Raw genomic sequence first — 72,089 nt, forward strand, 5'->3', positions numbered from 1 at the left:
TAGCATAAATCAATATTAAATTCTGTAACTGATGCTATACTATCTAGAAATAAGGAATTTATATTCTCTCACTCATTTCTCTGGAGTGTGCCCACTGAGTGGAGACAAATAGTAATACACCTAGAATGAATATTATGGAACTGTCTGATCCTAATACTTAAACCTAAAATAGCATATGGTTATGATCCAGTAAGCCCACTTCTGGGTATATAGCCAAAGAAAACAAAATCAGTATCTTGAAGAAATAGCTGCACTCCTATGTTCACTGCAGCGTTACTCACAACAGCAAAGATATGGAAACAACAGCAGTGTCTGTCAATGGATGAATGGAGAAAGAAGATGCAGCGTATACATACAATGGAATATTGTTCAACCACGAGAAAGAAGGAAATCCTGCTGTTTGCAACAACATGGATGGACCCTCAAGGCACTACGCTAAGTGAGATAAGTTACACAGAGAAAGACAAATACTGTATGATATCACTTATATGTGGAATCTAGAAAAAGCTAAACTCATAGAAGCAGAGTAGAATGGTGGTTAGCAAGGGCTAGGGGGTTGGGGAAATGGAGAGATGTTGGTCAAATGGTACAAACAGTCAGTTATAAGACGAATAAGTTGTGGGTATCTAACGTACAGCAGGGTGATTATAGTTAACAATACTGTATTATACACTTGAAAGTTGCCAAGACAGTAGATCTTAAACGTTCTTACCACGCAAAAGAAATGGTAATTTTATGAGGTGATGGAAATGTTAGTTAATGCAACAGTGGTATTCATTTCACGGCATATAAGTGTGTTACATCAATACGTTGTACATCTTACACTTACACAATGTTATATGTCAATTTTATTTCAATAAAGCTGGGAAAACATAAATAAAATAGCATATGGTCATAATAAAATTTAAAAGGTAAATTGCTTGCATTCATCAGTTATTATGCATAACATTCCTTAATATGGTGATGCATCTTTACATTCTTATCCAGTATGTGACATCATTATAGAGACTGATAAAATTCTGTAAATATGTAAAAATATGTACATTTTACTCTAAACTTGTACTATAAAAAATACTGTGATTTACTTAGTCTTTCACCAATTTAAAACATGTTCAAAAGTAAGTTTAGTTTGAATTAAATTATACTACAGAATCTAACTGATTTTTCTTTTGCTAAATCCCAGATCTCCATGTGTGGGCCAAGACCCATTTTTAAACCATGTTCAACAAACTAGCTAAATTTATGTTATTTTCCAGTTAAGGATAATGTTTACAGTCTAAGAGAATGATCCAAAATGCAAATTGAAATATTTCACATTCTACGAAAACCATTTTAAAGGACTTAATAATAAAAGATAAATTGCCAGCATTACATGGTCTGTGAGATGCTGAATGATTTTTCCTCTCTCTATTTCTCCAGCCTTATCTCAAGTCTCCAGTCAGCCCCTGCCTCATTCTTCTTACCAGGGGCCACAGAATCAGGTCTTCGGAGGCCTGACAGCTCACCTGAATCTGTGCCCTCAGTCGCTCCCTCCTCCCTAACTTCTAAGTCTCCCTCTGAACGCACCTGCAGCTGTAGAAGACAGTTTTTGGTATGTTGATAGCATTCTACTCTAAACATTGCATCTCTCTCCTTCACTGCATGAGAGCCAGTTCTAGCCCCACAAGAGCTTGCTGACTAAAGGCAGGAGCAACTGAAGATCAGGGGAGTGACTGCTTCAAGGTGAAACCTTCAACCAATGGTATGTGTGCAGGGGTGAAAGTGGGTGAATAAACAGCCCAGTCTCTCCATCTTCCCCTGGAACAATACAGAAATGTGTTCTACGTGTTTTCTCAAAGGATCACCAGTAGGACTGAGGCCCAGTTGCCCAAAATTGAAACCCACTTATTAACACACATCTCATTTGCATTTCTTTCTTTCTGTTTCTTTTTCAGCACTTTTTCATTTGTGCTTCCTGGGATCATTTCTCAAGTAAAATACTTGTTCCCAAGTCCTTGTTCCCAGGTCTGCTTAACGTAAAAGGAGTGGTAAGCACTGTGCTGATCTGCAGAATCTATGACCAACGTAAAAACATTTGATTCCTTTTGAATAAACCAAAGCAGGGGGAGAGGGACATCCAGAGGCGTAGGCCCCTGTGATTTAAGCTTTCTGATACTGAATTACTAGAAGCTCCCTGCATATTCATTTTCTTTCACCATTCTGTGTCTGCTTTCATGCTATTTTCTAAACGAAATGCCCTTCCCCAGCTTCTTCACTTGCACAATTTCTTATCTTCAAGAAGCAGCTCAGATATTCTGTTTGAAAAACCCAGAGTCAAGCTTCTGCCATAGCAATCGACATGTATTTCACATATAAACCGGAACACATTACATGGAGATGATCTGTGTAAGACTCATAAGCTCTTTGAGAACAGGGCCCACAACTTACTTCCCTTCGAGACTCCAGCACAGGGCCTGGTATGTACAAGCACTTATAATAATACATGAGTAAATACCTTTTTTTCAAAAAACACTTAGAAGATGTCAGGAAATGTTTTAAGTGCTTTACCTGTAGTAACCCATTTAATCCTCAAGACAACCTCTTGAGGTATGTACTATTATTCCCACCATTTATAAAATGAGCAAACCGAAGCAGAGTGAGGCAAACTGACTGACCTGCAGGTGACACAGCTAGCAATGAGTGAGCCCAGAAGAGATTTAGACTATAATCTATGTTCTTTACAGCTACCCATCATTGCTTCTTTTGAATTAAATATCAAACAGTAACATCTAACCAATAGAAAACACGATTTGTTATCATTTTGTTACAGACCTTGATATCTAATCTACGCTAACCCATGTTCTTGTCTATACCTAGTTTTCGAAGGAAGAGCTTAAAAGTCTCTCTCCAACAATATCATTTACAAAAGCAACAGTAAAAAAAAATATTTCCATCACAGCATTCCTAAATATCATATGATTTCTAACTTATCAATGTAGATTTCCTTATGTACCAGAAATTTACTTTAAAAATTTATTTAACACCCCATGGAAAATAATATGCTCAGCCTAGGTAGTACCAGTTTTAGAAATTAATACTCTTTTGAGAAGAGTCAAAGATTATTTATAAAAAGTGAATGATAAATGATCAATTCTTAATACATTCTTTAGCAATGTAAATAAACCCAAAATACACTGTCTAGGGTCCTACTTACACAGGCTGTTAATGGCAGTAGACTTGGTAAATTTCAGAGAACCAGCCTCAAGTGACTCTGCAAGTCACATTTCACACTGTGTTCGTCCTGTTTCCTGTCAACAGTGGCTATAATGGGCACATAAACTAAAATTTATGCCCTTTTGAATCTGTAAATGTTCTGTGTCCTTAGCCTTTAGCAATGGAAATATGCCAGTAATTTGCTCTTATATAATCCCTCTTCTCCATCAGATTTGAGGAAATTTTAACTAGCATGGAATTATAAATTTTTAATGTCATTTCTGCATTGTTAGGCTCCTGATAATCTTAAATCCAGATCAAGAATTATTTTAGAGTAAATTCATACCCCAGTCATTTGAACAGAAAAGACTGCAGTAAACATCCAATATATATTCCATTGAAAACAACTTTAAATGCATCACCTAAGTAAACTTGGAGAACTATTTAAAAATTTAGGAGTCCTTGGCCAAAACTTAACTGAGAGATAAAACTTCTAAAGACATTATCTAATAAAATGAATGGGACAGATGAAGAGATTTATTTTGTTAGCCAAACCATATAATTTAACACTGACCTTTTCATTTTACTAACCTAAGTTTTCCACAATCTCATTTAAGCCATTATTTTGGGTACGTGACTTATTCTCCACATTACTCTAATAATTCTCAATAAGTAAACAGGGAATTTTTTTAAATGTAATGATTGTTTAAAATTTTAAACTTCTCTTTTTTTTCTAATAAATATTCTAGTAAATAGTATTTATGTATCTCATCAAATGTTTTCTTTTCATTTTTCTAAAAGTTACTTTCCAATTATGTTTCCATAAAACACAGTGGTCTCTCCAGCACAGACAACTACTCAATGAAACAATGTACTTCAGGTTTTAGGTAGACAGCTTAATATTACTATAAATGCCTACAAAATATTCTTCACTTGTATGAAAGTGGGTTTATCATATACAGGCATCTTATTTCTTAAAGTCTTAAATCAGAAGTAAAATTTGAATATGCATTTGGCTCAAGAGTTCTTAGAATCTGTTCTGAGAGACTGTGGGTTAAATTATCAAGTGGTATTTAATGAGCATACCAATTCTGTAAATTAAGTGACTTTAAATTACATGTTTTATACTAGACAACTACTAGAGACAGGGATAAAAAGTCTATTTATTTGCACATTTCTGTTTCAGAATTTTCAACACGTTTCCTTGTAGACTCTAGGTTCTTTTTTTTTTTAAGTTGTTTGTTCAAAAATGAGGTAACTGCATTTTGCAGTGCTCTGAAATATTTGAAAAAAAAATTGTGTTCTTGATGGAGATTAAGAAGATAGATTTGAGAGGTTTTTTGACTTTTAGGAAATAGTTTGCAATCTGGGTTTACCATAGATTTCTGAAGTTCAGAGTTACTACAAGGGGCCTGTGAACTGATTATCTATGTGTACAAAGCCTTATATATAAAATAAATATGTACAATATCATACACTTATATGTGCCATTGTCAGAAACATATCTGTGTGTCATAAAGAAAAATGTGCATACTTATTTTAAACATTAGTAGAGTCACAGTAATTTTTGTTGTATTTCTCAATCCACAGATGCTGAAAGTATCACAACTAGCTTGTGTCGGATTCTATTGATATCATAAAAAAAATTTTGTGTTGAAAATACTTGGAAAACACCGTTTGGAAGGCTTGTTACTGAAGGGAAAATTATTTATATTTTCAATTCAGAGTATTTACCATTCATTTTAACTGTGACTTAGAAAATAATATGTCGTTATATTAAAAGAACCACTTTTTTTTTTTTTTTTTTTTTTTACAAGAAGTGAGGAGGTGAAGGACATGAATGGATTGTAGAGGCCAAAAAATCCGCTTCTTTCCACATTTACATTTTTATTAATGATCTGAACTCTAAAATTTAGGCATCAGAGAGACCTAGAAGAAAACTATTTGAACAACAAATATATGTGAACTCAAATCACATTTACCTTCAAAATTACGTATTATCATTGAACCAAACTCTCAACTATCAGGGTGATTTAATTTTCCCCTCATCCTGTTTTCTGGACTTTAGTTGTTATGAATGTATATGTGGTAGGCAGAACAATGGCCTTTCAAAGATATCCAGGCCCTGTTCTCCAGAACTTGTGGGTATACTATGTTACATAGCAAAGAGGAATTAAGATAACAGAAGGAATTAAAATTACTAGTCAACTGACCTCAAAATAGGGAGAGTAATATGGATTATCCAGGTGGGACCAATGTAATCACAAGGGTCCTCAAACACGAAAGGGAGGCAGAAAAGTCAGTGTTAAAGTGATACCATGGGAGAAAAACTCAACCAGACATTGCAGGTTTTGGAGGGGGACCATGAGCAGCTTCTAGAAGCTGAAAAAAGCAAGAAAATGTACTTATCCCTAGAGCTTCCAGAAAGGAAGCTGCTGACACTAATTTTAAGCAGTGAGACACATCCTGGACTTCTGACCTCCAGAACTGTAAGAGAATAAATTTGTATTGATTTAAGCCACTATGTTTGTGGTAATTTGGTACAGCAGCAATAGGAAACTGAGTTTGCTAAGGTGTATGCACTTGATGACTATGTAAATTTTCATGAACACCGAAAGAATTCAAGTGAAGTAACGATGAATTAGGTTAGCCCTTTCCCAACATAACTGCTGAAGTAAAACGACTTTTCCTGTGGAGCTAAACATGATATAATGGGAAGAGATTCCTGCTTTTCCTCAGGAGAGAACATTTGCTCCAGCAGGAATGAGGCAGAAATCTGGACAGGCGCATCAGACCGATGGTGGTGAGCAAAGCACTGGGACAAGAGGGTTCAGTCCAGGCCATTTCAGGACCACCTGGTCTCTAACTTGCTCATCGCAGCACTGATTCTGCAGAGGTGGGCAGAGCAACTAATGACACCACATGACTCATGAGCAAGTGTGAGTAACCCATAGGAGATTTGGGGACTCTGTGGGAGAAGAAACCCTGGGGGATGGTGTAATGTTAGAAAGGAAATGAAGAATTTATTCTGGGAAAGGCAGTAGAAGCTCTAAGCAAATATAATTTGGCTATTAAAAAGACCCAGTCACAGATATAGAAAACAAACTTATGGTTACTGGGGGATAAGGGGAGGAGGGGTAAATCGGGAGACTGGGATTGACATGTACGCACTACTATATATAAAATAGATAACTAATAAGGACCTACTGTATAGCACAGGGAACTCTATTCAATACTCTGTAATGGCCTATACGGGAAAAGAATCTAACAAAAGAGTGGATATATGTATATGTATAACTGATTCACTTTGCTGGACACCTGAAACTAACACAACATTGTACATCAACTATACTACAATAAAAAATTTTTAAATAATTTTTAAACAAATCCACACACTCAAGGTTAGACAAAAAAATATACACACTCAAGGGCTAGTCATTTGATCTACATTTGAATTTGTCTCTCTTAATGGATTAATCAAGGAGGACAAAACCACAAAAGAAACCCCTGTTGTGAAAAAAAGAGCCAGCTCAGAGGGAGGTTAGCTGGTCACTCAGAAAGAGAACCTCTCAGGGTGACAGGGAAACTTTAGCCTCAGGTCTGATACCCATTTTGCCAGAAGCCCAAGTCTGACAGTACAGTCCCAGTAGGTCGGACCCTAGAGGAGGGACTTTTACAATCAAACTTAAAAGAGACTGATAATAAAACAGGAATACAGCTTATGTGCTCAAAACCAGGGCACTTCCTCCCTGTGTCTTCCGTCAAGAGCACCTCATTCTCAGTGTCAAGGCAACCGAGGTGCTTAAGAGCCCGAGTTTGCGAGATGGGCAAAGAAAAAGAGCAAAGGCTTTAGAAGGCCTGAAAGAATACTTTATCCGGTCAATGAAAAAGCCTGATGAACCATCCTTGTTCAAAAACCTAACTTTCCAGTGAGCTGAACACTAATGTCACTTGAAATACTATTTCTCTCAGTTTCTTGGACTTGGACAAAGCTGGAAGAAAAATGTCAAATGCTGGTATTTAAATCATGTTTATGAACTTCACGTGAACCATATTTAAACACGTTACGAAAAAGTGACTGAAAATACAAGATACATAATTTATGTATTATACGTATTATTTCTAGTTTTATTTCTATCCTAAGGTTAAAACCTGGTCACCTAGAATTTAAGGGTCTCCTTCCTTCATTAGGAATCCAATAAGCAGTATCTTAAACTGGATTTCTGAAGACAGTCTCTCTCACTTTCTCTGTCGACCCCTAGATACAGAGGTATTTTGTTTATATTAGTTTCCTTCACAATTATTTCCATCAACACTAGATCCTAGACATACCTCAATTTAGCATCTGTATTCCAGTATTTAACAAAATAAACCAAACCAACCACCTTTTTTGACCGACGCTCATGGAATATGGGTATGAATGCTGCTGGATTCAAAGAGCAGAGTACAACTATGACCAAAGAAGGTTTTCACTGAGACTGTTTCTCAGAGGTCATTTCTTTCACACAGTTGCGAGCAATGATGAGATCCTCATCGCAGAAGTAAACGCGGGTCAGAGGTAATCACTGCTAAACATCAGCTTGGTCAGTCAAGACCACAAAAGAAATGTAAACACATTACCCAAATAGTGGCTGCCATTACCTTTCAAAAGAGAGTGGTGTGTGTGGTGAGTCTGGCCTCCAGCCGCTGGGCCCGACGCTGACGCCCCTGCTCGCACTCCCGCCTCAGAGAGCCTACTGACCCCACGTCGACCCCGACGCCGCCTACGTTGACCCCACGTCGACCCCGACGCCGCCTACGTTGATGCCGCCGCCTACGTTGACCCCACGTCGACCCCGACGCCGACTCGCCTCCCGCAGCACCGTCGCCCAGGCGCCGTGTCTCAGAGTAAGCCGCTCGCACTGCAGGAGGAGAGGTTGCGTGGCTCTTGGGTGGAATTACACTTGGGCAATAATGGGAACAACAGCGTTGTTCCACACTCTGTTTCTGTTTATAATGGCGACGTGGAAGAAATACTGCTGGGTATGCAGCATGAGTCTGGATGGAGTAGCCAGCAGTAGCCATTTCATAATATGAAAACATGCTTTTTTTGTTTACCCATGTCTTCACTTGAAAAACCTTGCTGACAACCTGCTCATTACCAAAGCAGACTATGCCAATATGATACAATGTGGTCTTTACCCGCCAAGAGCTTTTATTCTGTAGAGGAGAAAGGCACATGCAACTTCTCACACAAGGAGACAATGGGATATTCTAATTGAAGTTTTTCCAGTGTCCTTGTTTTGACGTCCTCACTTGGCTTTGGGCTTCACTAAGTATCCCTGCTCATAGAGTCTGTATTTTAGTTCTTTCAGCTATAATCCACTTTTATTGTACCTGAGCTCTGTCGATGTGGTGGTAAGGTAGGGGGGAAGAAGAACATTCTATGATCTTCTGATTAAATCTCAATCATTTGATGTGCCTGTGTCTCGGAGGTATGACCTTCGTAAGTGTTAATCCAGCCTTTTTACCTTTAGCCTCCTATGCCTTTCTCTGGCTGCAACATTCCCAAATCGATTTCTTTGAAGCCCTGATTCTAGATGCCTGTTTTTCCACCCCTTAAGTGAGACAGGAAGGCTGAAGTGAGTTCTCTTCCTTCATCTGGATAAAGTTTAAGAATTGGGCGAAGTCCTTTCTACCGGAAAGTAGACCTCTGATATGGAAAAGGCTCTGAACATGTTTCTAAATGGTTACTCTTCCCTTCCCCCTGCCAGAGCCAAGAGGGGATCTTTCTTGGACTTTCACCATAGACACGTGATGGGGTTCCTGGAAGGAAAGCCCATAAAAATGTGGGGTCTCTCTAAGGTTGTGGTTCCCAGCAGTTTTTCACCCTCACACTAGTCTCCACTCAACCTCCAAGAATTCACCAAAATTACCACTTAAGTGTTACTACCAGTTTATGGTTCCAACAGCTTCTATTGCTGTATCTCTCTGGGTGCATTTATCTCTCTAGATGTTGGGTTGCTGGTTTACCCTGTAACCTAGTTCTCTGATGGGTCCAAGATGTCATTGTCCAGTTTTTTCTTATCGTAAAGATGGGAGTTATGACTTCCAAGCTCTTTACATGTTTGGTCTGAAACTAGAAGCCACAATTCATTTTTGATGTATAATATTGAATACATGCATTACCACTGTGATACAATTTCTAACATTCCTATTTAGGGATGATCTGCAAGAAAAATATCCTAGATCCTTATTTCCACCCTTTGAAAATGTAACAAAGTGACAAAAATTTGTAAAACACATCTAGGGCAAAACTTAAATATATAGAGAGACTTTAACTTTTAATTTAAAAATTAGACACAATATTAATAAAATCCTCTAAATATACAAACAATGCCCCATGCCCCCCAACACAGTACCAGACAAATTAATTTAAACAATAACATAGAAAAAAAGAATAAACAAGAGGAACCAAGAAAACCATGTAAAAAGGGAAGAAGACTAAGTCTATAAAATATTTAACATACTGTAAAAATATAATAAAATGCACAGTTTAAAAAAATATGATTGCTGCACTTTTCGATAGGCCAATTAGGACAAAATCCAACGTTTAGAGATAGACTTAAATCTTAGAGAAATTTAATATACTAGAAGATTAGCATCTCAAATCAGTGGGGAAAAGATGGCATTTTTAAAGCAGTTATGTTGGGACAGATGTTTAACCATTACAAAAAAGATAAATGTACATTCTCACCTTGCTACTTAAAGATGATAAATTCCAAATGCCCCAAAGATTTAAATATTAAAAATGAAACTATGCCAGTGTTAACAGGAACCATGAGTAAATTTCATTAAAACCTGAGAGAGGGGCTTCCCTGGTGGCACAGTGGTTGAGAGTCCGCCTGCCGATGCAGGGGACACAGGTTCATGCCCCGGTCCGGGAAGATCCCACATGCCGCGGAGCGGCTGGGCCTGTGAGCCATGGCAGCTAAGCCTGCACGTCCGGAGCCTGTGCTCCGCAGCGGGAGAGGCCTCAGCAGTGAGAGGCCTGCGTACCGCAAAAAAACAAACAAACAAAAATCAACAACGAAAGAGAACAAATAAGTATACACAAAATATCATAGGTGCTAGGGGAACAACTCATTACTATAAAACAACTTAGAGTAATAATAGAGGGAAAACTAAGTATTGGTCAGGTGACTTCAAATGACTTGTATTTTGGAATAACCAAAAAGTCCTGATCAATAAGGAAATGTTATTCTTTACAGAAAAATTACATGGAAATTAAGTGGAAGGAATTATAGAATTAGAAAACATCATTTTGTACTGCTGCTTAAATGACAGGTTTGGGCAATGATAATGAATATATACTACAGACATTTGGTGAATAATGGATAAGGAACTGAATATTTACATGGTATCAATGTATCCCAAGCTCATCACTGGGGAAAAAACACAATGATACAATGTAGGAGTCATTTTGTTACCACCTGAACCCACTGAACTATCTTAGGATACAGCCAGTAGACACAAATCCATATGTGACCCATTTATTTCAACTAGTAAATAACATGAAAAATTGGGGGGGGGCAGAACATAATATTGTTTTATACTATATAAGTGGTTTAAGAGGCATAACTAACAATTGCAACGTGTGGACATATTTTTGGATGCTGATTAGAACAAACCATACAAAGACATTTTTGAGCAACAAAAGAAATTTGAATATGGACTGGGTTTAGTAAAGATATCAAGGTATTTTTTAGGTATGATAATGGCATTGTGGTTATCTAGAAACTATTCTTTATAAAGACATGCTGAAATATTTAAAAGGGAAATATTAATGCCTGGGATTTGATTTAAAATGTTTAATCAAATTTCAAAAATAAAGACAAAAAGGATAAAGAAAGTGTGGCAAAACAGTGTTACTTTTAAAACTGAGTGTTAAAGGTATGGGGACTTATTATGATATTCTATCTACCTTCAAACTACAGTGAAAATTGTATATTTTCCAAAGTTTTTAAAAAAGTTTTTTGGGGGGGACAAAATCCATCCCAGTAATTTAAAATTTTCTTTTTGTTGATACCTAACAATTTTTTTGCTTCTCATAGTGATATTTGAGAAATTAAGTGCATTTTATCTCTTAAAAAGCCTGCAACTAATTTGAATGACAAAAGCCAGAACAATTGAACAGCGAAATAAATACTGTGGTACTAGATTGTAACTCAAAATTTAAATACACCCAAGTCCATACTGATAAATTACTGGATAAATAGAAGGAAAGAGATAACTCTTCCTTACAAAAGAATTAAAAAGAATTTATATATATACTTCCTCCTCCTCAATTGTGGGCTGAACTTAGTGAGTTGCTTCCCAAGAATAGCACATGAAAAGGTTAGAGAAAGAACTTTTCAGTGGAGAAAGCTGGCAAACTCTACCTTAGCCAGGAGATCAGGTCAGCACCACCAATGGTAAGTCATGGTGATAGTGCGTTCCCACTGATGTGATGTGATTCACTTCTTTGGTACCGTCTCCCAAATCCATAACCTCAGTCAAGTCATGATAAAAACATCAGACAAACCCAAACTGAGAGACATTTTACGAAATACCTGATCAGTTCTCCTCAAAACTGCCAAGGTCATGAAAAACAGGGAAAGACCAAGACACTGTCATGGACAGAGGCAACAAATGAGATACGATTAGGAAATGCCACGTAGAATTCATGACTGGGTCCTGGGACAGAAAAATGGCATTAGCAGAAAGAATAGAAATCCAAATAAAGTCTAGTTTAGTTCACAGTGATGGACTAATGCTGACTTCTTAGTTTTGACAAATGCACAAGGATTATGTAAGATGTTAGCAATGGTGACAGCTAGGAAAAGAGTATGTGACAACTCCTGTATTATCTTTGTAACATTTCTATAAATCTATAATCCTTCCAAAATAAAAACTTATTAAAATAAATTTCTGATCAAATTAAAAAACTTAACAATATATTATTTGAGTCCTAGCAAAAATAGCAATTAGGCATTAGAAAAGAGGCCTTTACAGGACTGCAGGTGGGGAAGGACACCATTGAACTGCATAATACTAGAGAAAGTGGGAGAATTGTCCTGGAACTAAAGCCTGGAAGAGAGGCAGGCTAATGGGAGCTTTTATCCACTTGCAGATTAAAGCCTCTGTGGGAGAGGAAAAGGAACCTTGTAGGAGTCAAGTCATAACTAAAGAGAGGGACGCTATACATAGAACATAAGCAGAGCATTTTCCCAGCTCAAAGCTTTTAGCCACTCACAGATGAGCTTGGGGAAGGCCTGGGAGTTATAAAAACCAGATTCCAGTTTCAGCTCTGCCAGTGATATGCTGACAGTGAACAAGTCATGTAATTTTTCTCATTCTTGATTCTTTCAACTATGGGTTGAAATTCATCCACAGCTTTGAGTCTATGAATTTATAAAGGCAAGTTTTTTAATCCCTTTGGATATTTGAATGAAGCTTTATATTTGACAATGACATAAAAATTAAAATATATTGCAATATGAGAGGGATATAAAAATAGTTTTGGTCAGCATATAAAGCTCTAAATTCTCATTTTGGCAAGTCCTTGGTTATGGCAGGAGGTAATTTATCGTACAATTACAATGTATGTAGGTTTGACCATAGAGAGTCATGCCTTTAATTCCTGAAGTATTCATCATACTTGCTATAATATTACCCGCAAGTATCATTCAGAAGCAGAGGAACCAGTTGGACTGCACCGTGAATGTGCAGTCAGCAAGGTCCAGATGTTGAGAAAAACTACAGCCCAGTTTTTCAATAGATGAATTGTAAGGAAAGAAGAGGATTGATGAGGGACTTATTAAAAGAGACTTAAAAGGCATATTAAGTTTAAAAAGGGAATGGATAAATATAAAAGCATGAATATCTGGGTTATAAAACTAAAAATGAAGTGATCATTATGAACTTCAGGATAATAGTTACTCATGGGGAGACAGAGAATTTGTAATTGTGGTGGGACACATGGATGGGGCTTCTAGGTGACAGGCAAAGTACTATTTTTTGACCTGAGTAGTAGTTCCAAGGGTGTTAGCATTTTAATAATTCTTTACAGTATACATTTGTTTTGTGTAGTTTTCACACTTTATTTTATTACAATATGTAATAAATTCTTCATGTGTTGCTGGCAGAATGCTGTGTGCTCCATTTACAAAAATGAATAAGAAACTTTTCCTATAATCAAAGGCTAGAATCAAGTAGGAAAAAAAAGGTGACAAAATGAGCAACAGAAGCTTGCAATTCTTATTATGAAATTACATGTTAGATAGAGTGAAGTCCAATGGATGGGGTGTAGTTTTGCCTAGTTAAGTTATAAGTGTTTTTGAAGGAGAGATAATGCAACGCTTAGGCTTAATATTTAAAGGTTAATCACTGTTTTCAAATGGACAAGAGGATGGAGCCATCTAGAAAGAAGGGGCTGATTATTTTACTAAAACATATTTTTTAACAGGTAAAATCATGACTCATACAAATGTAAAATAAATATGTATCTAAGATTTTATTTAACTCACTAGTTAATGAAGGAATTAGTAAGATGTTGTAGGTGGTTCACAAAAGAATTCAAGATGCACACACATATTGGTCATCGGGAATGCTAAAATGACTTTACAAATAGATAAAAGTTCATCAGTATCCATAGGGCAGTAATCAAATGCATCTCCACTGGGCTAATCTGTGTTTATGTGAACCAGAAGCATGGGCATTACTATTGGTGTTCAACAATTTATAGAACTGTCAAATACCTCAAAGACAACGAGAAGGGAAGATAACTCCAAAGGGTGAACTAGACAGAAGGGATGGGGTGAGAAAAGAGGCTGAAAAGGTGGACAGGGGCCATATCATGAAGCTGAGTGAAGCCTTTTAGTTTGTATGGCACTAGGGAATAAGCAGAGACAATTCTGAGTGGCCCTGGGGGTCATTTTCTCTTCTTCTCCTGTAGCTTAGGAATAATTTAGTATAGCAGTTGTGAGTTAGATCAGTGGAGAAGTAGTCAACTCTGGCATTTCCTTAACTAAGACTCTCCCATTGATACACAGATGCTATCTGTCCTCCTTTCCTTATAAATATTTTGAGTGACTGAGGGGAAGCTTTACTCTTGGCGCCCTTCTGTGAAATGTCCAGTGCAGCTATGCCCATGGCAGGCATGCTTTTACGTGGAAGAAGGCAAGTGTGGAAGGTTTTGTGTGCTTTGTTGCTTCTCTGCCTGTCAGTTTCCTCAATACACCAAATGTAATATTTTCACTGTGGAAATGTTAGGAATGTCAGTATCTTTTCCCCCTTTTGCATTAGAGGTAGTCAATGAATATGTTTTCCATTTAATTTTGTTTTACTGTTACAAGTAGCAGTAGTAATATTTTGATTTTCAAATTAACATAATCAGAATTTTGGAAGAACTAGTGTGAGCCAGTATTCACACTGTGTTGCTGTGTTGAAAAATAACCAAATTAGAAACTAACACACCATTGTAAAGCAATTATACTCCAATAAAGATGAAAAAAAATGAAAAAAAGAAGAAAAATAACCAAATTGCTCTGATTGAAAGCAGTTTGGGAAGAATTATGGAAAGAGAGACTTGAAGAGTTTTCTGGAATGTAAGTTCTTTGAGAGTTCCCTTACCTCATGCTGGTTATACAGTTTACTCTCAAAATGGCTGGTAAAATAGTACTGATTTTGACTACTTGATTGGTCATAGAACATGGGTGTTTCCTAGATAATATCAAACGCTCAGACTTTCAGGTAGAACTAATTAGGCAATTGGCCCTTTATTTGAAAAGACTTATTTGGCGTTATAGAGTTATATTGTTCATTCAATGCACAGTTGAATGAAACAGACCATTCTATCCCATCTTATTTCAATCTCCTTCGTTCCCCTACAATTTAGCAGCTGCAGCATTGGGCTGTAGTTCCCCCCAAAGCTGGGATCTCACTGCTTGCACCTTCACGGTGCAGTTAAACATGTTCCTCTATCCTCTGTCATTCCTGCAGATTGGCAACTGGGTCCAGAGACTGGATATCAGATTTGATCTCTTTGGAAAACTGTAAGAATATGGTATGGCTATAGGAAGCACATAATGTCTGCTTGTCTCTTTTTGTGATCTTAGCCACCGTTGAAGTTTAACACCTGTATCTAATTATTTGTTGGTTTAAAAAGCTGAGATTTTAATGATATTATTTCACTTTTATTTGTTTGTCAGAATATATCTTATTAAAGCAATACTTTCTCTCATTCACTCTTTGGTTTCCCATGGTAGAGTTAATAAGAAATATAGGATAACTGCTTAATTGTTCCCTTTGTTAACCAGTTTTCATTTTAATGTGTTAATTTCTATAATCCTCTGCAGGTAGGTAATTCTTTTAAAATATTGCTATGCACCCATAGATGAAAATAAGTTTGATATATTCAATCCACTCTCATTATTAAAGGTACTGAAAGTCTGATCGTCCCGTTGTGGTTAGTGGAAGACTAGTAACTTGGCCCTTGAATAATTTGAATTGACTCCATTAGTCTTTGATAGCTTCCCTTCTAACCGATATGGCAAGATTTGCTAGGCTCAGCTCGTGCATTTCCTGTCTCAGACCTCAGCAATCTCTCCACTAAACCTAGGTCACTTTTAGTGAGAAGTGACACTTCAAGACCACAATATGAGTCTCATCACTAAAGCATTAGTCATTGTATCTAGGTCTTAATAGTGGAAAGAGGTAGGGAATATTTATAAGTAGGAAAAATATACAGCCTAGCTCCATCCAACATAAAAGACTAGAAACAATAACCAACCCAGTAACAACTTCCCAAATTTATCCTGATACAATCAAACTTCAAGACTAAGGAGGTTTAAATTAAACGCTTCCTTATTGCATCTATATGTCCCTTATTCCACCCTAAAAATTCTGCTTCTCAAGGACACAGGAGATGATAAATAAGAATATCCACTAATTATTCATTTTGAAAATTATTCTCAGAATACTAATACTACCACCAATGTAATTATTGAAATTAAAGCTAGGAAAGCTTTCTTGAATCCTGGCTCATTCTAAAAGTATTAGAAAACTAATTTCATGTGAAAATAAACAACAGAAATGTATCAAACTCAAATTCCATGCAAAGTTATCATAAGAAAAGAAGAGAACAAGGAGCATAATCATATAAATGCACACATTCACAAAAGATAAGTATGAAACTGAGCCTCATTTTAGTAGGTCTTAATTTCTCCTAATGCCAAGGAAAAGACGACAAAGATTCCAACTATCAACTTTCTGTACTGAAGTTATAAAACAATAATATTAGGCTAGAAAATAAATGAGAGTGTAACGATTGGAATGGGTTGTTGAAACTAATAATATTTATAAAGTATCTGTTTCTTGAGAAACTTAAGAAAACTAATTGAAAAGCTATAAGTAATTCCATGAGCAATAATAGCAGTAATGGAATTCATTAAGGTAACAGGATATATGTGTGTGTGTGGGGGGGGTAAAAGACGGCCATGATCATGATGGTTTAACCGATATAACACATATAAGAAATATATAATACAACTGTTTTCAGACACTGAAAATAGGCAACATAGACATGTGATACTTAACAGAAGAGAGACAGATGAAGTGAGCTGTACAACTTCAACTGCCTTCTTTGAAGACTTCAGTGCAGGGAAGAAATGTAAGGCTCATTTAGAGACTGAGAAGTTTACAGGCGTACTCCTTAAACAGAGCAAAAAGTACTATTTTAGGTTGAGGAAATAGTGATCTGCATTCAGTGAGAGCAAGAGGGCTGAAATTTGCAAGACAAAGTACTAGAAAGAGCTCAAGAAATTTGTACGAGGGTACCTTTGAGTCTGGCTGAACGCCAAGCAGCTCTCATGCAGGATAAAACTCCACAAGCATTGACAGAGGATACCTACCGTAAGATACAAATTAATCTTCAGAGCTTACACAGGGCTACGGGACATTCAAGTACTTAACATCCAGCATAGCAAAGCTTTAATGAACACTCTGAGAATTCATTAGAAATTTAAGAATCTTTGTATCTTAGTAATTAAGGCTATTCTAGGCTCACCATAACAAAGTTTAAATAAAAGTCTTTATGGACAAACCTGATACTCAGATAACTGCCTGACCAACACCAACTCTATCGTCATTAAATGAAGACTAATAAAGTCCTGATATTTAACATCACAAAATTCAAAATGTTTAGCATCAATAAATAATTATTAGACATCTGAAAGAGTAGGAAAACGTGCTATTAGCTGGAGAAAAATTGGTATAAAAGCAGACCCAGAACCACAGTGAGGAATTTTCAAAAAAGGACTTCAATACAGGTATTTTAAATATGTTCCAAGTACTTCAAAGAAAAAGAACATAATAAAGAAAAAATGCAAACTATAAAAAGATGGAATTTCTGGAACTGAAATTTTTAAAATTACAGACTAAACCTAAAACAGATTAGGCATAGAGGAAGAAAAGATCAGTGAAATTTTCTATCAAGACATAGCAATGAAAAATATCTGAGGAACAGAGAGAAAAGAGGCTGAAAAAATTGGATAGTTCCTAAGTGACCAGGGGGACAATGTCAAGGGGTCAAACATACCTGTAATTGCAGTTTCTGAAAGAGAAAAACAAATAGAATCAACGCCTAAAAGTTTCCAAGTTTGATGAAAACTATAAAACCACACATCCAAGAAACTAAACAAATCCCAAGTAGAATGAATATCTTTCATATCATAATCAAATTTTTAAAAATCAGAGACAAAAAAAAAATCTGAAAAGTAGCGACAGAAAAAAAGACACATTAGAGCATAAGAACTATGATACAAATTAGCACTGACTTTCTCATCAGGAATAATGGACGCCAGAAGACAAAAATGCAACATCTTAAAAGCATTGGAAAAAAATAACAAAAAACCTCAACTGTAAACCTAGAATACTATCCTATGAGAATACTCTTCAAGCTAAAGGATAATTGTGCCCCAAAGAATGATTATCAGCTCAAGTCATCATGCAGCATCCACCCTGTTTTTCTTCTACTTCCACCTGTCTGCACGCACACAGAGTAAGCCCACACATCTTCCAATTCTCTTTCAGACCTTTGGACAGGTCTTTAATGTAATTTACTTGTGTCCATGTTTTCACAGTCTCTCTCTCCATAGTTCTATTCTCTCTCTCCATAGTTCTATCAGCCTGTGAAGAGCACATCTTACACACAATTTCAGCAAATCTTATGAAAAATAGTAAATTCCTGTCTCATACTCCTCTGAATATAGTAATTCAAACATAGTCTTAGGGACTAGAAGATGTCCTTGCTCTTCTGCCCTTGCCCTCATTCACCTTTACAAAACTAAGCCTCATATATATATGGTGAGTGCTAATAAATACTAGAGACTAAAGGACTTTGTGGTGGAAGCGTAATCTGCATTATCAACATCCATTTCCAGCTAGACTTGCCATAAAATGCCCTCCTGTACAATATTTTTAACAGTCAATTTTCAGCCAAGGTGAACTTAAAAATATGTTCAAAGTAAAACTTATAGAATCAGGGGCATATATATAAATATATACTAAATATTCTTTAATTTCATTTCTGCAAATGTTTTGAGCTCCTAGCTGGTATCCCTAAGAGGGATCCCTGTGAATCTTTAAGAATAACTATTTTCTTAAAATCAATAATTCAAAAAGATTGAAAATAAGTTTTCTTTTTGATTTGTTAACTTTTTTTTTAATATATACAATTTTAGAGGAATTAAAGCATTCACTACTGGAGATCAAAGACTTGGAAAGACTAAAGCACATGCTACTGGTGATCAAAGGCTCTGATAATTCCAGATCTTCTTTTCTACTGACCTCTTGGAATTTGTAAGAATAAATCACTTAGGGCCTCCCTGGTGGCGCAGTGGTTGAGAGTCCGCCTGCCGATGCAGGGGATACGGGTTCGTGCCCCGGTCTGGGAGGATCCCATATGCCGCGGAGCGGCTGGGCCCGTGAGCCATGGCCGCTGAGCCTGCGCATCCGGAGCCTGCGCGTCCGGAGCCTGTGCTCCGCAACGGGAGAGGCCACAGCAGTGAGAGGCCCGCATACGCAAAAAGAAAAAAAAAAAAAAAAAAAAAAGAATAAATCACTTAATATCTATCATCCCTGCCTTTTTTTTAAAAAATGTGAATTATGGTCTAGATCAGCATTTCTTAGATATTTGGGTTTCATGAAAAAAAGAAAGTGGAAGCCGAATCAACTTTGAGTTGCCATTTCTTTTTTAGTAAGAACAAAATAAACTACCGTCTCTAGTTACAATATTTCATTAAAAACATTTTAACATTAAAAAAGACAAAAGGGCAAATTCAGAATAAGTGCTTCATATTAAAAATAGATACAGTTTAAGGGAAAAATTACATATGATCTTTTATTCCCATTTTCATCATGGACTGGTGAAAATTTTATAGATGTCTAAAGTCATTCCATGGACCCATGCTTAAAAATCATTGAATTAAATGCTTCTTACTGTCCCCTTCAACTGTGAAACTCTATGATCTATCTTCTTATTTTGATACAATATGTTAAGCAAACGTGATTAACATTACATAGCATTATGTCAGTTAAATGTAATTTACCTAATTCAATGTATTTAAATAAGTAAAAATACTTAATTTTAAGAACAAGGGAAAATATGATTGGTGTAGCACTTTGCCACACACATTTTAACGCGTACTACACACGTTAAAGACCTTTTTAAAAAGTTCCTGTGGGAAATGACATTGTCATTTGGGTCTAGCATTATTCTGGTTGCACAAACTAGAAAGAGAAGTTGCACTGTGGTAATACTAGTCTTTATCTCAGAGACCAAGAGTCATTTTGCAAATGTGTAGTATCATTTCCCTAAACAACTCCGGACTGAATTGTACTTTAGTTCCTCAGTTCTATATTTTTGCAGAGGCAGAAACACAAGCTCTTGATTTTTTTTTTTTAAAGTGTTGCTGACGGGTTGAGATAACTTTTTACTCCATCATGTATAACCATGGAATAGCATTAACAAGTGAAAGATGTAATAAATTAGACATCTCTACATTTTAGAGAGAGAAGATGGAAACATCATTGATTTTCTTTTCTCAATTAAATATGTGTGAACCAAAAGAAAAAACCTTTTTCAAGTTAATATATGGTTCAGGAAAAGAAGAAACAAGCAAAGAAGCCAAAATCAGGTAAAAATCGTAATTTTTTAAGTCAGCCTTATACTTTTAAAAACATGATTGACATTGAATATTTGTTAGCACTTGTTTTTAAAATATCTGGTTGAAAATATATTGATTGTAATATTACAACTGAAAAAAATCTATTTATTAGGAGTAAATAACTGTTAAATCTGAAAGTGTTTTTTTTTTTTTTTTAAGTGCAACAGTTTTAACCACACAGGAGAACTTGTAATAATATTTATTGAAATATAATCTCAAATACTTTAAAGTCACTGAGGGGAAAAAAAACAAGCATATTTCACATATGCTATCCTAATTCCTCCATAAACAGCATTTAAATGAAATTCTTAAGATAACCACTGAGTGTGTCCAGAGTGAGGGAGGTGGGTGAGAAGGGATGTCCAGGTGATTACCAATCCCAAATCTGTTTGACAGTCAGAAGGAGAGATTTCAAATATCATCCAAGTTGTCCTGAAGCTAATGCCTTTTCATTACAGAGCTAAGGAAAAAAGAAATAGGCTAAGTCTTCTTGTGCAGAAACCTGAGTTTCACAAAGATACTCTTTCCAGCAAATCTGGGCAATTGGCCAAAGAAACAAGGTGAATAACTTGTAATTATTTGGGGGGACATTTTGCTGATTGTATCATTAAAAATTTAAGAAAGAGGAAATTAGGGATTACCATTTTATTGGATTTTACTGGATTACACAGTAATATAAGGAAGGGTTAGTGATCTCATTTCAAAAAAACTAGAAATATTCCATAAAATTAAACCATTTTAATAGCTTGAATTAAGTAATCTCATAAAAATTTAGAGATGCTTTTTAAAAATTATATGCCTGTCAATTTTAAATGATATATTTTACTCCTTCATCACTTTGTATTTTAAACTGATGAAATACTCATTAATTTAAGAGTTTGCACAATGTCATTGAGAAGTGCTATTCATCTCTTTCTTCAGTAGTTTGGAAAAAATGCCCTAGGTACAGTATCAAGTAAAGCACAAGGGATGTTTTGTAACTTTTAGCCATTTCTTTAGTTCAAACAGAAAATGGAATAACCTTATACACTAGGATAATATAAATTTTTCCAAATATGAAATATGACCAATAAAAGATCCAAGACAAATATATTCAATTCTCAATTATCAACATTTCTAAAATATTTGTTGTATTAAAAATGTTTCCTATTTCTTACCCCTTTAAAACTTCATTAGTCAAACTTCCTGTATCTGTTAAAAAAAAATTGTTGCATATTTTGGTAAGAGTTTCAAGGAAATTGCAGTTTTAAAAAAGTTTGACTGAAAGACACTGTTAGATTAGGTTCTTCTATTTGCCAAATTAAGAAAGATAATTGACCTGATTTCTTTGTTTTTAACCTAACACATGATTATTTTTCTCTAGAAAATAAAATAATTCATGAGAAAATAATGTTATTTTAACACATGGTTTTATAGGCAAAAACCAAAAGAAAGTTGACCAATGTTTTTGAACTTTCCAATATAAATACAATTTCCATTGTATAATAAAGGAGAAATCCTGTGAAATATGACTGAAAAGAGCAGTATGATAGCACATGTTAGAGCAGATTCGTAAGTAGAGTCTCTGCACACTCCATTATAAAACATTTTGTTTCTTGAACAGAATCTCTCCTGAAGAAGCAGTGATATGGGGTGAATCATTTGACAAACTGCTTTCCCATAAAGGTTAGTGCTACTTTTCCTAAATACTTTATTCTTTAATGGAAAAGTATACAAAATATGTATGTAACTATACAAAACAGGCTGTCATAAAAATTTAGTCTGATTGATAATTTACAGCAATATGAGTTTTTGATCCACAGAAATAACTAAATAATAGAATAGTCAACTAATAAGAATATTTTAAAAATACTCTTATTTTATTAAAAATTACTTATGGTGGATGAAATATTTCTTGGTGCTGGATGAACAGTTTCACATTTTCAGTGTTTTTAGTTTGTGAATGAGACACTTGGTTTTATTAAATCCCAGATTATCTGTGTTATTTTTACTGTTAAGTGATCAAAAATCTAAAGTAGTTCTTTTCATGGACATTTAGGAAACCTTCATGAAAATATATATTGTTTTAATTTTATAAATGCTTCACTCTTCGCATCAGTCATCAGAATTTTGCAGAGTAGCTGAGAATCAGGTGGGCATTTAAGGTGGAGCTTTGTAGATGAGATGGAAAGTGAGGACAAATACTGAGTTTGTCCAAGCACGGGTCAGAGAACAGGCTGCCTGGATTGCTAATCCTTAGAGTCAATTGCATAAGGAAACAGCTGAGTAAGCATTATTTTCTGGCCTTTATTCAGTCCACAATTTCTTCCAGGGAGCAAAACTGACAGACTGAACTGAGTAGGCAATGAGGCTAAGCAACCACAGGGTTCATTGCTTTCCACATTAAACCAGGCAGAGTCTGCTTAAGAAGCAACACTTTATCACTACCAAATAGCCACACACTTCCTCTAGCCCACAGCTTTTATTTGTATCTCCAAGTTCTTCTATTCCTTACCGCATTTCTTTGAGTTAGCCAAGGCTAACTGCTGTTTACAGCATTGCCAGTGGTCTTCTCATCCTAAGGTGTCTACTGGAAGCAGGAGCTCCTGTTGCTGGGAGTGCAGTACTTGCAATTCAGCCTCAAGTATTGTGCACTCTTTGATGAAACCAACTTTTCTAATCTGTCTTCATGTCCTGTAATTTTCTCCTAATTGTCCATCCACCTGTAAGTTTTTCGTGACCAGTTCATGTTCCCCTGGATTTACCGACAGAGAATCCTATTTCTGCAGACTGTCCCTGAAGACCTTCCCTCTTCCAATGAAAACAGATTCTGCCTCTGAATTGTAATATTGACTCAGAGAAAGAAAAGCATAGGTAGAGAAATCAAGGCTTAAATTTAGGCAAGGATGTAGTGAAAATGGAGGGTAGTGGTAAGAAAGGAAGTTCATGCTGAAAAAAATTTAATGTGTTACTCCACCCTCATTTCACCTTAATGCTCTATCACTCCCTATTTTGGAGAAAAATAATGTGAACAGCTTTCTTCAACTTTTCTTCATTCCCAATATCCACCCATTTCTTGACTTTTGTTAAAATTCTTCCCAAATATATGTAAAACTTATCTCCCATTCTCATTATCTCCTCTATCACTGTCTTGGTTCAGGTATTTATCTAATTACAACCTGTGTAAAACTTTCCTCCCAAATTCATGCCCCCCAAACTTATTTCTTCTTTTAATCTCCTATTATTTCCACCATTTGGGCACAACTCAGTCCTTGAGCCTCTTCACTAGTCAGAGCAAGGAAAAAAAGAAGTGGAATTCATTTTTTTTTCCAGTTTGAATGTTTCTTATAAGGAAGCATGTCTTTTCATCTGTGGATCTCCAAACCCAGCACATCACCTGGTAAATAGTAAGTGTTCAAATAATATAACCAAATTTGTTGCTAGGCAAAACTTAGTCCTGCGTCCCCTTCGAGATTTGAGTTCTGGTTCTCTTCTGCCTCACAATCACTTTCCTAATCACTTTCATATTCAGCTTCCTCAACTGTAAATGGAGATCACAATGTCTTTAGCTCCAACAGAAATAAATTTCTGTCAGAATTAAATGAGATGATGAATAAGAAGCCAATAACTGTTTTCTGTTTCTTTTTTTTTTTTAACATCTTTATTGGACTATAATTGCCTTACAATGGTGTGTTAGTTTCTGCTTTGTAACAAAGTGAATCAGTTATACATATACATATGTTCCCATATCTCTTCCCTCTTGCGTCTCCCTCCCTCCCTCCCTATCTCACACCTCTAGGTGTTCACAAAGCACCGAGCTGATCTCCCTGTGCTATGTGGCCGCTTCCCACTAGCTATCTATTTTACATTTGGTAGTGTATATATGTCCATGTCACTCTCTCACTTCATCCCAGCTTACCCTTCCCCCTCCCCATGTCCTCAAGTCCATGCTCTACATCTGAGTCTTTATGCCTGTCCTGCCCCTAGGTTCTTCAGAACCATTATTATTATTATTATTATTTTTAGATTCCATACATATGTGTTAGCATACGGTACTTATTTTTCTCTTCCTGACTTCACTCTGTATGACAGACTCTAGGTCCATCCACCTCACTACAAATAACTCAATTTCATTTCCTTTTATGGCTGAGTAATATTCCATTGCATATATGTGCCACATCTTCTTTATCCATTCATCTGTCGATGGACACTTAGGTTGCATGGAGCCAATAACTGTTTGACGCTACACAAATGTAAATGGTTTCTGCTATCATGAAAAATAATTATCAACAATAAATTTAATAATCTTTTTCTGTTTTGCAAACTGCTCCCAGCTGTATAAACATCACTTACAGGGTTAAATTTCAATGAAAAGAAATATATAAGCTGGACTTCTTTCTTTAACTTAATAAATTGGTATATAATAATTTCATCATACTCTCACGACCCATTAGAGAGAATAAAGATTCTCTCTAGGCAATTAGTCCTACAGAAAATCCTCCCCTGGCATTCTATAATCATGTTGCTTTACAAGTAGTCAAAACCAAATGGAGGGCTTCCCTGGTGGTGCAGTGGTTGAGAGTCCGCCTGCCGATGCAGGGGACACGGGTTCGTGCCCCGGTCTGGGAAGAACCCACATGCCGCAGAGGGGCTGGGCCCGTGAGCCATGGCCACTGAGCCGGCGTGTCTGGAGCCTGTGCTCCACAACGGGAGAGGCCACAACAGTGAGAGGCCCGCGTACCAAAAAAAAAAAAAAAAAAAAGAAAAAACCAAAAGAAAACAAAAGAAAATATCTACTCCTCTCTGTTCTCTACTGGTGGAAATACTAAAGTTCTGTAAAATATCAGCAGTTTGAACCTAGAGGAGGTAGCATGAATAACAGAAATCAGCACTGACCCACTTAGACATTATTATCATCGCTCATGATCAAAGTGCTAATTAAATTATATTGGATTCACAAAAAATTATGTTAATGGTATTCTTTTAATTAATCCCCAAAATTCAGTTATTCTAAATTGCAAATCTTATTGTAATATTAAATTATAAAGCTTAAAATAATCACCTAAAAAAGTCTCATGGTTGCAATGGTCAAATTCAGCTCATTTCTATTGACTTGACTGTAAGCCAAAAAGAACAAAAAAGGAAAGTTCCTATACTCATGCACACACAAACACACACACACTTCAAGACCTTGCTCTATCAGATTTTATAGAATTTCCCTTTAGTTAAATGTGTAAGTTTCTCAAATTCTGTATGCCATATCTATATAAAGGAAATGGAAAATGTATTAAATTTATTCAAATGGGAAGTGAAGTGATAAGTCAAACAAAATACATCAGAAATTTGAGTATTTATTTGACAAAAAAATGCCTGATACTAAAACCACTGCAGAATAATTATTAGCATCTTTAGGAAAGGAGCAGAGTAGATGGTTCTTATGCTAGATTTTAGGGGATTAATCAAAAATTCACTAGCTGGACAAGGAGAGGAAGAGATCATCCAAGCAGAAAGCCAACATAGGCATGGGGCATTAAACAGTGCAATTTATTTAGCGAACTAGAGACAAAGTAATTCTTTATTGAGAAACATAATTTCAAAAAGCGTGGCTTAGGGTAACAGGTAATAGATGAAACTTAAGCAGAAAGAACAGTGTTTTTGCTGTGTTCCACAGAAACCAGAGAATCCATGGAGTGTTTTGATAATTCCACTGTTATATTCAAATTTCATTCCTAAAATGTAGCTTAACTCTTTTAAAATTAAAAAAAGCACAGAACGTAAAATCCAAGGAAATATAACCAAAGTAGGGACTTTAGTTAATAATAATGTATCAGTATTTGTTTATTAATTATAACATATGTAGAGGCTTCCCTGGTGGTGCAGTGGTTAAGAATCTGCCTGCCAATGCAGGGGACACGGGTTCGAGCCCTGGCCCAGGAAGATCCCACATGCCGCGGAGCAACTAAGCCCGCGTGCCACAGCTACTGAGCCTGCGCTCTAGAGTCTGCGAGCCACAACTACTGAGCCCACATGCCACAACTACTGAAGCCCACACGCCTAGAGCCTGTGCTCCGCAACAAAAGAAGCCACTGCAATGAGAAGCCCACGCACCACAATGAAGAGTAGCCCCCGCTCGCTGCAACCAGAGGAAGTCCGCGTGAAGCAACGAAGACTCAATGCAGCCAAAAATAAACAAATTAATAAATAAATTTATATATAAAAAATTATAACATATGTACCTTATCAATGTAAGATGTTAATAATAGCAGGGATGTGGAGGTGTGGGGTGTGTGGAAGCTCTGTTCTGTCTTCATAACTCTTCTGTAAATCTAATCTATTCTAAAAGTAAATGTAATTTTTAAAAATGAACTCAAATATGTTATACAGTAAATTTAATACACTGCAGTCCATCAATAATTTAACCTCCGTTCCTCATCTGTTTCTCTGCAGATATTAGGGTAATTTTTTTCCTGCCTCCCCTGTTTATTGACAAATTTGCCTGAAACTGCAAAATGAATCATAAAAATCTATGATTTAAAATCATATATAACAATAATTTCTAAATGTTGTTTAAGAAAAACAAAAAGAATAAACCAAAAACCAGTATCAGACTGTCATTCATAATCAACAATTTCAAATTTAGTTATCAGTCTTCTTACCAATTGACTTTATGAAAATAAATGTTACCAATATGAACTTAGCAAATCAATTAATTCCAATAAAATTACATATATATGTATATTACACTCACATATTTGTGAGTGTTTGTATGCATATATTTATATGGTTCTGTGTAAGACAGCTTTTAAAGTAAAACAATGCTGCTGATAATACATACTTTGAAAACAATTGGCTAAATAGTTTAAAAAATACCTGTAGAACTTGCAATGTTTCATGTAGGCTTTAGAAAATCATTACATGAAATTATATCAATGTGTGCAAGATTTCAACAGGCAGAGGAAAAGGTTATTTCTGAGTAGAGAAAAAGGCAGGAAAATGGCTAGAGAAATAAGCGATTTGGGCTTACTGGGCTTATAACCTAGGAAAGCAAGCAGGTTCTGTCCACTGAGGTAAAGAGTAGTGAAAAATCACATTGGAAAACCAAGTTGGGGACAAACTCAAGAAGAGTTTGTTAGAAAGCTAACTCTGATGGATAGAAAGGTAGAATTCTATGCATATAATAGGACTACCTACAAGGTTGTTACAAATATCAAAGTTAACCTCAACGTAAGGGCTATTTTGGAAAGAAAACTGAAGAACTTGGTGACTGACTGAATGTGTACTTATGTTGTAAAGTGAGATGGTGAAGAAATAGGAGATGAAGAAAAAGGAGCCAAAGATCTCTAGATTTTATTCCATATTAATAGGAAGGTAAGAGTGCCTTTTATAGATCAGAAATAGAGGTGGAAAAAAAAGATTTGGAGAAGATAACAGGTGAGACTTTGAACTTTTTTAGTTGCTGGTAAACTTTATCAGCAGTTTTTCAGGGTTTTATAGGTACACACCTAGAATATGGAAGCATGATTGATTATAGAAAGATTTTCTAACCATCTCACATACTTGATAAGTAAAGATTTGAAAGAGAAGATTATTTCCTATGAAGGGAGTCTCTGTCAATAAAAAAAAAACTTCCAACTACTACCTGTTTATTTTCCTGTACATCCTTTTTGCCAGTCATTGCAAATAATTCCAATATTTTTAGTCTTTTTATTAACAACTATTCACCTGGACTTTTTGCACCTTAAATTGTGATTATATATACTAAGCTTAATTTTGAGATTAATTCATGATAAGGTAGGATAAAAGGAATATGTAAGTCATTTCACCCCCTTGATTTAAAAACATGAACTGACGATACTGTGGGAAGTACATATTACTGACTTTGAGGAAAGGCTGCAAGGAAGTGCATACTTCTCTTTAGGGGAAGGACATTAGCACTTCTCCTTACACTTTCCACCTTGTGGCTTTTTAAGTTGCCCTTTCCAATTTTCAGTTACCAGTTTTCTGCAAGATAAGGGATTCCAGGGTTCTGCAAATTTAACTTTCTGAATCAAGCTGACCCATAACAAACATGCAATTACTTTATCTATCTAAAAAATAAAAGTAAGTAAAATCCAATCTAGATTATAGATGGGCCACACAAACCAATCATTATTCCACATTCTGTGGCAGGTCCAAAGTCAAATATCAAAGGAGAAGCAAGGCAACCTAGTACTTAAGATACCACACTGTATTTGGGTATCCAACTTCTGAGTTCCTTGACTTTTTGTTTCATTTGGTTTCTTGGCATCAGAAAAATACTCCAACAGATGTCAGAGTTTCAATTTAGAAACATGCAATTACTAGCATTTCATATTTGTATGACACATTGAGCCAGCTTCTTCCAGTGTGAATTCTAATCCCGGGTTCTATCAAGCGCTTTTGGCAGGTGTCTTCACCACTGCTTCCTTCTAAAGGACTGTTTAGTAAGTTACTGCCTCTGTATGAGAAATGGTTCCATTGTGACCTGACTTCATGCAGCTGCCCCAAGTGAGTAAGAGAAACAGGAAGTAACTAGTGTGCTGGGATAATCCGGCATGATATTACGTATTATTTTTTTTAAGTCATTTACTTAAACTTTTAAATAGATGAACTACCTTCTCGTTCATCATTAATTTGTTTTTTGAATCAGTATTTATTCTCCCCTATTATATTCATATTATGGCAACAAGATCCATTCACTTTAACTCACCAGGAGCACTTTTAACACACAGCGCTTTTCCTTACGTTAATGCTGTGACTTCATTTTGAATGTCTGTATCAAACTCAAGACTAAGCACGGTAACAAAGGGCTTTTGCATGATACTCCAAAGCCCAATGGCTGGTACAGAGCTGACACTCACTCATGCTTTGTGAATTAGTGAAGGACTATTTAAGTAGCATTCATGTTATTTTCTGGAAGGCTTCTATAGTCATCTTAAGTAAGCTGATTTTTCTCTGCTGCTCCAAACAGAATCAGTCACCCCTGCAATTCTCATTCCTTAGTCCTTGGTCTATACATGCCTGTCTTGCCTATTAATCTCCATATTCCTCAACAGTAAAGACTTTGCTGTTTCATGGCAGTTGAAAGACAAACGTTCTATAATTATAAACAAAATAAACCTGGATTCAAACCCCTGTGCTATCTTTTCCCAGCGGTAAGATTCAGGGCAACTCAACTCTGAACCTCAGCTTCTTCATCTGTATAAATGGGTAGAACAGGACTTAACTCCTTAGGGCTGATGTGAAAATTAAATGGAACTGCCCCAATAAAAGGCATATAGCAGTGTGCCAAGGCCTTAGCAAAGACTCAAAACTTCTAACTATTGTAATTAATATCATTGCATTTTCAGTTTATAATACAGTCCTCAGGTTCATACTAGGTGTTTCACAAATAATTAAAAGATAGACGAAGGAAGTTATTTTTAATAAGTAACAATTTCAGTTGTCTGGCATATGGATGATCCCTTCTAGGTGTCAATACAAAAAGTTTCTTATAATTGAGATTTATTAATAGGAAAAGTGATGACCATATCCTGCTAAAATTGTCACAGTAATTTATCAACTTGCTTTAGGAATAATTTGGTATTTAAAAACTGATCAATTGGGCTTATATATGACATATAGATAGAATAAAATGAAATCCAAAAAGCATTTCCCTTCACTGGGGTCAAAGTAACTTTATTCATAAGCCCAATAAAACATATTCTTAATTTCCTCTTTCCAATCTAGGTCTGACCTGGAGCAGACTGTTCTGTTGTAAGATAGCAGGCATTTTATTTGCTAACTTTGCTTTAATTTCCATTTAAATAGTAACAGAGGAGCAAGTAAGAACAAGGCAAATGTCTCTCATTGTGGGAGGGGAAGAGGCAGGACCCACATCATGAACACACAGGGCAATACCACCCAATGACAGGCTTTTCAATATCAAAGTGCACATTTCCATATGACCACGTTTGCTTTTTTAATTAGGATTACATGAAGATGTTCTCACAATCATTTTGCTGTCTTGCTTCCAATTGTTTCCTAATATCTAGTCAAGGAATCCTCCTCAGAAATCTACTTTATAGCAGCTACCGAGCAAATAAGAAATTTCAGAATTCTATTAAAAAATACAAAGGATCTATCAGTTGTGAAGATAATTATGAGAGATAAATTAAGAGAATATACATATATTTAGGATTCAATCCAGCAAAAAGTGGATGTTAATTGGAGGAAAAAAGGGCAAACATTTTAGAAATTTTAAAGAGGAAGGAAGTATGGGTGCTAAGCAGCGGTTTTTGATTACACTAAAAATTCATCAAGGGGGAATTCTCAATATATTTTTTTTAAGTTCTGGGCAGAGGCTGGGGCATGACTACGTAACTACCTAAAGTTTGGCTTAAGCCAATTGGTCTACAGATGGTTGTTTTTGTTGTGGTTTTTCTTTCACACACCTAAACATTGCCCACATTTCAAATTCTACTTCAATTTTGATTTAGGGGTTGAAAGGCATGTTTTGCCTTAGTCTCCTTGTTTCCTTCTGGGATCATTACAGAAGAAGAAGAAGGGGAAAAAAAGACAAAAAGTAAAACCAGAGATTATGCAACAAAACGATCTTTCTAGTCGCATAAATGGAAAAGGAAGAAGTTTTCAAGCTGTTGCCAATCAGTAGCCAAATGATGCTTATTCAGCCTATTTTCTAAAGTCATCAGCCTGGGGCTCCAGCTTTACCTGAAGTCTGAAAGGTTGCTGCTGCGACGTAGTTTTCAAAAATTAAAGGAATGTAATCTTCGACAATAGTAATGACTCCAACTGCTTTTTTACAAGTTCAGGTACTGAGCTACAGAGGATAAAAGAGTTGTGGAAAGGAAAGTCAAACAGGCCACACTAAGGAACAGTAATCCCTAAGAGTGCTGGTGAGTTAACAAGTCAGGGTAAAACCCACTTGTCTGACTCCCTGTTTTTCACTTTGAGAGCTATTTTGGCTTAAAAATAATAAAAACAGAGATAGATCATTAACTTTACTCTGAGAATATATACATTTTTAGGTATTTGGGGAAAATCTTCTATCTATCAAAATGCTTCAAAGAATCATGATCCATTTATATTTTTCTGCTACATTCTGAGCAAAGCACACTACACAGCGTGAGAAATAAATCTTGAAAATCAAACACTAACTGTGCTAGAGAAATAAGAACAAGAGTGGTTCAATATCACTCACATTGATCATTCTTCCTTCTCCTCAGAGACTAGAATTTGTTGACTTAAGCAGGAAGCGCTTAGAACTAAGGCTTCCTTAAGACAGCTGTGTTTGACTGGGAATTATCTTACCAGCATCTAATCACTGTGGACAAGTTCTGGGTTGCATGTCAGTCCTATGATGCCTTCTCAAATTCTTGTTGAGACTGACCTTTGCTTGTCTTCCTAGTTTCTTCGCTAAGGTTTAACCACTAACATCTGGTGCTCAGGATCAATTTACCAAGGAAAAGAAATGGCAGACTCTCCCCTCACCCCAATGAAAACACCAATGGAAGGAGCAGGGGAGTGGAAGAGGCCCACAGGGCTCCGCTATCGTGGTAGTGTTTGGAGAGATCCCATACCTAACACTTAGGGAATGTCTGTAGGTTATGCCATTTCTGGCTGTTGTTTTCTTACATTAAGTTCCTGGATCTCTAATATAATCAAACAGTTGCTTTCAGCATTAAAAACAAAAATGAAAACACAATGCTTCATGACAAACAGGACAACAGAACTTCAGGACAAGTTCTAGATATGACAAACAGGACAACAGAACTTCAGGACAAGTTCTAGATATAGGAGAAATAAATGGTGATATGTAACACATGATTGGAGGACTATAGTAGTTTCCTGTGGCTGTGTAACAAACTATGATAACTTTAGGGACTTACAACACAAATATATTATCTTACAGTTCTGTCGGTCAGAAGTGTAGCATGGATCTCACTGGAAAAAAAATCAAGGTGTCAGCAGGCTGTTGTCCTCTGTGGAAGGTCTTGGGGAGAATCCCTTCCCTACCCATTTGGTTTCCTGGCAGAAGTCAGCTCTTTGCACTTTTGGACCAAGGTCTCCATTCTCTTGCTGGCTCTAAACTAAGGCCACTCTCACCCTCTGGAAGCCACCACACTCTTTGGCTCTTGACCATCTTCTTCCATCTTGAAGGGAAGCAACAGTGCTTCTCACATTGCCTTCCCCAGACCCACTTCTCTGCCTTCCTCCTCCACTTTTAAGCACTCATGTGATGAGACTGGGTCCACCTGGACAATCCAGGATAATTTGCCCCTCTCAAGGTTCTTAACCTTAATCACATCAGCAAAGCTTTTGCTCCATGTCAGGTAATGTAGTCACAGGTTCTAAGGATTAGGGCATGGACATCTTTGGAGGACTGTTACTCTACCTATGACAGAAAGTGCTGCCTTCTTGAGAACGATATACTTCTACAATTTGTTTGTTTGACAAGTGAGATCTGGGACAATTGAATTTATATGAACCTCAGTTTTCTCAGCTACGAAAATGAATATAGGACATATTCCAGACATATGTTGTAGTATTAAATGTAGTAATGTGTATGAACAGCACTTAGCCCTCAAAACCTTTAAACATGTTAAAAATGCAAACCCTCTTAGTTATCACCATAATTCTACCATATTCATTCTTTTTGCTTCATTCTATATGGAACTTATTATATTACAAATAATCATGGACCATGAGGAATAGTTCTAGAGAACAGTGAATAGAAGAAATGAATATAAGTGAAAATAAGTTGAGTAGACAAAGAAAGCTATCATTTACTTCACAATTTTTTGCCTTAATGCTAGAATGTATGCTTCTCCCTCTTTAAATTCCTGAATTTAAGCCTCTAATATTTTGTTCAGAATCTTTACATCTGTGATCATTGGTCTATAATTTTCTTTTCATTTTCCTTTCTTAATCATTATTTCTGGGGGTTCTGTTGGTGTTACATTTGTCAGGTTTTGGTATTAGAGTTATCCTAGCCTCTTAAAATGAGAAGCAAATTATTCATCCCTCCACTGTTTTCTGTAAGTTGTATAATTTTAGAATACTTTTTTCTTAAACGTTTGATGAAATTCACCAAATCTGGGCCCAAGGTTTTTTTTTTGGGGGGGTGGTATTTTTATCATAAAAATCTATTAAGTTAATAGTTTCAGATTTTTCACTTTAGTGTCAGTTTGGGTAGGCTTTCTATAAACAATTTTCCCATTTTATTTAAATTATATTTATTGGCATAAAATCATTCATAATATTTACTATCTTTGTAATATGTCTAAGATCTGTGGAAATATCACTGATTTCCTTCCTGCTACTATGAAACAGCCTCACTACGAGTTCTATTTTATTAATGTTTTCGAAGAACCAACTTTTGGCTTTGTAAATTTTCTCTATGGTTTGTTTTCTTTTACATGGACTTCTTTTTTTTTTCCTTCAACTTACTGTGGCTTTAATTTTATCTTGTTTTTAAAGCTTCTTAAAATACAAACTTGGATTTTATTTTTTACTAGTATAGCATTTCATGTGGTAAATTTCCCTCTAAATGCGGTTTAAACTGCATCCTACAAAATTTGATGTGCTGTATTTTTATTATAATTGTAAATATTTTCTAATTTCTCCTTTGATTCCTTTTTTGATCAATAAATTATTTATATGTGTTGTTTTATTTCCAAATATTTGGGGGCCTTTAAAGCTATGTTACTAGTTGATTTTTTTTTAACACCTTTATTGGAGTATAATTGCTTTACAATGGTGTGTTAGTTTCTGCTTTAGAACAAAGTGAATCAGCTATGCATATACATATATCCCCATATCTCCTCCCTCTTGCATCTCCCTCCCACCCACCCTATCCCACCCCTCTAGATGGGCACAAAGCACGGAGCTGATCTCCCTGTGCTATGCAGCTGCTTCTGACTAGCTATTTTACATTTGGTAGTATATGTAAGTCCATGCCATTCTCTCATGAGAGAGAATGATTAGTGATGTTGAGCATTCTTTCATGTGTTTGTTATCTACCTGTATATCTTCTTTGGAGAAATGTCTATTTAGGTCTTTTGTCCATTATTAGATTGGGTTGTTTGTTTTTTGATATTCAGCTGAATGAGCTGCTTGTATATTTTGGAGATTAATCCTTTGTCAGTTGCTTCATTTGCGAATATTTTCTCCCATTCTGAGGGTTGTCTTTTCATCTTGTTTATGGCTTCCTTTGCTGTGAAAACCTTTTAAGTTTCATTAGGTCCCATTTGTTTATTTTTATTTTTATTTCCATTGGGCAAAAAGGATCTTGCTGTGCTTTATGTCACAGAGTGTTCTGCCTATGTTTTCCTCTAAGAATTTTATAGTGTCTGGCCTTACATTTAGGTCTTTAATCCATTTTGAGTTTATTTTTGTGTATGGTGTTAGGAAGTGTTCTAATTTCATTCTTTTACATGTAGGTGTCCAGTTTTCCCAGCATCACTTATTGAAGAGGCTTTCTTTTCTCCATTGTATACTCTTGCCTCCTTTATCAAAGATAAGGTGACCATATGTGCGTGGGTTGGTCTCTGGGCTTTCTATCCTGTTCAATTGATCTATATTTCTATTTTTGTGCCAGTACCATACTGTCTCGATGACTGTAACTTTGTAGTATCATCTGAAGTCCGGGAGCCTGATTCCTCCAGCTCCATTTTTCTTTCTCAAGATTACTTTGGCTATTCAGGGTCTTTTGTGTTTCCATAGAAACTGTGCAATTTTTTGTTCTAGTTCTGTGAAAAATGCCATTGGTAGTTTGATAGGGATTGCATTGAATCTGTATATTGCTTTGGGTAGTATAGTTCATATCGTGGGGCACAAATCAAGCCTTGGTAAATTTAAGAAAATTGAAATCATATCAAGTATGTTTTCTGACCACAATGCTATGAGACTAGATATCAATTACAGGAAAAAATCTGTAAAAAAATACAAATACATGGAGGCTAAACAATACACTACTTAATAACCAAGAGATCACTGAAGAAATCAAAGAGGAAATTAAAACCTGTGGGATGCAGCAAAAGCAGTTCTAAGAGGGAAGTTTATAGCAATACAATCTTACCTCAAGAAACAAGAAACATCTCAAATAACCAACCTAACCTTACACCTAAAGCAATTAGACAAAGAAAAACAAAAAAAAAAAAACCCCAATGTTAGGAGAAGGAAAGATATCATAAAGATCAGATCAGAAATACATGAAAAAGACGGGGCCTCCCTGGTGGCGCAGTGGTTGAGAGTCCGCCTGCCGATGCAGGGGATACGGGTTCGTGCCCCGGTCTGGGAGGATCCCATATGCCGCGGAGCGGCTGGGCCCGTGAGCCATGGCCGCTGGGCCTGCGCATCTGGAGCCTGTGCTCCGCAACGGGAGAGGCCACAACAGTGAGAGGCCCGCATACCGCAAAAAGAAAAAAAAAAAAAAAAAAAAAAAAAAGAAATACATGAAAAAGAAATGAAGGAAACAATAGCAAAGATCAATAAAACTAAAAGCTGGTTCTTTGAGAAGATAAACAAAATTGATAAACCATTAGCCAGACACATCAAGAAAAAAAGGGAGAAGACTCAAATCAATAGAATTAGAAATGAAAATGAAGTAACAACTGACACTGCAGAAATACAAAGGATCATGAGAGATTATTACAAGCAACTATATGATAATAAAATGGACAACCTGGAAAAAATGGACAAATTCTTAGAAAAGCACAACCTTCTAAGACTAACCAGGAAGAAATAGAAAATATAAACTGACCAATCACAGACACTGAAATTGAGGCAGTGATTAAAAATCTTCCAACAAACAAAAGCCCAGGACCACATGGCTTCACAGGCGAATTGTATCAAACACTTAGAGAAGAGCTAACACCTATCCTTCACAAACTCTTCCAAGATATAGCAGAGGGAGGAACACTCCCAAACTCATTCTACGAGGCCACCATCACCCTGATACCAAAACCAGACAAATATGTCACAAAGAAAGAAAACTACAGGCCAATATCACTGATGAATATAGATGTAAAAATCCTCAACAAAATACTAGCAAACAGAATCCAACAGCACATTAAAAGGATCATACACCACGATTAAGTGGGGTTATCCCAGGAATGCAAGGATTCTTCAATATACGCAAATCAATCAGTGTGAGGCACCATATTAACAAATTGAAGGATAAAAACCATATGATCATCTCAATAGATGAAGAGAAAGCTTTCGACAACATTCAGCATCCATTTATGATAAAAGCCCTCCAGAAAGTAGGCATAGAGGGAACTTTCCTCAACATAATAAAGGCCATATATGACAAACTCACAGCCAGCATCGTTCTCAATGGTGAAAAAGTGAAACCACTTCCTCTAAGATCAGGAACAAGACAAGGTTGTCCACTCTCACCACTCTTATTCAACATAGTTTTGGAAGTTTTAGCCACAGCAATCAGAGAAGAAAAGGAAATAAAAGGAATCCAAATTGGAAAAGAAGAAGTAAAGCTGTCACTGTTTGCAGATGACATGATACTATACATAGAGAATCCTAAAGATGCTACCAGAAAACTACTAGAGCTAATCAATGAATTTGGTAAAGTTGCAGGATACAAAATTAATGCACAGAAATCTCTGGCATTCCTATATACTAATGATGAAAAATCTGAAAGTGAAATCAAGGAAACACTCCCATTTACCATTGCAACAAAAAGAATAAAATATCTAGGAATAAACCTACCTAAGGAGACAAAAGACTTGTCTGCAGAAAATTATAAGACACTGATGAAAGAAATTAAAGATGATACAAATAGATGGAGAGATATACCATGCTCCTGGATTGGAAGAATCAATATTGTGAAAATGACTCTACTACCCAAAGCAATCTACAGATTCAATGCAATCCCTATCAAACTACCACTGGCATTTTTCACAGACTAGAACAAAAAATTTCAAAATTTGTTTGGAAAAACAAAAGACCCCGAATAGCCAAAGCAATCTTGAGAACGAAAAATGGAGCTGGAGGAACCAGGCTCCCTGACTTCAGACTATACTACAAAGCTACAGTAATCAAGACAGTGTGGTACTGGCACAAAAACAGAAAGATAGATCAATGGAACAGGATAGAAAGCCCAGAGATAAACCCACGCACATATGGTCAACTTATCTTTGATAAAGGAGGCAGGAATGTACAGTGGAGAAAGGACAGCCTCTTCAATAAGTGGTGCTGGGAAAACTGGACAGGGACATGTAAAAGTATGAGATTAGATCATTCCCTAACACCATACACAAAAATAAGCTCAAAGTGGATTAAAGACCTAAATGTAAGGCCAGAAACTATCAAACTCTTGGAGGAAAACATAGGCAGAACACTCTATGACATAAATCACAGCAAGATCCTTTTTGACCCACCTCCTAGAGAAATGGGAATAAAAACAAAGATAAACAAATGGGAACTAATGAAACTTCAAAGCTTTTGCACAGCAAAGGAAACCATAAACAAGACCAAAAGACAACCCTCAGAATGGGAGAAAATATTTGCAAATGAAGCAACTGACAAAGGATTAATCTCCAAAATTTATAAACAGCTCATGCAGCTCAATAGCAAAAAAACAAACAACCCAATCCAAAAATGGGCAGAAGACTTAAATAGACATTTCTCCAAAGAAGATATACAGATTGCCAACAAACACATGAAAGAATGCTCAACATCATTAATCATTAGAGAAATGCAAATCAAAACTACAATGAGATATCATCTCACACCAGTCAGAATGGCCATCATCAAGAAATCTAGAAACAATAAATGCTGGAGAGGGTGTGAAGAAAAGGGAACCCTCTTGCACTGCTGGTGGGAATGTGAATTGGTACAGCCACTATGGAGAACAGTATGGAGGTTCCTTAAAAAACTACAAATAGAACTACCATATGACCCAGCAATCCCACTACTAGGCATATACCCTGAGAAAACCATAATTCAAAAAGAGACATGTACCAAAATGTTCATTGCAGCTCTATTCACAATAGCCCGGAGCTGGAAACAACCTAAGTGTCCATCAACGGATGAATGGATAAACAAGATGTGGCACATATATACAATGGAATATTACTCAGCCATAAAAAGAAACGAAACTGAGCTATTTGTAATGAGGTGGATAGACCTAGAGTCTGTCATACAGAACGAAGTAAGTCAGAAAGAGAAAGACAAATACCGTATGCTAACACATATATATGGAATTAAAAAAAAATGTCATGAAGAACCTAGGGGTAAAACGGGAATAAAGACACAGACCTACTTGAGAATGGACTTGAGGATATGGGGAGGGGGAAGGGTAAGCTGTGACAAAGCGAAAGAGAGGCATGGACATATATACACTACCAAACATAAGGTAGATAGATAGTGGGAAGCAGCCGCAGAGCACAGGGAGATCAGCTCGGTGCATTGTGACCCCCTGGAGGGGTGGGATGGGGAGGGTGGGAGGGAGGGAGATGCATGAGGGAAGGGATGTGGGAACAGATGTATATGTATGACTGATTCACTTTGTTATAAAGCAGAAACTAATAAAAAAAGAATAAAAAAGGAATCCAAATTGGAAAAGAAGTAAAGCTGTCACTGTTTGCAGATGACATGATACTATACATAGAGAATCCTAAAGACACTACCAGAAAACTAGTAGAGCTAAGCAATTAATTTGGTAAAGTAGCAGGATACAAAATTAATGCACAGAAATCTCTTGCATTCCTATACACTAATGATGAAAAATCTGAAAGACAAATTAAGGAATCACTCCCATTTACCATTGCAACAAAAAGAAAAAATATCTAGGAATAAACCTACCTAAGGAGACAAAAGACCTGTATGCAGAAAACTATAAGATACTGATAAAAGAAATTAAAGATACAAACAGATGGAGACCATGTTCTTGGATTGGAAGAATCAACATTGTGAAAATGACTAGCTGATTTTTGATTAAAACCCTTATGGGCAAAGGACATACTGTGTAAGACTTCAATCTTTTGACATTTATTTATATTCATTTTACATCCTAGCATGTGGTCCATCTTGGATAATATTGCTTGTGCACTTGAAAAGATGTATTTGGTAGAATGTCATATAATTTTCAATTAGGTCGATTTAGTTGATAATATTCAAGTTTTACATATTCTGATTGACATTCTATTTGTTCTATAAATGTATGAGTGAACAGAGTTAAAATCTGGAAGTATAACTGTGAAATTTTCCCCCTCATTTCCTGCTATCCTTTTTTTTTAATTAAAAAAAATTTTGGCTGTGTTATGTCTTCATTGCTGCGCGCAGGATTTCTCTAGTTGTGGTGAGTGGGGGCTACTCTTTGTTGCAGTGTGCGCGCTTCTCATTGTGGTGGCTTCTCCTGTTGCCAAGCATAGGCTCTAGGCACATGGGCTTCAGTAGATGTGGCACACGGTGGGCTCAGTATTTGTGGCTTGTGGGCTCTAGAGCGCAGGTTCAGTAGTTGTGGCACATGGGTTTAGTTGCTCTGTGGCATTTGGGATCTTCCCAGACCAGGGCTCAAACCCGTATCCCCTGCATTGGCAGGCAGATTCTTAACTACTGTGCCACCAGGGAAGTCCTCTACTATCCTAAATTAAATAGTTTCTATCTTCCCGTCTTCTAGTCTACTCATCTTTTCTTAGGCAGTTGTTAATCCGTTGTCATGCTGATCCAATGAATTTTTTTTGCTTCAGGTATTTTCCATTTTAGTTCTAGAATTTCCATTTGATTGTTTTCTATAGTTTCAACTTCTGTTCTGAGTTTTTGCATCTAGTCACTCTTTATGTCTTTTTTAACCTTTTCATTCTTCAACATATAAATAATAGCTTTTATAACATCCTGTGTGCTATTTCCAACATTTCAGATATCTTGTGGTCTGTTTCTATTGACCGCTTTTGTTATTGATAATGGGTCACATTAGACATTCCTTGCATACCTAATAAATTTTTATTGTATGTGTGCAAGGAGGAAGATATAGGAGTCTAGATTATGCTGTCTTCCTTTAAACAGCGTTAGATTATTTTTCTGGCAGTCAGTTAAATCACGGGTGGATCCTCTTGATTCTTTCTGATCAGTTTGATATTTAAAACCAATCTCTTTCCAATTTATCTTAGTTTGAGGACAAAGACCTTGCCTGTATTATTTATACCAAAAATATAGCCTTTCTTGGGTATCTCCACTATAGCTGGGCCAGAAAGCCAAAGTCTCCCAGACCCATGCAAACTCCCTGATCTCCATTTACCTCTCAGCACCACCACAGCTATACTCTTCTGGGCTTCACAGAGTTTGCCCTGCCCGTGTACAGCCTGACCCTCAGCCAAGGATCTACAGGCAACCTGCATGTAGACTTCCAGGCACCCTCTGCATGTTTCTTTCTCCTTTTTTTTTTCCCTCTGTACCCTGACCCACAAATTCCAAACATATCATGATCCCCAAACTCATCTATGCCTCCTCAACAAGATTTTTTTGCTAGAACTTCTGTATTTTTAATGAAAATTTGTACTTTTTCTCATGTGTTCAATTATTACTTATTTCTTTCAGTAAGTAAATATTGAGTGATTTCTTCATGCTGGGGATTTTTGTGGCAAATCAGACAAGGGCCTTCATCTCATGAATCTCACAATACAGCATGAGAAACAAAAATAAGGAAGCAACTGCAGCACAATAGTTTAAATGTTCCCCAGTGTAGGAAGTCATATATGAAGGATACCCAACTTATTCTTGAGAGATCAGTGAAATCTTTCCAGATAAAGTGATCTCTAATTTAAACTTCAATGGGTGATACAGATTAGCCTGATGAAATTAGATTGATAACATTGGAGTAGGAAGAGAAAATGTTTCTAATAGAAGCTAAAGAGATGTGGGAGCATGGCACATGAATGGAACTCTAAGTTATTTCACTGTGCTTGGAGCTTAGAGTGTGAGAAAGAGAGTGGAAAGAGATTAAGGGCATTGTTGGAAAATTTTCAACAGTGAAGAAACATAATTAGATTTGTACTCTAGAAAGATATTACTGACTAGAATGTGAATAATATACTTGGAAAGTGGGGGGGGGGGTAGTTTAGCAGGGGAAGGAAGCAAGGGAAGCCTGGAATCAGAGTCACCATTTAGAAGGTTTTTATAATAATCTATGTAAAATATGATCCTGGTCTGAATAAGGGTAATTCCAGATTGAATAAAAATAAAAAGACAGATGCATAATACATAAAGGAGATAAAGCTGAGAAGATTTGATTATCAATTGAGTTGAGAAGAAAATTGGGGATCCCTAAGGATGCCAGGGTTGTGGGTTAAGTTGTTGAGTGGATGGTGTCATTGCGTGGGAAACATTCTGGGAAGCTTTTGGGAGAAGATATTGAATTCAGCTGTGATGTGATTATTTTGGTGGGAAATTCAGTGGAGATATTTATGAAATGTTGGGTGATATGAGCTTGGAGCTCAGGAAAGAGATCTGAGCCAGAGATCATTTCTGAAAATCATCAGCATATTCATTGTGTTAAAGTGTTGAAGTGATTGCCCTGGAATTGGAATTAAAGGGAAGAAGAAAGAAGGATAAACTGAGAAGTATTTAGAAAAGCAGTAGTCAGAGATATAAGAAGAAACTCAAGAGTGTATGTGCCATAGAAAAGAATTACAGACATATCTCATCTTCACCTGCTGTCATAGAGAGATGAAGTAATATATGGATTGGAAAAATTTTTTTCCATGGAATATAACAGTAAGTCATTTTGGTAAAAATTATTTAAGTCAAGCGTTGAGTAGAAACCACATTTTAGTGTATGGGGAGGTAAATGAGTGGAGGGCATTAAGAGACCAACTGCAGAAAGCTTACCCAAAAGACTTTGTAAGGAGAAAGATATAGATCAGTAGCTGGAGGAACATCTGAGGTGAAGAGAAAAATTTTCTTCTAATGACTTCTTGTAATGAGATTAAAATCTTTTAATTAGATCAAAATTTAACTCAGAGAAACTTTATTGTTTTGCAAGATTGTTTGTAATGCCCTATTTTGCCTGTAGGTGCCAGCAGTATGCACAAAGTACAGAGGGAAGTAAGGGGGAAGAGAGTTTCAGAAAAAATGTTAGAAGACGAGGATACAGGAGGATAGAGAAAGAAAAGGGAGGTAGAAGAGGCGAGAAAAGGAGAAGAATGTAAAGAACAGAACCCCAGCGAACATCACATTTAACCAGGGAACAGAAGACGTTAAGCCAGGCTTAAAGTAATTGGATGGTATAAATTAGGAAGTATGGTATCCTAGAATCCTAGGAAGAAGAATATTTCAAAAAGGAGGGGATCATTATTATCAAATGCAGCCAGGTGAGAAATCCAGAAAGGACTCATGAAATTTCCTCATGTAATAACTCACCTGTGATAGCAGAAAGAGAAATGGGTCATAACTATGAGTAGACAACAAATCTAAAGAAAGATGGCTAAAAATCGTTTGTATCCAACTCAAATGTGAATTTCTCTGAGATTGATTATTTATCTATCTATCTATCTATCTATCTATTTATTTATTGGCGGTGCTGTGCAGCATGTGAGATCTTAGTTCCCCGACCAGGGGTCGAACATGTGCCCCCTGCATTAGGAGCACAGAGTCTTAACCACTGGACCACCAGGGAAGTTCCTGAGAAAATTTATCTAAAAAATCTAGAAGGAACATTTTTACCTTTTCTCAATGCTTCTATAGTGCTCTCTTCTCTATTTCAAATACCATATGACTGAACAGCTTCACTTCTCTTATCTCACAGAAATGAAAACTTAAGTCTACATACACACAAAAGTCTATACATATATGTTTATAGCATCCTTATTGATAATAGCCCCCCAAAACCTTCAACGGGGATGGTTAAACAAATCCATACCATGGAATACAACAAGGTAATGAAAAGGAACAAGTTACTGATACACTGATGAATCTCCAATGAATCATGGTAGATGAAAAAATCCACCCCAAACAATATATACTACATGATTCCACTTATATCATATTCTTGAATTGACCAAGTTACAGCAATGGAGAACAGACTATCGGTTCCTAACATTTAAGGAGGGGTTGGGTGCGGGAAAAATGTGAGTATAGCAGTAAAAAGGCAACATGAGATATCCTTGTAATCATGGAAATATTCTGTATCTTAACTATATCAATATCATTATCCTATTTGTGATATTTTTACTACAGTTTTACAAGATGTTATATTGGTGGAAACTGGATAAAGGGTACATGGGCTCTGTCTCTGTTATTTCCTACAACTACTTTCTCAAAGAAGTTTAATTATTTTAAAATACCGGGGCTTCCCTGGTGGCACAGTGGTTAAGAATCTGCCTGCCAATGCAGAGGACATGGGTTCGAGCCCTCTTCCGGGAAGATCCCACATGCCGCGGAGCAACTAAGCCCATGTGCTACAACTACTGAGCCTGGGCTCTAGAGCCCTCGAGCCACAACTACTGCAGCCCGCGTGCCTAGAGCCGGTGCTGCACAACAATAGAAGCCACCACAATGAGAAGCCTGTGCACCGCAACAAACAGTAGCCCCCACTCGCGCAACTAGAGAAAACCCAAGCGTGGCAACAAAGACCCAACGCAACCAAAAATAAATGAAAAAAAAAAAACCTATTAGCCAAAAAAGTAGAATATCATAAATAGTTGAAAGAACCCTAGTATTAAAGTCAGACAGTCTTAGTGTTGAATCCTGAGTCTGCCACAGTTTTAGCCATGAAACTTCACCTAACTGAGCCTAAAAAAAATGATAGTCATCAACATCATAACCATCACCACCCCCCTCCATCAAAACCCAGATAGAGTACTTGCTATATGCCAGTTTCTGTTTTAAGCATCCTGCACATTTTGGCACATTTAATTCTCTAAACAGCTCTATCAGGTCGGTTTTATCATTATCTTAATTTTAAGTATTGAGAAACTGAGACACAGAAAGGAAAAGTAATTCACTCAGGACCACAAAGTAACTAGCTGAACAAGAACTTGAACCCTGGCAGTCTTCCATAAGACTTGATACCTGCCCCTAACATTCACGGGGCTCAGGAAAAAAGTAAAAATGGAGGCCCCATACTATATTTCTAAATGCTTAAGAGTTATAGATCAGGCTAACACACTGTTAAAAATAGACATTTTGGGCTTCCCTGGTGGCGCAGTGGTTGAGAGTCCGCCTGCCGATGCAGGGGACACGGGTTCGTGCCCCGGTCCGGGAAGATCCCACATGCCGCAGAGCAGCTGGGCCCGTGAGCCATGGCTGCTGAGCCTGCATGTCTGGAGCCTGTGCTAAGCAACGGGAGAGGCCACAACAGTGAGAGGCCCATGTACCGCAAAAAAAAAAAAAAAAAAAAAAAAAAAAAAGACATTTTATCCTTCTATTGTGACACTTGGTAGATTATGTTTGAATATAAAATTCTCAGACTGTTCCCAGTTCTACCCTATAAGCATAGCCCACCTCCCTTCACTTGCCACCCATGGTTTGGTTCCACACTGTGAGAAGCCTCTTTGCACATTTGGGTGGACACTCCAGTGTGCAAATTCAAGTCCTGTCCACATTCAAGCCTTGGGGTGTGCATTCCACTGAGATAGGTGCCTTTGGTGGATGTATTTGGGGAAGAGGACTGTGCCAATCCTGGAAACACAAAGCCTTTTACAGGGAATTTCAGGGTCCTGAGTCCAAGAAGCATGGTCTAGAGGTTGAGAGATGATCTCCAGCTGGAAGGGCTCTTTGGCTCTGTAGAATAACCCTACCACACTCACCCCAGGGAAAGGCACAGCTGAGAGAGACCCAAAGTGAGGTCCAGATTTAAGGTCCCTGTTACTCAGGTCTAAGTATGATACCAGCCTCATTTCAACAGAAAGGTACTTACCTTTCATAGTTGTGAAGATTTCAGCTAATTGTTAACTTGGTTCCTCATGAGCAAGATGTGCGCTACTGCCCTGAATTAGAGGGAAGACGCTTCTTCCGCTAACATTCACGGTTGTGCTTTAATATCAAGTAGCATATTTTCTCAGCATCAATATTTCTTAGTTAAAATATATCACTTCTTTCCTTGGTAGATGGACTGGAGACTTTTACCAGATTTCTTAAAACTGAATTCAGTGAGGAAAACATTGAATTTTGGATAGCCTGTGAAGATTTCAAGAAAAGCAAAGACCCTCAACAAATAATTCATAAAGCAAAAGCAATATATGAGAAATTTATACAGAATGATGCTCCACAAGAGGTAAAGATGATTGTAAAAATTTACATCTGTTTGAAAACTTTTTGAGAGAATATGTCTTCATCAAATCGGTACTGCCATACATTCTAACAGAAAGGTCAGAATTTTGTTGAAACAAAAACGGTGGTTATTTACAAGCATGCCTCATGTTATTGCCCTTCACTTTATTGCACGTCACGTATATTTTGTTTTTTACAAATTGAAGGTTTGTGACAGCCCTGCCTTGAACAAGTCTATCGGTGCCATTTTTCCAACAGCATTGGCTCACTTCATTTCTCTATGTAACATTTAGGTAGTTCTCACAATATTTCTTACTTTTTCCATTATTATTATCCTTGCTATGGTGATCTGTGATCAGTGATCTTTGATGTTTCTACTGTGACTCACTGAAGGCTCAGATGATGGTTAGCCTTTTTTCGCAATGAAGTATTTTTTAATTAAGGAATGTACGTTGTTTTTTTAGTCATAAAGCTATCACACACTTAATGGATTATCATGTAAACGTAACATTTTTATGCACTGGGAAACCAAAAAATTTGAGTGACTCGCTTTATTGTGACATACCCTTTACTGAGGTGGTCTGGAAGGGAACCCGCAATATCTCCGAGGTCTGCCTGTATATAGATTTCTATTTACAAACAGAATGCATTATAAGATATTGCTATGGAAGGAAAGGTATAACTGAAGTTACTCCTCAGGGTATTTTATTCTAGACTAAGAGTGAATACAATTAATTGCAACATTTAGATTCATTCATTTATCATATTAATCACCTTAGCACAAGTAACTGCTTGTAGAAACTAAAGATTTTTATACGTGATGAAGGTAAGAGAAATCAAGAAGTTTATATTATGTACTATTTTAATGTTAGCTCATCTACCTGTACAAAGTTTCATTTGCCCTGTAATTATTATCCCTACACATTAAGATAGACTAAAAGAAAATTTCATAATAGAAAGATGAGGAAAACCTAATTTGGCAATGGTTCAAGTGAAAAAACAATTGTGATTTTTTTTTTTTTTTACTGCAAGCTCAGTATGAGGTAACTGTATGAAACAATTGTTAAAATGGCTATTAAACCAGCAAATATTACTTCACTATCCTTGAATATGAATTAGAGTTTCTGTATTTTTAGTACGAGCTCAATAAATAGTCTTTTCACTGAAGTGTAGAACTGATAATCTGTCACTGTTAAGAGTTCTGTTTGACTATAAATTGTTGTTGTCCACGAGGTAGCATTGTTTATGTAGATATTGTCGCACATGAAATGACAATTATTTTCCTTGTTTCAGTATGTCTCAATCTGTTTTGTGTTTCAATGTATTATCCTGTCTTCCCCTTACACACAAGTAAACAAAGGCAGCTGGTTATGTGGTGTTACCCACAAAGGAAAAGGAAGAAACCTACCTGAAAACTGAAAACTTAGCACCATCAAAACCGAATATATCATCAATGTTTTGATAAAAAGCATTAAAGGATTTTATATCTTTATATATATATACACACACACACGTATTATGCATATAGGCATTTTCAGCACACGTTTGCTTGTAGGAAAACATCATAATATAATGAAAAGAGCACTGGGATATAGCAAAAGCCTCACATTGAAATCCCAAATATACCCCAAACACACTGCTTGCCCTCACTCAAAATAATTGAATTTCCACTTTGAAAATGAGTTGAATCTAATGGTCTCTAGGACACCTAACATGACATTGTTCCATGATCCTACACTGGCAGAGACTGATAAGGACCGGGGGTGCACAGGAAGAGAAGAGCCAGGTAAAATGCCAGCCCAGAGTGAATCACTGGATCCCTAGACCCACAACAGGAAAAGCACCAAGCCTCCAAGTGCCCTATGCCCCCTCCAACGTGGAGTCAGTCCTTTACTTCTGTTTCTCAAAGGTGTTTACTTAAGTAGATTGATGATAATTACACTTTTATTATTGTTATTATTATCCAGGTTAACCTTGATTTTCACACCAAAGAAATCATCACCAGGAGCATCACCCAACCCACCCTCCACAGTTTTGATACTGCACAAAGCAGAGTGTATCAGCTCATGGAACAAGACAGTTACACACGTTTTCTGAAATCTGACATCTATTTAGACTTGATAGAAGGAAGACCTCAGAGACCAACAAATCTTAGAAGACGATCACGTTCATTTACCTACAATGAATTCCAGGATGTAAAGTCAGATGTTGCCATTTGGTTATAAAGAAAATTAATTTTGCTCATTTTGCTGGCAAGCTTGTATATCTGCTTCTAAGATGTAGCGTGCTTATGTTAACAAATTGGTAAGTCTTTTCAAATAAAGTGCGTCATTTGAAATGATTTAAAAAATGCAAACCAAAATTTTTATTCTAACAATATATACTCTGTCTGCCAAGATATTCTGTAAAAGCTTCCATCTGACTTCATTTCATTCATAGTCAGAAAAACGTATTGCTTAATTAAAAGGCAGAAAAGAAGTAATAATGATGTTGTATAAGATTGTAAAGGTTAAACTTTTGAAAAATTTCAACAGTTTGGCCAAATATTTAGTTTGGACTTTTTTTTCTAGATGTAAACTATATGATGCTCAGATAGACATGCATTCGGACAACATTTTCTATAATGATGAAGCTCTTCTCTGGCTCAGTTATAGAGAGTATAGAATCCTGGCTCAAGAAGAGCAATATATCACTTCTAGTTATAAGCCAGCGACAGGAACTTCTGGGAGGACACATTCATCTCTACAGAACTTCCAGGTCATACAGAACCTAGGTTGATAATCGAGAATGGGATCCACCTTTGTGCTCATTCCTAAGTGAGCATGGACTTACTCCGTTATACGGAACCACTTCTGCTGGTCAAAGAAACATGACCAGATGCTGCAACAGCTCCAGGTTGGGACTGAGTGGAGCATCTTCTCATCTGTGAGAACAATTTGCCGCTAAAATAGTGGGCAGTCAGTCATCTGAATGATGACCAGAGGAGGTTTATCCCCAGAGTCATGAACCTTTATTTTTGGAATGAAAGGAAATAAAGAGGCAAGGAGTCCAAGGCCCTGGAAACTCAGGCACATGCCACACTGGCTCATATTCAGATAGTGTTCCTCCATGGATCATGTTCTTATTCCAAATCTCACTGAATCATTTAATACTATATTATTCAAATATGATGATGCTAATAAGTATGTGTGTCTCTACCTATAGGGAAATATTTACTTTTAGATGTGTGTTGCATGATGTGTAAATGTCTGTATTTAAAATGTCATACATTTGGCTTTGGCAAATGTTATTTTAGTTGAACTGTAAAGTATAAAGCTGTAGATCACCTATAGTAATAAATATTTTTTAATTTCTTCATTCATACAGTTAATGTTTATCTGACCACTAAATGCTCTCACCGATTATTGATTATCCTTCCTGTCATCAAATTAGACAGACATATTTTCTTATTTTAGAATGATATTGGAGTAGAACATATTAATCGAGTTATTTTGTCACTGATCTTAATGCTACATCAATTCCCAATATTGTTGTGAATATGAAAACAAGGCATTATGCATTTCAAAGATCAACTAAGAAAATTATTTTTCTTTTTTCTTTGGCTGATTGGTATTTTCTTTTTTTGTGGTAGTCTCTTTTCAAAGAGTTTGATAGCTTTATACACAGAGTTAAGACTTTATACAAGCTGTCTGATCTCATCAAAAAAAATCATGGACTGATTTTAACAGCATTTTTCTAGGACCACAGATAGCTAGTATGTAGCTTTTTCATTTGTAATACTCTTCAGAAGCATCCAATATCTTGTTTAAATTATGAAATATTCCATGAGACCCTTCAAAAACATACCAGGACTTTTTGATGAAGTTAAACCTTGACTTCAAGGAGTTTGTGTCTGTAGGGGGGATAAGTAGTCAAATACAGAAAACAAAATAAACAATTGTAGAAGTGAAAGAAGTAAAAACATGCAGACAGTACTGAACACTGGCTGAAGGAATTGCAGAAATATACAATGAAAGCCTGAGAGTCTTAACGTCTGGGCTCCTTATCAGATGCCCGATTCTCAGAAATTCATTTAATTTCTAAGCATCCTTCTTCCACACATTCTTTTCAAGATAAGGACTCATGATTTCTAATTTCGAATTTTCTTTATGGTCCTCACATTTATGGATTCTATTGATTTATTGACCTGATATTCTCCAAAGTACCTCTTGGTTGATGCCCAAACAAGAAAAAGAGGCAAATAATTATGGTTGGTGAAGGAAATTTTCAGACTAAAAGTTAATATGGGATATTGGTCTAAGGATAGGGAACAATTTTATAAAAAAATTAGAAGTACATGAAAGGAAAAAAAAATCACAGGAAATATAGCTTACATTTTTTTGGCCAGTCACGTGTATAAATACAGAATGTCTTTAAAAAGAGATTTGGGTTGAATTAAATCATCTGAGGTGTCATAAAGCCCATAGACAAAAGTCAATACCCAGACTGTCATATTTTGTACATAACAGAAGCTCAATAAATGACCTTGGAATTAAATGGAAGCAATAGGAGGCCCTATGAGGAAAGTAGTACATATTTCAGCAAAAGGTAAAGGCTTTCCAATGTGGCATATTTTTATTTAAATCCTGGCTCTGCCACTTATCAAAAGCAATATGTTGGGAAAGTTACTTAAATATTCTGAACTTCACTTTTTCATTTGTAATATCGGAATAAAACATTTACAGTGTTCTTAAGATGATTAAATTTTAAAATATTTGTGAAGTGCCAAGTATAGATTAATTTACTTTAGTGCATGGACAGGATTATGAAAAGTATTCCCTGTATTTAACTACCACATTTTATTTATTTATTTTTAAAATACTTTTCTGAATTTTTTTGGTGTTGTTATAAATTTATTTATTTTTGGCTGCGTTGGGTCTTTGTTGCTGCATGTGGGCTTTCTCTAATTGCAGCAAGCGGGGGCTACTCTTCATTGTGGTGTGCGGGCTTCTCGTTGCGGTGGCTTCTCTTGTTGCGGAGCATGGGCTTTAGGCGCACGGGCTTCAGTAGTTGTGACACATGGGCTCAGTAGTTGTGGCTCGCAGGCTCTAGAGTGCAGGCTCAGTAGTTGTGGCAAACGGGCTTAGTTGCTCCACGGCATGTGGGATCTTCCCGGACCAGGGCTTGATCCCGTGTCCCCTGCACTGGCAGGGAGATTCTTAACCACTGCACCACCAGGGAAGTCCCTTAAGTACCATATTTTAATTATAATATAAAATTTCTAGTAATGTCTAGGTTACAAATCAAACAAATATCCTTTGAGAAAAATGAGATTTCCAGAATAACATATGCAGGCAGCTATTGCTCTCATGAAATCTTTTATAATTTTGCACTGCAAACAAAAGTAAATAATGACTTTTAGCTAAATGAAAAATACTGGAACATTAAAAGCTTAAATTGTTTTTAAAGACAAAGCTGAAAAAGCTTAACGTTTTGGTTATGTGCAGTGTAGCACTTCTTTAAGAGAAAAAAAGGGGACAAAGAATATTGAAGATACACAAACCCTGAAATGCTCACAGACTTAACTATATAACATTAACTAAATTTAAACACATTAAATTTACTTTCACTGTGTCATATTAACTGGCCTTATATTTGATTGCCTTGCTCTTTAATTATCATGTCTTAAAATGAAAACAAAACCAAAAACCCTTGATAATTTGACAAATTTGTTCATCTACATCACCTAAAGTTTTTTCAACAATGAAAATAAAAGGTAAGATAACACATCCAAACCCATTTTCTGTAACATGTTGGTTGAATGAACAAATATTTATTGAACACAGTGTATTTGATTGGTACTGTTAGCTGTTGGACATTCAGATATGAATCAAACAGGAGTGAAAGGCAGGGAGAAAGAAAGAAACTTTCTTCCTGGACGTTCTCTGATAAAGTTTGCATTCTACAATATGCAGCTGAAAGCCACGCTTAAACAAGAAAATCCTTCAAATTTATCCCAAATCGCAAATCCATCTGTGACTGATGATGCAGGTATCATTTATCTTTTGAAGCTAGGAGTTGAGTAGCTAATCTCATTTAAGAGAAAAACAGTAGACCCACTAACTTGCACAAACATTGCTTATCTTATAAAACGAAGGCAAAACTAACCAAAAGCATACACACACATATAAACACATTATATTTAAGGTTTTTTTGGTTGTTAAGTTCATTTCATTGGTTTTGCCTTATAAGTCAACAAATTGTAGAAAGGGCCTCCAAAGAGTAAAAAAAGGTCCTTCAAATGGTTAAATAAAAAAAAAAAAAAACCCACATAACTGTAAGCTACATTTTAAAAAGTAATATCACTTGAGAAACAGTAGAGAGAAATTAACAGCAGAAGTGGTAAAATATTGCATTTAATAAAATTAAAAGACAGGGCTTCCCTGGTGGCACAGTGGTTGAGAGTCTGCCTGCCGTTGCAGGGGACACGAGTTCATGCCCTGGTCTGGGAAGATCCCACATGCCGCGGAGCAGCTAGGCCCGTGAGCCATGGCCGCTAAGCCTGCGCGTCCGGAGCCTGTGCTCCGCAACGGGAGAGGCCACAACAGTGAGAAGCCTGCGTACCGCAAAAACAAAAACAAAAACAAAACAAAACAAAAATTAAAAGACAGTATCAACTGTGATTTTAAAGAACATAATCATTCTACAGAAAATCACATTTATTTGGAACTTAGCCTTCTAATTAAGTGTTCTATAGTAGAAATGCAACTTTTAGAATTAATAACCAAGGGAAATTCTTTATCATAGATTTCATAAAAACAACAGCATTATCTTTAGATAGTCTGTTTACTGTCTCATCTCTGATACATTTACCTACTGGGAGGAAATAACTAATAATTGTGGGGAAGATGATGATTAAAACTGTTAAATTTGGAGCTACTAAAAATATCAAAATTGTGCGTCATAGACTCTATTTACTAGAGCAAGAACTGAATAAAAACATTTGAAAAGATTGCCATCAGTATGTGAAATCTCCAAATTATTTTCTGAACATTAAACTCTTGTGACCCCCAGAGAAATTGGAATATTTAAACATGAACTCAAATGAGGGCTTATCTGTATTAATGATACCAGTGATACATGTATTTAATAACCCATAGTTTGGAATACCTCATGCCTAATTTATCCTTATTTAATCATACAGAGCCGCTGCAGTTCAATAAACATTTGCTACAGCTTCACCTCGGTTCAAGTAACTGTACTGCATGGTAGGAAGGCAAAGATGAATAACACAGTATAAAGTTTATCACTGAGGATATTACACCCCATGGTGTTCCTGTGTAGGCAAACACATAAATCAGTCATTTCAAGATAACATGCAAAACATTCACATATATCTTGCTTCACCTATCTCTAAAAAATGGCAAGACAGTTTCACAATGATGTAGTAAAATACCAGAGTTATACCTTTGTGTCTTCACAATATGTCTGAGTATATTTTATGGTATAAGGTTAGGTACTGAATTGCTCTTTCCAATGAAATACTTTAAAATGCTTTACTTTACTTTAAAATGCCAATCTCTGGAAACCTGAACTGATCTCATGGAACAGATAAATGGGCATCGTTCACATCATAATGTGATTCATTACAGGCTTCCTTTAAGTAGGAGCTCCCAGAAATGTATTTAGGCATTATTCACAGAAAATTATTTCACATAGAGTCTTTGGAAGTAAATTTTGGGTAGAAAACTGAAAAGCAGAGTGTTAAAAGACACAGATAAATGAATATCACCCCAAAACCAGATACATGATACCTCGAACTATGAAGTAAATTCATTGAAAAATCATGGTTCAATCCATAAAATTTTATTTATCTATATTATTCATAAGCATATCTATTATGAAATGTAATATACACATTCTCTAAAAAATCATAGCATCATGAAGGAAACAGTAACTTTGCAACTTGATCCATTAATTTATTTTTGCTAGCCAATTTCAGGTATATTTTCTTCTATTCTGTTTTTTGTTTGTTTTTTTCCTCTAGGTGGCTATTTTGCCAAGAATTTGTAAAATAAGATTTCAGGGTGAGATAGATAGATAGATAGATAGATGATATGTGTATACATATATAGATATATACACATATAGTTTGATTTTTAAAAGAAACTTTTAAAGATATTTTAAAAGATAAATAATAATTATAATTATTCTTCAGTCTACTGGGTTAAGTGTATTTTCTCTGTCACTCAATTTCACTATTTTTCCCTCACTGAAGGAAGTCCTTAGGCAAATGTTTGGGGTAATATAGTATGACAATATTTACACTTTGCAAAGGTTTTTGATTAGAAAATTAAGGTTATAAACATCAAATAAAAAGTATTAGAGAAAAATCAATAAAATAGTAATTTGAGGTCTTTAAAAAAGTGTGTGAAAAGAAGAATTTTTAATCCCTGAATATTGCAAATACTGATTGTTTACTCCAGCAACTGTGAGTATCTGCCTAAAAAAAGAAAAGATATCATTTAACCTGCATTAAGACAAAGACACGATGAATGTAATAATGGCTCCTAAAAGGCAGTATTTTATCACAAGTAAAACACTGTGGGATGCTCTTGAATAAGAAAAAATTAGCAAGATTTGAAATTTTCTATTCAAGCATGACATTGTTCTGAAAAGGGGAATCCAGTTCATTACTGGGAACCTGCTTTAGACAGCAGATTTCTTACATTTTACTTCATCACTGAACACTAGTGCTGAAAGGAGATTTAGAGATCATGTTCCATCAACCTTTCACATTTTAAAAGTCAGAATAATGAAGTCATCTCTAGAATAATTTAGAGCAATAATAAAGAATTTGAGTGAAAAATGACTCAGATATCAACCATTATTGTTTATTTATTCATCTCATCAATAATAATTCCTTAATGCCTCCTAAGTATCAGTATTCTCTTCAGATAAAACACAAACTGTCGAAAAGTCATCTTGTTTGTTTTACTGGAAATTAAACCTTAATCAGAGCTCAACATGAAACTAGATTCTTTCCTTCAAATTTATTTTTGCTGATATTATATATATGTGTGTTAGTGAATATATATATACACAGCCATAATTGTTCAAAGAAATGCAAACTATATTAAATTCAATTGTTTTTTATTTAATTTTACTTGTAAAATGCTAAAGATATTACAATTTAATTGAATGGTAATTTTCAAAGCAATGAAAGTTCAAAAAATTTTATTTTATGGAAGAAATGAAGTAAATTAATTATGTTTATTGGCATAGTATCTGAATTTGTTAGTCATAATTCTTATCAGTATTTAAATTCTAGTCATTTCTTAACTTCCTGATTTTTGGAAGTACTGAGATACTTAATAATATTTTTCATATTAAAATTGCATATTTAATTTAATAACTACTCAATTGTACAATATTAAGTTTATATACTTCTGTCTTTGGCTTTAATACTTAGGATATGTGTCATATAGTAAATGAGTTGATCTCTTAAATTCACTTTTAAATAGAACTACCTTAATTTTTAGATATTTGGTTGAGTAATTTTTATAAAACCTAATTAGAGCTACTGGTTTATTCTTGTGTTTTATTTTAAAATGTCCATTGTTTCTTTTTACTACTTTATATATGCCACGCAGGTTTACTTCCAAGATTCCAATACATCTATAGAATAAATGCTGGAATGACTACTACTGGTTAAAATTAATAGTATACAAAGTAAAAATTTAAATTATAAACTTTGATCACAGAGATTAATTTTTCTCTTCCATGTCATAAGACTGAGTCTTTAGCAAAGATATAAAATGAGTTGTTTGCTCAAGTCTCTTCAAAGGATGCTTCAGACCAGACTTCACATTAACAAGAAAAAAAATTAAAGTCTCAAGATACCAAATGTAAAATCACAATCACACATTTGAAAGTTTTTGATGAATATATCCTTTTAAAACCTCTAATCATGTTCCATAAAGTAAAGGAACGTTTAACATCATAGAAAAACAATGAATCACACAGAAAGAAAAGTAGGCTTAGACAGAAATGGGAAAGAAGGAGGTTCTGGGAGAACCAGATAGTTAAGCTCCATGAAAACATTCTCAAATAGGAAAGACTTCTGTGCATGTATTAATATGTTATATGTAACTGAATCATAGACTTTATTAAGCAATCATCGAATCTACTTATATTTTTTGTTTTACAAACCCTGAGGTCAACAGCTTGACAATCTTACTACTTTATATGTTATGATTCTTTCTTCTACTTTTTTAAAATAACAATTTCTAAAAAAAAAAAATTGGGACTCATGGGGTTTTATAGATTGGCTATTTTATCTCCTAGACTTCATCTTCCTAAACTAAGTAATTGGTTATTGAGATTATTCTGAAATCTATAAGCTCTCTTTATAGGTCTGTTTCCTTTAAACCTGGCTTAAAAACAAAACTATTCCTGGGTATGAAAATAAAACACCAATACTTCTATTTTTGATTCCATGCATGACATTACATTCAAAAGCACTTTAAATTGAAAATTGAATCAGGATGTTTAGATAAAGGAAGTAAAGTCCATGTAATATGATTTCAGAGTTTGAAAATAAGATGCAATGTGAATTTAAAATAAATGGTGCATGGGAAACCCAAAGTTTTTCCTCCTTCTTTAGTATACAAGACAGTAGTGCCACGAGGCATCATAAGGTTATATTTGTGAATTTTAGGAGGCAACTGAGACTTTGTGTACAGAAAATACACAACTTGCAGTTTTATTTTCCTCAGAAATCATCAGAGATTAAAAAACTAATCCAAAAGCACTCTTAGATAAAACTGAAAATAGTTTATTATTTGTAACTACTACATGCAAAAGCACGTTTTTTATTTCTAGGTATTTAAGGTATTTTTGTTTCTTAATATGTGAATATATTTTAGAAGTACAAATTGAGGATTTTCAGATATTTACAGAATCAAAATGTCTTTGTCTTTATATGTGTTTCACCGATTTCAAGCAGCCTGAGAAAAATGTCAAATATGCCAATATATGGTATGAAAAGCACCCTCAAATTCTGAGAATATTCAGAGCTAATTGTTGCCAGCACTTTTTTCTTTTCTACTATATTCCAATATTTTAAGAGTTGTTGTTTCATCTTCATCTTGAGACAAAATGTTTTAATTTTTTGCCAATTGTCTCAATTTTTATTTCATTATATAATAAGATAGATGACTTGGCATGCTAAAAGTATCTCAAACTTCAACAACATAGAGGAAGAAATACTTTCTGAAAATGATTTTCCTAAGAAGATTCATTTTACAATTTAATTTCCTTCAATGAGGTAAAGGTCAGTATGAGGCTATAAGAAAGTTAATTTGCATGAGGTATGCATAAGGAATATGAAAATAATACAACATGAAATATTCCTAATTCAAGCTTTTAAAACCAACCTTAGGGCTAAAAGAGTAATTATCAGAGAAAATAGCTCAACAATTACAACCAACTTTTTTTGATGATGTCAACTAACACACTCTCATCCTGAGAGACTTTTAAAGAGACAATCCTGTAGAGTAACAAATTCTTAGAATTAGCAGTCCTTTGTATTGCCTCCTTCATATGTTCATTGGCTTTAGAATATGTTTATCAGTGCTAAGTTTGTCAACTCTTAATACAATTCTCTGTGCCCTTCTACTAGTCAAGTAATTCTAAGCCAGTTTTATCTTTACGCTGATTACCTCTTTGCATCTCACCAAACTTACACTAGCATTTTTTTAACCATGGCAACCAACACGTGTTTATTCATTGGCTATGCTCCATGTTTATCTATTTGAACAGGATTCTTATTCAAATAGTACTCTTATTCACAATAGTGTGGTAGACATCTGTTGATCTGTTGTTTACCTAAAAATCAAATTATTTTAATAAAAGTGTCATAGAATTATGATCTCTCTCAGGGTCAATCAACTGATCCCTACTCTCTTCCCTTTAAATCAAAATAACTAATAACTCTTCACATTTCTTGATAAGGAAGTCTGCTTTTCTTGAACCCTACTGAGCATGTAAGAGAGTTTTTTGAAATTCTATGATGGATCCTGCAAAATATTAATTCAGAGACATGATCCTGTTTCTCTGCTGAGCTGAGTTGCTATAATGCCTTAAAAAAGCAAATTGCATGGCATATCCTGGTCCCAGATTTCTTCCTGGAGCATTTGGGTGTGAAACCTCTTACGATCTCTCTATGTCTCCTGAAGCTTCCTCTCTTTCACAGCCACCCTGACCTGAGACAGCAATCCCAACGTGGAGTCCAGATTCTTGGTAGTTTGTTGTGGAGATTTTACCCAGTGGTACTTTGCTTCTGTTTTAGTTTGTACGGTCATTTCAAGATTTTGTCTTTTCTTCTTTCCTGGGTTTTCTTAGTCAATATACTGAGAAGTCGGACAGCACTACTGCAAGCACTGCTAAACAGAAGCTACTGTGAATGAGAAGTTCTTTCCTAATTTGATTTTATACTTCTCCAGCATGGCTACTCTTCCAAAGAGGTTTTCCCAGAAAACAGTAACAATGCTAGTTCAGTCAATGTATGTATTCACGTCCTTTTGGTTTTTCTATACTATTTTCTTCTCGAATAATCCTAAATAATAATCAAATTACTAACTACATTTGTTTTTTGGCTGTGCTATGCGGCTCGTGGGGATCTTAGTTCCCCAACCAGGGATCAAACCTGGGCCCCCTGCAGTGGAAGCACGAAGTTCTAACCACTGGATCGCCAGGGAAGTCCCACTAACTACATTTACTGAGGATATAATATGTGTTAAGCATAGTAGTCTATCCTTGCCACTTACCGGTGTTTTGACTCTGACAAACAACCGCTTCGTGACTGTTTTCCAACTATATAGGAGGCGATAATAATGTCCCTCCCTTACAGTTTCTGGAGGACTAAATGAGCTAATGCATCAAAAGAATTTAGACAAATGTTTGATACACAATAAGCACTCAATACATGTTAGCTCTTGTTCCATGAAACAGGTCGATTTCCAAATAGCTGAACTATAGGTAGAAAAGAACCGTCCATCCTCTTTCCTTACTCCCATTCCTAAAAGCAGATAACAGTGAAGAAAGAGTAATATTTAAATGACTGTTTTCCTTGATTTTGCCTCCGTGTGTGGGGTGTGTGTATGTGTGTGTGCCCTTATTTATTGTGGAAGCCAGAATTCTAAGATGGCCCCCAAGACTCTTGCCCCTGGTGTACACGTCTTATAAAACCATGAACCCTTGAATGTGGGTGTAACCTGTGCATATGATGGGTACTCACTCCCTTGGTTGGGTTATGTTATATAGCAAACTATGATGGAATAGTCACTCCAGTAGTTACACAACCAGGCCAATACCTTGATTTCAGCCATGAGACCCTGAGCAGAGAACTCAGGGTCTACCCAGAATCCAGACCCACTGATAAGTTTGTGGTAGTTTGTCACACAACGATGAAAACACGAATAAATGTCTTTAAACCTCTAAACCCCTTTATGTGCACACCTTTCATGATATTTATATAGTCATCAGCTGATACTAATCCAGCTATCAAATATTTATTGAACAACTATTATATATCATGAACATATAAGAAGTGTTGGGGATACATAAACTGATAAATTAGACATGATCGACTACTTATTTTTAAAATGTTATGCCCCAAATTGACGAAATACATCAGATGATTTCACACCAGTGCAAAGTTCAATGGAACATTGATCTGACTGTACACTTTGCTGCAGACAAAGGAAGCAATAGATTTTTGGGGGCTATTTATTCAATGTTAGGTCATTTATTCCCAAAGAGAAAATTCTTTTTTGCAATGACATTTTTAGAGAGGAGATCTGTTTCATTTTTCACAGAGTTACTGTGAAACACTACAAGGATTTTTAAAAAGCATTTTAAGCCTCTTGAAGGAAGCATACTTTACCAATGCTAAAGAAGTTTACTATTAATAAAAGACAGTTTAATGATCTTATCTATAGAATCACCCTTATCCAAATATATTGCCATAGTGTTCTATTTATTTAAGAACAGACTTAATTTTTAGTTACTTCATCAGATCAAGTATCTTCCGCCATGTTTTAAAATCTGTTAGGCAATGATTAATGCTAGAAATGAATATTAAAGGGCATTTTTATAAGTATCTTTTAAACCATAATTTCAACAGGCATCAGACTCACAGTTGATTATGGTTTCATAATTCAAATACAATCTTATATGTGACCCTCATTTTAATATTTACATTTAGAATTCCCAAGACAGATGTCAGTGTAAAGTGCTATCTAACCTAATCACCTTACTATTGTTTTACCAAAAATTCCTATAAGCCTCCAGACAAGACAGATATATTGAAATTCCAATTGCCAATTGCCTGCTGCCATGCTTAATGACTCCAGGATGCAAAACCTTTAGGTCAGGTCGCAATTAGAGACAGAACAAAACCACCACAAATAAAGAACAGGCACACACCTTTTCAGGGTGGAACCCAACTCTGATTTGATTTGAAAAAGAATACTGGGGAAACACTTGCTTTTCCTATCACACATATACACACCCATCTTTAGCTTGAAGCAGCAGAGTAACATGTCAGTTAGAAGCTGCTGTTGGTGCTATGGAATGAACCTAAACCAGAAAGCAGTGGACATTTCTAGAAACATCTCCTGTAATTGTCCTTTGGAGATTAACACACAGTAAAAACTGTTTTATAAGCAGCTTCCTGATACTATCTGAACTTCTGAACAACTACTTACTGTACACTAAAATTATTAACTGTTAAAATAATTCTATGATCTCTGAAAACAAATATAAAAAACAAACAAACAAACATGAATTTACTAAGCAAATATCTTTCAGGTAAAGGCCTATGGTTTTTCTGACCTTTTTGAACATTTTCTTTCTTTACCCTGTGACCAAAATTTGGTCTCATCCAGTATGAGACACACATTCTAGGAGGATGAGTAAGGGGTTAAGAGATGGTGGAAGAGTAAAGGAATTCTTCTAAGGTTAGTTCTGCAAAATCCAGGAGCCTGTAGAAAAGAATCATATGTCGGAAAAAAGTGTTTATGAAACTCTGCTTATAGTAATTCTAGTAGTAATATCCTAGCCACCATCACTCTAGCTGTTTACTTGCCTCTTTCTCCATGAAATCTGAGCTCCTGAAGGATATGAACACAGTTTGTCACAATGGAAAAACATAACTAGTGTTGGGAGTTGCTCACACCTATGTTTTATCCTAGCCTTTCACCTTCTATCTGTGTAATCTTATTTGTCAAAAATGAGCACTGGCTAAGTCAGCTTCCTTTTTCTGTCTTAATAAGCAGGCGAGGGCTGGTCTGGAGGCTGAATAGAACATCTGTAGGCTAGGCTCCTTTTTTTTTAATTTAAAAAAAATTTTTTTTTGCGGTACGCAGGCCTCTCACCGTTGTGGCCTCTCCCATTGCAGAGCACAGGCTCCAGACGCGCAGGCTCAGCGGCCATAGCTCACGGGCCCAGCAGCTCCGCGGCACGTGGGATCTTCCCGGACCGGGGCACGAACCCGTGTCCCCTGCATCCGCAGGCGGACTCTCAACCACTGCGCCACCAGGGAAGCCCTAGGCTCCTTTTATCTTTTTGCTTGATGTTCTTCTCGTATGCCTTTGTCCCCATGGTTGCAACGTACTGCCGCCACCCTAGGCCTGATGTCTACTTGCCCAACAGAAAGAAGAGGAGGACGAAGGGAAGAGTGCAAAGGGCTCCGTCCCAAAGAAGTACCACCTCCTTTCTGGAAGGACACCCTCCCCAAGGACTAATCACATCAGCTGCGTTCCCTGGCCACAGGTAGTGTGGGGATACTGCAATTTCAATTTTATAATTTTAAAATGAATGACATTTAAATGATATAATATACATGAAAAGCCTGTCATACTGCCTGACTCACACTGACACTAAGTGAATATCAATTGCATGAATGAATACATAGAATATATTTATTTAGAAATTTAAAAAATATTATTTCTGAAGTATCAAGTATTTTTTGTTTTTTCTTTTTTTAAATTTACTTTTGGCTGCGTTGGGTCTTCGTTGCTTCACGTGGGCTTCCTCTAGTTGTGGAGAGCAGGGGCTACCCTTCGTTGCGGTGCACGGGCTTCTCATTGCGGTGGCTTCTCTTGTTGCGGAGCACAGGCTATAGGCACGCAGGCTTCAGTAGTTGTGGCACGCAGGCTCAGTAGTTGCGGCTCGCGGGCTCTAGAGCACAGGCTCAGTAGTTGTGGCACACGGGCTTAGTTGCTCTGCGGCATGTGGGATCTTCCCAGACCAGGGCTTGAACCGGTGTTCCCTGCATTGGCAGGCGGATTCTTAACCACTGCGCCACCAGGGAAGCCCTGAAGTATCAAGTTTTTTTCACACGGTGAAGGTGGGGATGTCAGGATAGGGTGTGTTGGTTTGTATTTCAGTACTTCATTCATAAGCTGAGTGTTTAGACCTAAGAAGAGCTTTTCCCAGTTGTACAGTTCATTGGGTAGCTTGTTTAACACAAAATATGCATACTTCTATTTAACCTAAAACATACTTGAACTATGTCAGCAGAATGATGTATATGTTGTACTGAGTGATTAGTAACTCAGTTAAAATGAACCACATCCAGATTGGGGTGGTTGGTGTCTCAGGATGTCTATATTGAGATGCTTGTACATTTGTTTATGAGAACATCTCATTTTTATAATATCTTTATATATGGTATATACTTATGTGTTTATATGTAAATATTTAACTGTTTAAGTAGCAGTGTCTATTTTTTTTTAATTTAAAATGTGGATTCCACCCATCTCAGTTTATTCTTTTATTGTCTTTTGAGAATCATGAGTCAGGATAAATTAATACATTTACCTAGACCAGATGAATTCTAACAGATCAGTTAAGGATAGCTAGACCAGAGCAGACAAGGGAACTCTTGACAGAATAATAATGCAAACTTTTATTTCTATACAAATTAATTCACTTAATAAAGATAGTCTGAAATTTTTTGGTAACAATTATGACTGCTCTAATTACCTATCCAGCTTATTGTTCCTACCCCAGAGTTTAGATGTATCAGGTGAGTTACCAAGTCTGCATTAAATCATTCATTTTTTTCTTAATTCTTAAAAAACATTTTTTTAAAGTTTATTTATTTTTCTGCTTTGCTACGTGTGGGCTTTCCCTAGTTGCAGTGAGTGGGAGCTACTCTTCATTGTGGTGCACAGGCCTCTCCTTTCAGTGGCTTCTCTTGTTGCGGAGCACAGGCTCCAGGTGTGCAGACTTCAGTAGTTGTGGCTTGTGGGCTCTAGAGCGCAGGCTCAGTAGTTGTGGTGCATGGGCTTAGCTGCTCCACGGCATGTGGGATCTTCCCAGACCAGGGCTCAAACTGGCATCCCCTGAATTGGCAGGTGGATTCACAACTACTGTGCCACCAGGGAAGTCCCAAATCATTCTTGTAGTAGATCCAGTGCTGACTTTGGTACATCATTTCTCTCAACTGGTTTTTCTGCTTTGCACTTTAGTTCTTTAGTGACAAGTATGGCTTTGAGCTTGTAAGTATTATGGCACTTGAATTACCTTCCTGGAGTACACAAGAGTGCAGAGTGGTTATAAGCATAGAAACTGGAGCACAGTGAAGCTGACTTAAAACCTCTGCTCCAAAACATACTGTCCTGTGGACTTGCCCAAGTTGCGAACTGCTGTTTACTCATAAATCTTCTCATTTGTAAAATGAAAATAGGTATTCCTACTTCATTTATTTTTTAGATTTTAAAAATTCAAGCATAGTTGATTTATAATACTACATTAGTTTCAGATATACAACATAGTGATTTAGTATTTTTATACATTATACTCCATTTAAAGTTATTATAAAATATTGGCTATACTCCCTGTGCTGTACAATATGTCCTTGTATCTTATTCATTTTATACTTAGTAGTTGTACCTCTTAATCCCTTACCCCTATATTGCTCCTCCTCCCATCCCTCTCCCTACCGAAAACCATTAGTTTGTTCTCTATATTTGTGAGTCTGTTTCTGTTTTGTTAGATACATTCTTGGTGTCAATTTTTAGATTGCACATATAGGTGATAACATAGAGTATTTGTCTTTCTCTGTCTGACTTATTTCACTAAGCATAAAACCATCCCATTCCATCTATGTTGTTGCAAATGGCAAAATTTTATTCTTTTTTACGGCTAATATTCCATTGTGTGTATGTGTCTGTGTGTGTGTGTATACACACACACACAGACACACACACACACCACATCTTCTTTATCCATTCATCTGTTGATGGGACACTTAGGTTGCTTCCATACCTTGGCAATCGTAAATAATGCTGTTATGAACATTGGGGTGCATGTATCTTTTTGAATTACTGGTTTTGTTTTCTTCTAATATACACCCAGGAGTGGAGTTGCTGGGTCATATAATCGTTCTATTTTTTAGTTTTTTGAGGAATATTCTTAATTGATTTAATTGCTTTGGAAACTAAAAGAAATAAGACATTTATCCAATTAATACAATATTTGCTTAAAATCCACTATGCTCAAGGTTCATAGTACTTACTTAGAACAGGGAGGCTCTTTTATTTTATTGCCAAGAAAATTTTTTTGTCTGGCATACTCAACACCTCTTGGTTTTTGTCTTTCTGTGTACTGGCAGAATTCTTTTCCAGCCATATCTCAACACTACTCTTTGCTAAATACTCCCTGACTCTGAATTGAAAATTGTGCAGTCCTCTTCGAGCCTCCCAATCTCTTTTCTTTTGTAGAAATATTAGAGACTTGTCAAGGTAAATAAAGTGATCTCCCCCCTTTTCACATTTCAAGTCTTGAATGTTGGAAATGCTCTAAATTCTAAAAACACATAGATCACATTCTGATGCAATTATCCTCTGCACAAATTTATGATTATTTATATTACATTCTGTTATCCTCCCTACATAAGAGTCTCATTGAAGATTCTAACTATGGTTTATTTACCTTTGTATCCAACATAGGGTCTTATACATAGTAGAAATTGAAAAAAGTTTCAATGAATAAATGAATGTCTGAACTGAAAAGCAGAAATTGACTTTTTCAAGTCAATTTTACACTAAAAATTATTTTAAACATCCACTCCTGTTTTAACTACTTTAAGGGGATAGTGGTTGAAATGGGATTAGGAGTCAGATTCAAACAAAGAGGTGCCAGTGCTTATGACACTGGCACCTCTTCAAGGGACTTATATGTCTGGGAGACAGAAAGGACAAAAGATGGTCGGGTCAAAAAGGCTCCGTGTGAAAGACCCAGTGGCAATTTATTTTAACAACCACACACACACACACACACACACACACACACACAGTGTATATAAGTTTGAGATTTTTATAAGAATAAATGTTATACTTTATATTCACACTTTGGCAGCCGGGGAAGAGCAAGATGGCACAGCACATAGTGGCTGCCCTGATTCAGCTTCACTACAAACACACCGATACTGTTCTGTCACTGTCCCCATGCACAGGGCAACACACTTGCAGTTTAGAAAGCTAATGGAAATCTACTTCCTGTTGTACTGCAGCAGAAAATTGTAGCACTTTCTTATATGAATAAGAAAGATAAGAGGAAGATTTTTCCTAGAATTTCACTTTTCAGAAATTCATCTATTCTGTCTCTGTAGTTTCCAAAGTTCTACTTGTGCAAACATTGATTCATCCCACCATGGAATTTTTATATGGTTGCCAAAGGTATCGGGAAGTGCATTAAATCACTTAAGTCCTGCTGAAGGGAAAAATAATAACCACGAAGAGAGTTAATTCTGAAAAGTAATTTCTTAGCAAATAATCTAATTACCTTTTACAATAGCAAAGGAAGGAACTCACTGTTTTCTTTCATTTCAAATATGCTAATAGGTACAAACTGCTGAAAAATAAAGATTTAATACTCTTTCATTTGAAGAAGGTTTATTTTTAATCTAAGAGGAAGTGAGTTTAGCCATAAAATATGATATGAATAACTAAACAAAGAATGCATAAAACATAGGCCCTGTGCACTTAGGAGGTTATTGTCATAACAAAATTCACGAAACATGCTCAAGGTATTGCATATATTACAAAGGCTGGACCGTATCTGCCTTCAGGATTTGAGGTGGCAATCTTTGTTTTGTTTCTGTCTTCTTTCATCTATGGACTATTTTGTATCATTCTCTATTCTTCCTGTTTACTATGTTCATTGAGAACAATTATATTCTATTTCTGCCATAAAAGTTTCAATATTTCCAAACCAAGGTAAAAGTGGAAAACCATTATAAATTAAAACTACTGAGAGGATAATAGGATGCATAACAGAGGAGAGTCAAGGAAAACTGATGAAGACAGGCTACTACCTTCAGTTTTTAGATAATCATCATGGATATAAGGCTTTGTGACAACAACAAAAAATAAAGGTGCAAGTTATTAGTGGGCGGATGCAGATCATCGTTAAGTCTCCTGCCTTCCTTATTCTAGGTTCGCAGTATCTGCCCTTGGAATCTCTCTTTATTATGGTAATCACAACTAATCCTTGACACAGTAACATGAAAATCCTCTATAAGATGCTTGTACAAAGAGATATTTTAAAATCTATCTTGAACAGCCTCTGGATATTACAGTACACCGTCAACAGCAACATTGCTTGACTGGAGGTATAAGAAATTTCCTTTCAAGTCGGTTTCAAAAGCAAGGTGGCATTGAGACACATCTTGTATAATGAGCAGAATATATGAGAGAGATTGAAAGGGGAATTTCAGACATGTAAGGAAAAGACAGCCAAAGTCTAGATATATGAAAGTGCTTCTCCTCTTCTGAAAATGGCTAGCTAGTACTTTGGATGATAATGGCACATGAAGCAGGAGATGGAGATGTGAATTTGTGAGGGGAGCTTTGAAGACAATGTGGCTGGAAAGGGACTTAGGGACAGATTGTAAATGGATTCAATGGTTTCATCTATGAAGCCAATGTGCTGTGGAAACACCAGAACAACATTCACCTGGTAAAGGAATGAATCACCAATGACATTTCGAGCACAAAGATCCAGCAAGTCCTCAGTAGGGACCAGAGCATTCGCTACTTGGTACCAGATCTTGTCCAAGAATATATTGAGGGGCTTCCATGGTGGCGCAGTGGTTGAGAGTCCGCCTGCCGATGCAGAGGACACGGGTTCGTGCCCCGGTCTGGGAAGATCCCACATGCCGCGGAGCGGCTGGGCTCGTGAGCCATGGCCGCTGGGCCTGCGTGTCCGGAGCCTGTGCTCTGCAAAGGGAGAGGCCACAACGGTGAGAGGCCTGCATATCACAAGAAAAAAAAAAAAAAGAATATATTGAAAAGCATACTTTGTATAGCTCCGAGAGTGAAGAGAGGAATGTTGGGGTTATCCTGGCTCCTTTGCAGAAAAATACTGTAGAAGCTAACGCATAAGAAATTCTACAGCATGATATTTTGGACTTCCCTTTAGGGAGTTTTAAACAATCTGGGTGTTAGTAACTGGGGGAAGGAATTGTGATCCTCTTTAATAAACTAAAGCTTAAAAGTTTGGTTAAAAAAAGTTTTTTTGAAAAATAGATTTTAGAGTCAGATTTTCATATCGTCAATCATTTAACAAATATTTGGGGCTTCTATTAGGTATTAGGTATGTTCAAGATGCTCAGATTAATGGCAAAAAAAAGTCGTGGTGCTTCAAAGAGGCTAGAGTGTGACTGGCATGACAGATGATCAGACTATTAATTATAATAAGTTTTGATAAATATATGGTGCCATGTCAATCAGCAATATAAAGACACCTAATGTTTGAGGGTTTCAGGGACAAATTCCTGAGGAAGTAACATTAAACTTAGAATGAAAGGATGCATCACTGCCCTCTGGAAAAGAGAGAAGGAGACTAGCGTAAGGAGAGAAGGAGACTAGCATAAAAGGAGATGTGTTCCAGGAAAACATAAAAAGAAACTATTGCAAAGATAAAAAATAATCAGTACTGACGAGGATATGGAGAAACTGGAACACTTTTACACTACTGGTGGAAATGTAAAATGGTGCAGCGGCTTTGGAAAAGCACCTGGCAGTTTTTTAAAAGGTGAAATAGAGTTACCATATGACTCAGTAGTTCCACTGAACATTATCCATTCAAGAGACCTGAAAATATATGTCCACACAAAAACATATGCACAAATGTTCATAGGAGCACTACTTCTAATAGTGAAAAAGTAGAAACAATCCAGAAGTCCATCAAATGATAAATAGATAAATAAAAGTGCTGTAATATCCATACAATGGATTATTATTTGGCAACAAAAAGAAATGAAGTACTTATTCATGCTACAACACAGATGAGTATTGAAACTATTATGGTAGGTAAAAGAACACAGACACAAATCATAAGTGTAAGATCCCATTATGACATGTCCACAGGAGGCAAATCTAAGTTGACAGAAGTAGATTAGTGGTTGCCTAGGGTTGCAGGAGGGTAGGGTGGAGAGGAGAGGACCAGATTGAGGTAGGGAATGGCTGCTAATGGCTATGGGGTTTCTTTTAAGAGTGATGAAAGTGTTCTTAAATTGATTATGTTGATGATTGCACAATTCAGTGAATACACTAAAAGCCATTGAATTGTACAATTTAAATGGGTGAATTGTATGATATGTGAGTTATATCTCAATAAAGTACTGAAACTATTGCAAAGCCTAGGGTGCAAGAAAAAGCGTTAGTCCTCCAAGAAACAGAAAAACCCTGTAGAGTTAAAACTAGACTATATGGAGAAGAATCTAAGTGATTATACTAGAGATGTAAACAAGGGTCAGATATTTCTAGACTTACAAAACATGTTAAGAACTTTGGGTTTTATTTTAACACTCAAAGAAAACAATTAAGTTTTATGAACTAGGAGAATGACACAATCATCTTTTTTTTTTTTCTAGAGAGGTCATTAAGGCCGGCATTAAAGAAAATAAATTAGAGAAAAATAAGACAAGAGGTAAAGAGATCATCAAAATGCTGTAGCAGTAATCCAGCAAAAATGATGGTGTATTGGCAGTGGAGACAGAAAGAAATGGATGCGTTGGAGAATAATTTAGAATCAGATACCGTGAAACTTGGTGATTCCTTAGCAGGCACAGTGAGAAACACAAAACAGATACAGACTGTGCTTTGGGAGTTGGTGTGGCTAGTTGGATAGATATTAATATGATAAATTGAGAAGATTAAGGTTTTGTGAGGCTAGGTAAAAGAAGCTACAACATTGCACATACTAACTTTCAAACACTCATTAACTAGGCAAGTGTATAGGTGGAGTGAGAAATGTATGGTCTGTATGGATCCAGAGCATATTGATTCAAAGTGCATTAAACTTATAAAATACTTATAAAAACTCATGTCTTTACAATTTCACTTTTCACAAGAACAAATGTATTAAAGTGTTCTTTTACAGTTCTCAATAGCATCTTGTATTATTCTATACAGATAAATCATAGAATCAATAAAACTTTTTCTTCTGGTTTGAAAGCATATTGTAAATGAAAAATTTTAAATTCTTTTTTTTGGGTATACAATATGCCGTAAATCACATCACAAGTTAACATCAACATGTACAAATAAGGCAGAAGTAAATATTCAATATTTGATACCCATATGCGTTTTTAATAACATTCATTTTCCTATAAATCTAACATATGTCTGTCAAGCTTTTTAGTCACCTAAAATAATATGAAAACCTTGTTTATTTCCACTTACTCAAGTAAAATATTGAGTGTAAAATTTTAGTGAGGCATAATGATAAAATCCTGTCTCATTAAGATCTTGGCCAATTTTATAAATAACAAAATAATAGTGGAAAATTTTTCCACGTTTAGATTTAAATCAGTAAGTTGTACTTGATCTCAGAGCCAGTGCATTTGAATATTGAAGTATGGATTCTACTCTCCTGATAGTTATGGATAATCACTAAGTAATATGGTATTTTAGAAAAGAGTCTTTGAATAAAAATAAAATTTTAAGAATGAGATTTTTTTTGAGATGATTGACATTCAAATAAAACTATACAAAAGAGTATATTTTAAAAACGATTAATTATATTAGATGATAGTGATTTGCTAAAATTAAGACAATATAAATTTAAGTGCCAAAAGATGCAAACTATTATATATAGAATGGGTAAACAACAAGGTCCCATTGTATAGCATAGGGAACTATATTCGATATCCTGTGATAAACCATAATGGAAAAGAATATGAAATATTCTATATATTTAATATAGAATATTAAATATTCTATATATTTAATATAGAATATTAAATATTCTATATATTTATATTCTATTAAATATTATATATATAATATATATAAATATTCTATATATTTAATATATATAAATATATAATAAATATAAATATATATAAATATTCTATATATAATATATATATGTATAACTGAATCACTTGGCTGTACAGGAGAAATTAATACAACATTGTAAATCAACTAGACTTCAATAAAATAAAATTTTTTTAAATAACTGTCTTTTAATGTTTTCTAAGGCTTTTTTCTTTTAAAATTTCATAAGCTTATTTACATTTATTTAATCTTGTATTTAATTCTGTGGAGATGTTGCTTGCTCATCTGCCGGATTTTAATGTTGTAAAACAGAAATCTAAGGTCAATCTTATTTTGATTTTTTTTCTTTTTACTTCTAGAGTTTTTTGTTTGTTTGTTTGTTTATTCTTAGGAAGAAAAATAGGTCCATTATGCAATAATGGTGGACTAGGTAATTCAGAAAACCTCTGAGAACATTTAGAAAAGATATAAATAGTATAGAAATCATCTGCCTGAAGTCATGGAAAAGTCTACAAGGCAGTAAAATATTATGTGACTAAGATCCATGAAAAAAAGAAATCCTAGAGAGAGAAATTTGACATTTTGGGGTCTCTTCCTGTTTGAACTTCAAGCCTGGCTTTGCTCAAATACTAAGTAGCATTTGTCATACCTTTAAGGAGCTATAGGGACAGAAATGGAATGTAGGACACTAATGGAGGAGATGCTTGATAAACCAATCTCACAGTTTGCACTCTGAAGGCATATACCCAGTAGTAAGGGGTAAGGGTGAGCTAGAAATAAAGTGAACACTAGCTTCTAGATACCTCAATCCCAGAAACTGAATTAAGAACATCTGAAATTACCAGCTCTTTAGCCTCAGATTAGAGGAAAAATAAACCCTCCCTAGGAGCAGAAAACAGTATTTAACTCTCAAATTATCTTGACAATTTTTGATATAAACTTTCTACAACTCAATTAAAAATAACTAGACACTTGAAAAGTTATGATAATAATAGGATCAATAGATAGCAGAAAAAAAGTCAATAGAAATAAACCAACAAATGACACAGAAAATTAAGATACTGGACACAAACTTTACTAATTATATTCAACATCCTCCAAAAGATAAAAAACTGTATTGGCAGAAAATTGAAAATTACAGATATCAAATGGAAATTCTAGGACTGAAAAAAATGGAAAAAAGTGAACATTCATGGGTAGATTTAACAGCAGATTAAACAGAGATGAAGACAAAATTATTAACCTGAAAGTTGAATCAGAAGAAAATACCCGGATTGAAAGCTGAAGAGATAAAAATAATGGAAATTTCTTTTAAAAAGTTGAGAGTAAAGAATACAGTAACATGTTCTAATGCTTATTTTAATTGAAATACCAAAAGCAGGGGAGAGAGAAAGCAGGAGATACAAAATATTTGAAGCAATAACAACTGAGAATTTTCCAAAGCTAAGGAAAAGTTGATAGTTCTGTACACCTCAAGCAAGAATCATTTAAAAAGTCAATCTAATTGTGTCATAGTAGAACAGTTGAAAATCAAAGACAAAGAAAAAAAAGTCTAAAAAAAATTGACGTTGAAAAGAAACCCCACATTTCCTTCAGTAAAGCATCAGACTGGCAGCTAACTACTAAACAGAAATAAGGGAAACCAGAAGTTAAAGAGGAGCAATATTCTCAAAGTCTTAACGTTAAATAACTGTATATAGAAAGCTATCCTCAGGAAAAAGATCCATCAAGAATAAAAATGAGATACAAACATATTTGGGCAAACAAAAACTGAGACAAACCAACAGTAGCAAATCAAATGTAATACAAAAACTAATAAATATTCTTCAGAGAGATGAAGAATGATCTCAAATAAACCTTTCACAAAAAGTAAATCAAAATGGATCACAGAATTAAACATAAAATGCAAAAATATTAAAGCTTAAAAGATAACACAGGGAAAAACTAGACGATATTAAGATTGGCTATGACTTTCAGATAGAACCCCGGAGGCATAATCCATGAAAGAAATAATTAAGTTGGACTTCATTAAAATTTAGAATTTCTGCTCTGTAAGGCACTATCAAAAGAATGAGAAGAAAAGGCA

General features: G+C 35.8%; 1 protein-coding gene across 1 annotated transcript; it reads left to right on the forward strand.

Moving 5' to 3' along the window:
* The first annotated feature begins 20,206 nt into the window (after window positions 1-20,206).
* On the forward strand, window positions 20,207-48,075 carry RGS18 (regulator of G protein signaling 18). The gene is made up of 5 exons (XM_082612117.1): window positions 20,207-20,408; window positions 20,897-20,998; window positions 22,042-22,103; window positions 45,503-45,669; window positions 47,633-48,075. Exons 1-5 carry the CDS (start codon window positions 20,290-20,292, stop codon window positions 47,888-47,890), a joined length of 708 nt encoding a protein of 235 aa, XP_082468243.1. The 5' UTR covers window positions 20,207-20,289; the 3' UTR covers window positions 47,891-48,075.
* Window positions 48,076-72,089: the final 24,014 nt, after the last annotated feature.

Source organism: Mesoplodon mirus, assembly GCF_964341445.2.
Source record: "Mesoplodon mirus genome assembly, chromosome: 3".
NCBI lineage: Eukaryota > Metazoa > Chordata > Mammalia > Artiodactyla > Ziphiidae > Mesoplodon > Mesoplodon mirus.

What these genes read in the sequence shown, in the direction of transcription:
- RGS18 (XM_082612117.1), top strand. Translation starts at nt 20,290, where the DNA reads ATGGAAACATCATTGATTTTCTTTTCTCAATTAAATATGTGTGAACCA. An exon ending in AGCAAAGAAGCCAAAATCAG is followed by an intron (nt 20,409 to 20,896) that starts GTAAAAATCGTA and finishes TTTTCATTACAG; the next exon opens with AGCTAAGGAAAAAAGAAATA. An exon ending in CAATTGGCCAAAGAAACAAG is followed by an intron (nt 20,999 to 22,041) that starts GTGAATAACTTG and finishes TTTCTTGAACAG; the next exon opens with AATCTCTCCTGAAGAAGCAG.